Source organism: Xenopus laevis, chromosome 9_10L, assembly GCF_017654675.1.
Source record: "Xenopus laevis strain J_2021 chromosome 9_10L, Xenopus_laevis_v10.1, whole genome shotgun sequence".
Taxonomy (NCBI): domain Eukaryota; kingdom Metazoa; phylum Chordata; class Amphibia; order Anura; family Pipidae; genus Xenopus; species Xenopus laevis.
Window position 1 is genome coordinate 21,498,210 of NC_054387.1, and position 72,089 is coordinate 21,570,298.

The following is a 72,089-nucleotide window of genomic DNA, read 5'->3' on the forward strand; positions in this document are numbered from 1 at the left end:
GACAAGGGGACTCCTCAATTCACCCTCAGCCATCCCACTGAACTCCATTGTTACATACCTTAATGCAGGGCCGCCATCAGGCGGGGACAGGGGGGACAAGCGTACCGGGCCCGGGCATGAAGGGGGGCCCGGCAGCGCTGCATTTTTTTGAAGATCCGGGCCCCCCTTACGAGCGCCCGAGCCGTACGTCATTCCTCTTCAGTGCCGAATGCGGAAGTGCCGAAAAGCCGAAGCCGATGCGCCGAAAAGACCCGAAGTCACGGAAAAAGCCGAAGTCCCGAAGCGCCGAAAAGACCCGAAGTCACGAAAACAGCCGAAGCCGAAGTCCTGAAGCAGCGCAAAGACCCGAAGTCACGAAAACAGCCGAAATTGAAGTCCTGAAGCGGTGAAAAGACCCGAAGTCACGAAAGGAGGCGAAGTTGAAGTACTGAAGCCATGAGTTCAATTCTACTGAACACCAGTTTGTGTTTTTTTTTTTTTAATCCCCTGGCCACCAATGTATTATTTTAATATTCTATAGGCCCCTGCCACCAATCTTTTTTTTAAAACTTTTGTTTTTGGGGCCCCAATTTTTTTTTTAACTCGTAAGGGGCCCCTTGCCACCATTGTTTTTTTTTGTTTTTTTTTTTTAAAAAAAAATTAATTTTCTTTTTGGTGGCCCCAAATTTTTTTAACTTGTAAGGGGGGCCACCAGTTTTTTTTCAAAAAAAAATTATTTTTTTTTTAAATTTTTTTTTGGGGCCCCAATTTGTTTTTAACTTGTAAGGGGGCCCCTGCCACCAGTTTTTTTTTTTTTCAAAAAAATTTTTTTTTTCCAAATTTTTTTTTTTGGGCCCCAATTTGTTTTTAACTTATAAGGGGGCCCCTGCCGCCAATGTTTTTTTTTTTTCAAAAAAAAATTAATTTTTTTTCAAATTTTTTTTTGGGGCCCCAATTTGTTTTTAACTTATAAGGGGGCCCCTGCCACCAATGTTTGTTTATTTTTTAGTTTTTTTTACATTGTATTTGTTGGGGCCCCAAGTTTTTTTTAACTTATAAGGGGGCCCCTGCCACCAATGTTTTTAAAAAAAAAAAAAAAAAAAAAATTACATTTTTTTTTTTTGGGGCCCCAATTTTTTTTATAAGGGGGCCCTGACCATCAATAGCTTTTTACAACTTGTGTGGGGGGGGGGGGTTACTTTTTTAGCGCTGATGTCTGTGTGGTCTTTTAACTGCGATGTGGGCGGGATATGGGGCGGAGCTTGGTCGTCAGTGTGGGCGGGGCCCAGGGGGCCCCAAAAATTTTGTTGTACGGGGCCCCATGATTTCTAATGGCGGCCCTGCTTTAATGAAACACCAGGATCCAGAAATGGGATAAAATGGCCACAGCTAGTGATGGGTGAATTTGGGGCGTTTCCGGTCGCCGAAAAATTAGCGAATTTCCTGTGAAATTCGCCAAACTGCGAAAATACTCCAGCGTAAAAAGAAACGGATGCCGGCAAATTTTTACTGGTGGTTTTGCAAATTTATTCGCCGTCGGCGAATCGCGGGAATTCGCACCTGGCGAATAAGTTCGCCCATCACTAGCCACAGCCTTTTTTTTACATTTTATTAAAAATGGCAGCCCAACCCAAGACAACCCAAGCTATAATTCCATTACAGATAGCTACTATGCTCTGCCATTGCTCACTGAAGACTTGAGATCAGCACTATGTCATATATTCACCACTGAGTATGAGGCTGCCTCTACCTACAGAGAGGATGGCCCCAAACTCTGCTACGAGGCTTATGCCTCAAGTGGGAAAAAAAAACTTCCTGACCCCAATGGCGATTGAATAGTTTCCCTGGATCCAGCATTCGGAATTAACATAAATTAATACAATGCTGACTCGATATACCTCTATCTCTCCACCCCCAGCCCAGCTTTTTGGTAAATTGGACCTGGGGTGGCCATGAGCACTGTACAAAAAATATGATTATTTTGAGGAATACTAACAGAATCTCTAAACTTACTAGGATGCCTTTTCATCCCCTTTAGCCAAAAGGGATGTTTGGCAAACGTCCGAAATATCGTTACTCAGATTCAGTAAGTAGGGTACAAGGATGGGAGACTAATAACTAAAATATACTTACGCAATGAATGGAGAACTAACGCCTAAAAATGTTCTTTATATTTTGGAACTTACTGTACCAGTTCAGAAGTTTAGCACTCCTAATTTGAATCGTTAGGTCAAGATCCTTTATCCGGGAAAACCCAGGTCCCAAGCATTCTAGATGACAGGTCCTATACTATAAGTTCACTATACCGCGGGGTCCAAAACTGTTATTGAATTTGCAGCCCGAAGTCAAATAGTACATGACTTAAGGATAACTGATTATTTTCTTGCTCAGATACTACTGGAGAGATGTAGGTTGACTGCTGACAACATGAACACTTGTGCATAATCGGGCCTCAGCAAATGGATAGGTAAAGGGGAGATTATGAAAATTCCACCTCTCAGCTGCTATTATTTTCTCCTGAGGATTTCATATCTCAGCTGTCAAGGCAAAGCAAGCCCACATTCTCTTATTTTTCAGCACACAATAATAAAACATGGCTACATTTGCTAACATGTTCATAGGGACATACACTGCAAACCTGCACAATAATCACTGGTTGGGAAATGCACAAGTAAAATAAAAGTATGACTTTGGGATAATTCTGGAAAGGGCAATTATGCTGAGAAATCTCTGCCAGATGTGCAAGCGAATGACATTATCCAAGATCTTGTTAGCAACTTTTAATAAATCTGCCATAGCAAAAGAAAACCATGAGTGCTCCAGATTGTGTAGATGATGACAGATATTCGCAGTGCTGCAGGAAAATTATTGTGTAGAATTAATTTTGCTGTAATATCACCAAATTGATTTTGTTTTATGTTGCGGGATTCTGTCATCTTTTTACATGGTTCCCTAATGAAGATTGGGATTTTTACAATATTCTGCCTTTAAAGTGTTCTCTGGGTTATTGTCTGCATTCATATTCACAGATTCACTCATTAATACTATTAATTGTGTAGTGACAGTTTAATGTCAGAGTAAAGCAAAAGGGTTGTTCACCTCTTAATAAACTATATTATGATGAAGAATGATATTCTAAGACAATTTAAAATTGGTTTTCATTTTTTATTATTTGTCGGTTTTGAGTTAGTTAGCTTTTTATTCAGCAGCTCTCCAGATTGCAGATTTAACAATCTGGTTGCTAGGGTTCAAATTACCCTAGCAACCATGCATTGATTTGAATAAAAGACTGGAATAGGAATAGGAGAGGGCCTGAATAGAAAGAAAAGTAATAAAAAGTAGCAATAACAATTAATGTGTTGCCTTAAAGAGCAATTTGTTTTTTAGATGGTGTCAGTGACCCCCATTTAAAAGCTGAAAAGAGTCAGAAGAAGAAGACAAATAAACTATAGAAAGAAAAAAAGACCAATTGAAAAGTTACTTAGAAGGAGTTATTCTATAACATACTAACCTAAATGTCAATTTACACGTTTGAAATGAGCAAAGTTTCACGTATACCGTAACCAGTCAAAACATCTTGTAATTATTTTCCTGGCTTACCAATATTCTTCAGGTTTATTCTGCCTAGATAAATAAAATGTACTAGGATATGAGGAGTATCACTTCAGAGTTAAGGGCTAGGTGTTTTTAACATAACACTGTCTATTACACCCACTGGATCTCACCCTTCATATTGATTTAAGAGCAATACTTCAGCCAGCCAAACTTTCAATACACATTTCCACATTCTTACTTTGATAGCTGGGGTTAAAACCTAGGGTTTTCCGGATAATGGATCTTTCCGTAATTTGGATCTTCAAACCTTAAGTCTATTCGAAAATCATGTACATTAAATAAACCCCAAAAGCTGCTTTTGCTTCCAATAAGGATTAATTATATATTAGTTTGGATCAAGTACAAGGTTCTGTTTTATTATTACAGAGAAAAAAGGAAATTGTTTTTAAAATTTTGGATTATTTCATTATGATGGAGTCTATGGGAGATGGCCATTCTGTAATTCAGAGAATTCTGGATAACGGTTTTCCGGATAACGAATCCCATACCTGTATTTGTTTTCTGCTAAATTGATCACCTTTCTATCCATAAATTTCCAATTGTTGATTCTCTACTACAGATAAGGTGGCTGCCAAGGGGTTGCATCCCTTTTTACCCATATGCAAGGATTGATATTAAAAAAGTTGCCACTGAAATTATAGGCCCATAAATTTGATATCTGTGGTGGGCAAAGTTAATTAAAGGTTTGTAAGGGATCACATACAAAATTATGCGCTGGTAAATGGTTTATAAGCAGTAATCAGCATGGCTTTATGAAGGATAGGTCGTGTCAGAGAAATCAAATTCTCTATTTGAAGTAGGGGTTTTATTGGGGTCCCACAGGGCTTTGTATCACTTTTATTTAACTTGTTCATTAGTAAGTTAGGGAGGAGGGGTTGTAAGTAATGTATCAGTGTTGGCTGAAGACACAAAACTGTATAATCCAATTAATTACAACCAGGATGTCACTTTTTCAAGGGTTCAAGGGGGCAGGCCAGATGATGTCCAGGAGAACCCAGTGACGTCGGGGCAGGGTCTGATGAAGTGGTAATTGCCAATTTGTTGATCACTGCTCCATTCACTTTAAAGCGCTGTCTGGATTTGCTAATTTGGAAATCTGAACAAGCAGTTTTCAACTGGACGGCTCTCCTAAAAACTGGGCTGTCTGTTAAAACCCGACAGGTGGCTACCCTATGCTTGCAGCAGGATCTTGACAAACTGGTAGATGAGATTCAATGTCAGTAAATGTAAAGTTATGCCCCTGGGATCAGGGCAGCATTTGATTAAACGGCACCCAAGGCCCGTATGCTCCCAGCGCCGGCCTTCGTCCCTGCCCCCCCCCTTGCCGCTGGGTTCTGACGCCGGCTGTGGTGCTCTAAGTCACAGAAGCACTGGGGAGCTTTGTGCGCCCAAGGATGCGGCTCAGCGGCATGCCGCCCCTAAAAGTTTCTTGCAACAAATTCAGCCTGCCTGGGATATAAAAATAGGCAAGCCACTTATACCCATAATGAGACTGTGGTGTGCACAACCATTAAGTTTAGAAGAAAATATGTTTTTTACAGTTCTAGCTGTGAATTTGTGGAATTCTGCCCCTGAATCAGTTGTACTGTCAGATACATTAGATAGGTTCAATATATGAGCTAATGAAAATAGTTCAAAGTACAAAGATGACTTATACCAGGGAAAGGTAGCTTGTACCCATGAATACTGGATATCCCTCTTTGCCTCTTAAGAAAGATTCTGACTCTTAGGCAGATGGACAATAAATGGAGTTCTGCTAAAGCATACGCCCTGCAGAGGAAAGACATCTATCCCCTTTTGTTTCTTTTATTTCCATTTTTTTAGACCCTATCTAAGTGAGGTATGGGACCTGTTATCCAGATTGGTCAGGACCTGGGGTTTTCCAAACAAAGGATCTTTCTGTAATTTAGATTTCCATAATCCAAGTCTACTAAAACTGTTATTCAAACTTGAATTAAACACAACAGGAGTGTTATGCCTGCAATAGGGATAAATTATATCTCAGTTTGGATCAAGTACTGTTTTATAATCACAGAGAAAAGGAAAAACATTTTTACAATTTTGGATTATTTGGATTAAATGGAGTCTATGGGAGACAGCCTTTTTCGTAATTTGGAGCTTTCTGGATAACGGGATTCTGGATAACAGATCCCAAACCTGTTATTCCAACTCCTATTTCTGTAGGGATAATGAAAGCGGTTTGTAAACCGTCCAATATATTTCTTGTGTTCCTGTCCCTTGCTCCCCTTCGCTTCGCTTCACCCTCCTTCATTAGTCATTCTAATAAAGGTGGTACATTACACTGTCATTAGTTAGAGTATAATGGCAAAGACTATCAATGGAAATCCGAGACCATATATGCGATCAGTACATTCAGACACCCACAGAATTTTTCAGCTGCTTATTTGTTTTGGACTATTGGAAGAATATGAACCTGTTTTGAGCTACTATTTAGGAGCATTGAATTATTATAACATTAAAGTGGAGTCTATGGGAGATGGCCTTCCTGTAATTCTGGATAACAGATTTCCAGATAACAGATCCCATAATATAATAATGAATAATATATTTTCCTCTACCAGCTCCCTGAAGATTTTGACAAGTAACTGTAAGCAAACTATTAAATAGATGATCACAAAGTGTCAAGAAAGTCTATTCCAAGCCCAAGTGGTGTAACTGGGTTCTAGTCAACCCATGCTCTACTTCCTATAAAAGCCACATTTGTCTTAGGCTATTACGTACCTGGTGCCACCAGGACTTACTGCACAAGAATCTTGAGATTCTCATTGGGGTAGACAAGGTAAACAAGGTAGCCAAACCTAAAAGTCAGACAGAATCTGCCAGAACCAGAAAAACAACCATACACTGAATCAAAACCAGGAGATAAATACATGACACATCACCCAGCCAGGGATCAGGAACCTGAATACAGTGGTAGGGTTCAGCAAACAGGAATCAGAGCAGACTTCATCTACAGTGGGCAGTGAATAAAGCTCAGAGCTGGTTATTATAAATAATGGGAATGTCAGAGCACCTACAGCTGAGTAGGCTACAGCTACCTGAAAACTCAAGGATAACCAATCACTGAACAGAAACCTAAATGTCTGCTCATATAGAACAGAAGTATTGAAAACTTCATAGTAAACTACAGGTCTTTGGTTTACATCCAGGCGGGATGTTGCAATAAAGTTCTACTTCATTAACCAGCATGAGATCCATTATATTTTCTATGAATGTTCCCCCAATGCAAATTAAACCTGTTCAGCATTTCTATTGAACTGCAGGGAGAGTCATTGATAGCCTGTAAGCTGTAAGATGCCATTTAAACCTGTTAAAACACAATTCTTTACCTATTTTGTGATCAGTTACTTGTGCTAGATAATTTGAGAAATCATTTTGTGTCTCTTTTTGAAGCTTTTTCTGGCTGAACAACTTAATGGTGAGGAGGACAATACATGGGAGGAATAGCCGATTCTATCTGCCATGAGTTTATTGGCTTGAACCCAGATAACCTTCTAACTACATCTTCTCCTTTCACTTGATGAAATCCAAGACACCACCGTTTTTGCCCTTAATTGCTTCACAGTCCATAGAGTGCTATATCTCCCAATCCCTAAGTAAATACCACAATATTATTCTCACAGCCTGCACCTGACTGCAAACTAACCTTTACCCAGCTGCTTGAACAGTGCTTAATTCAGATCTTGCTAATCTTTCGTCTTTCAACTATGTCTATATTACTCGATGTACAACCACCATTCCTCTTGTATTGTATAATCCAGAAAATCAGTTTGTTTATTCATCTATAGTGTTATCATGGGGTCAGCAATTGCACTTCCATACTGACCACAAATCTTTCTTTATGTCTAAAATCATTTATTTGACATAGATACAGGGAATAAAACCTGCTAATAGCCACAGGTGAGGATAGTTATAGAAGTTCCTATAAAAGTTCATCAGTAAACGCACACAGAGCCCTCTAGTAATGGTTGTGTTACTACACCCAGAATACTCTTTGGATCAAAAGTTATTGGGATGGACGGAGTTGTAATACAGCAACTCCTGAATGGACACCTGAGTGTTTAAGATTGTTGCAGCACTATTCCAAGTAAGTTTAACCTTCCTTAACCTTTCAGATAACCTTTAGTATGTTATAGAATTTTAAGATACTTTTCAACTGGCCTTCATGTTTTCTTTCTTGTAGTTTTTGAATTATTTGCCTTCTTCTTCTGACTCTTTGTAGTTTTTTAAACCAAATGCTCTGTAATGCTACAAATGTATTGTAATTGCTACTTTTTATTACTTATCTTTCTATTCAGGCCTTTCCTATTTATATTTCACTCCATTCTCTCATTCAAATCAAGGCATGGCTGCTAGGGTCATTTGGACCCTAGCAATCAGATTGATGAAACTGCAAACTGGAGAGCTGCTGAATAAAAAGCTAAATAACTAAAAAAACACAAATAATAATACTGTATATAGGTATGTGATCAATTATTGGGAAACCCTTAATCCAGAATGCTCCGAATTACGGGAAGGCTGTGTCCAATTTTATCCAAATAATCTAAATTGTTCAAAATGATTTCCTTTTTATCTGTATTAATAAAACAGTACTTGGTCCCATCTAAGATATAATTAATCCTTACTGGATGCAAAACCAGCCTATTGGGTTTAATTAAAAAACATTTACATTTATATGATTTTCTAGTAGTGTTAAGGGGAACTAAACCCCCCAATAAGAAAAGCCCCATCTACTACCCTAGATAGTACCCCCTCCCTGTTCCATAGTGCATTATTCCAGAAAGTGGCCCTGGACAGCATGCTCACTTATTTATGCAGAGTTGCGAAGAGGAGCTCATGGGCGTCATCTTCCGGGTCTTCAGTCTTCTTCAGATCCTCTTCCCTTTGGAAATTCACAGAACTTTTCAGTGCATGTGCAGTTGGGACGAATACCATACTGCTCCAACTGCGCATGTGCCAAATGCGGCGTTCCCTTACGGAAGAAGACCGAAGACTTGGAAGATGCCAACCATGAGCTCCGCTGTGCTACTCTGCATAAACAAGTGAGCATGAGGGTAGGAAGAGGGTAGTAAATGGGGCTTTTCTTATTTAGTTCTCCTTTAAGGAATGAAGATCCAAATTACGGAAATATCTGGAAAACAGGTCCCATACATTTATATAGAAAGAATGTGACTTCATGTCACTGCCTGTGTATGCTCACACCTATTCAGCATCCTATGTACTAGGTCCTGTATACCTGCGATAGTCTTATTACCTAAGTTGATTTATGGATGACCTTATGGGTAAATTCACTTGAAAGACAGGGGGCTGATGAAGTGAATCACCTACATTAGGGTTTCTGTACCAATGCCAATTTTTTGTTTAATTCATTGCTTTGAATTTCTAAATACAGAAATGCGCTGACCGAACAAAGTGTCATATGCAGGGAAGTGTGTTTGAGTGGAAGGTTATGGTCTATTTTGTGTACTTACTGAATCAGATGTTAGAATACAATTTTAGGATCAATGTTATTCACAACTTTAAAGAGAAAGGGAACCTTAAATTAACATGCAGCATGTTGCAAAGATAGCATTTATTGCCTCTTATTCCACTATTCCTGTAACATTATCTTAGGTTTAAGAAAAGCATAGGCCAGCTTAAAACCCAAGGACCTTGTCCTCCTGAACTGCACCACTGAGGACTTAAAAACTGTCCCGTTTGTTATACCTGGTTAAAAAAAAAAGAGTAGTGCAACAAGATTTGTTGGGCTTCATTTGGCAGTGATCTTGTAACAGGAGAATCCACAGTTGAAGCTGATCTGGACCTGGCTTTAGCGGAGCATGCTCTGGGTCAGCAACTGCAGAATTGGGCATTTGAAGGAACATGAGGTGGTACCCACCCACTGCTCTCTAATGTTATTTATAACCATCAAACAGGGCAGTTTTAGGGGTCTTCAGAGGTGTTGTTCAGGAGAGAGATAGCAGGCCTCTGGAGGGAAACAGGGTACAGTATTAACCAATTTTGTGTTCTTTTTAATGTTTCTAGCAACCACAAAAAAGAATGAGTGCAACAGGGCTCGTTCTATATCAGATAGGTCATTCACCCTTGGTGCCACCATCAGAGGGACCCTTGGAGGGGCAGATTAAACTAGAGAGGAAATATACCATGTGACAATTATTTCAATACATACATCAAGTATATCCAACCTGGGCCCCTTGCACTCATGTTAAAAGTTTACATTGCATCACACTATTGTGGTGCAAGAGCTTGCATTACTATTGTGTGCCAGTTAATTGCTTTTCCTTCCCATGTTGGTTTTATGGTAACTGATTCCTCTTTCACTGTGCACTGAGGAGTCTCTTTTTTTGGAGTGCTAGTACTGTATGTGCGAAGGTGACTTTTCCCTATTGTTAAAACTTTACCTCCCAGCATTCCAGTACTTTTTTTTATAACATTGTCTTTGAAGCCTTGTGTTTCATGCACACAAGGCATTTAATCACATCTTTGCTTAAATGCATTTTGGGCACAAATCATATAAGGCTTTGTAGATGATATTATGAATAAAGTACTCTTCTTTTTAGTTTAACTTGATAGCCTTTGTGGATTCCTTCAGTGTTCACCCATTTTTTCTTTTCCAAAGGATTTTCCAATTCCCTGAGCTTAGTTTCTGGGGTTGGTACACCTGCTCCATTTCCATTTTCAGCCCTACCTTTTTACATAAAGTTATCCAGCTTTCTAGATCCCAAATATATAATATACGTATTAATCATGTCGTAAATCAAGCACCTTGTAAGAACCTGAATGAAAACAGCATTATATCTAAAAAAGACATTTATGAAAAGTTTATAGTAGTTCCCCCTAGGGGCATCATTGGTCATTATGGTAAATTAATCAATGTCTTTGGGTTGGCAAATGCTTTAGTGAAGCCAACGTTATCTTTATTTATCACCAACTTCTCACCCTGTTTCACTTGGGGCTCCATTTCTTAATTTCAGCCCGCGTGCTATTTTGAATTGTCTGTTGCTAGTGGTCAGTAATCCATGAAACCAGATAAATGTTGAGATTTGAAACAAGAGACAGCTGAAAAATAAGTAATTTTTTGCTCAAATGTGAAATTAAAGTTTTTTTATTCAGCATCAAAAAGATAATGTTAGCAGAAGTGGAGTCACATCAACCAGAAGCAAAGCAGAACTCTCTTCCTCCACCAAAACATCTGCTTTATAAACAGTGTTTCTCTATAATCCCTCCTGTGATTTTGTTTTGAGTAAGTTTACTCACCACTAACATCTTGCTCTTTAAATGCGCACGTGGCATTAGCCTTGCTTTATTGGCATGGCAATAACAACGTTATGGGGTCTTGCAGCTGGGCACCTTGGAAGACTGTACTGCACATTTGCCATTTTCAGTAAATGCCACACTTTACAGCTGCCACATATTCCATATTCTCAGTTTATTACCATGTGGTGATGCTGATTTGACACTACTGTGAACAAGGATGACATGTCTCCATCTGGTACTTGACACACAGGTTTGGTTTGGAGCCAGTAAAGGCTTTAGCTTTAATCAGACACTCCATTCGTGAACCAGCAGTAAAGAGATGGCGCTAATGAAATGTCTGATGGCCTAACTACAGTTATGGAACCTGTTATCCAGAATGCTTGAGACCTTGGGTTTTTCAGACAGACCCCTTGTCTTTCTTATCTTATTATTTAAGCATTAAAACCCTCATATCTTAGTTTTGTCACCAACATGGGTTTATGCATCTTACTACTTACTAGTTACTATCAAGTACAAAGTCAAAAATGACAAAAACATATATAAATACTAAAATTTTTTATTCCAAAATAGATTCCACACCTATAAAGCTAACATTCAGTAATTTCATGTGTTCACTTCAGAGGTGATTCAAGTCATTCTGCTGAGAATAGAAGAGCCCAAACACTGCATGCTGAATAAGAGTATGAAAGCCACATACTGCCCTGGGGACATGCTACCTGCCCTACAGACCATCCAAGGACTGGGCAGGGGAATGCTTACTTTCCTATTGGTTAACAATATTCTTATATCTCATAAGACCTAAACCTTCTGTTGGAAGAGCCCCCACCACTGTGTAACTCTGCACAATGATAGGACTGGGCATCCAGTTTGATTATTTTACTAATCAGAATAGGTTCCCACGTATCAGCTGGGAGACATACCAGAATTTATTCAGCAACCTTGAACATCGTTACTGATATTTTTAGTTGTTCTTAGTAAAAGTTATCTTTTAAGCACCAGTTTCCTCCATTCTGAAAGCAAGATCTCATTATTTTATGTTTTCACTGGGACCAACTGAGTATCCTATAGCAACATAAGATCTAGGTAGATTGACTGGGAAAAATCACTTCTCAATGAGATCACTCAGCTTGCCCATATCCCATGGGTGCTTTCTATCTAGTGACATCATTCAGCCTGCCCGTATCTAATCTGGAAGTATAATAAATGGCCATTTTTAAACGCTGCAGAAATCCACTCTCCTTTTATTGTTTCTAATGGTATTAAATTTAGGTTTGTGTGCTAACTCATATCTGCAGAAATGTTTATTGCATGTAACACTCCCAATCATCTGATATATGAGATGAAGAGCACTTTCCCTTCTCACACTCTTTTCGTAAGCGTGTCTGGAGGTGGAAGTGCTAAGTCAGGGTTTTGTAAGGAGCAACCTCTGGGGTCCAGTATTACATGTGCTTGCTTGATTTGCTGAGAGCAATGAGCAAATAAACAGTCCAATATATAAACAGGTTTCTGGCTTAATCATGTCAGCAGCTGGCCGGCAGCAGCTGAGGGAGCAAAACACATAATCACCAGCATGTCTGTTTGGAATTCCGTTAGCAAGCACCCCGCTGAGAGTGTCTGTGCCTGGCTCATGCACTCAGCATCTCCTGCACTGGGTGGCAACCGTTTCACTATTGAAATAATAATAAAAACCTAAACCTTCTTGTCAGCAACGTCTCTTAACCACCAGCTAGTAAACATGGCTCCATTCTCAGTGCCTGTGTGTAGGACATGTGAAAATATACTGAAGGTGAGCAAAACAAATACAATAAACTAAAGACACAGGATTGTCAAAGAACAGTGTTGTGTGTTAAAGTTTTACAACTACCGACACTGGAAACTTGTTTGTAGACTGAAACCTGGTTTCATTTTGGCCTAAGGATCTTGCTGCCACATGTGGCCACAATGTATCATCCGTCACTTTAAAATAAAAAATTACATCTTTTTAGCGGACAGTCAGTGAATCTAAGTTACTCAATTTAATGACAAAGGAGTCATTTAATTGTTATGTGTATCCAGTGTTCGATTGGGGGGCCTCAGGGGCCCCCAACACTGTCCAATGGGCCCCCCAGCCACAAACTATTCTGTGCCGCCGATACCTCCTGCACCCCCTCCGCTTGTGCATGTGCACACATGGTGCTGGTAAGTTTTTCCTGCAGAAGAGGGAGTACATAGGCGGGTCTGGGCCAGGGGAGCACAAAAGAGCCTGGGCCCACCAGGTTTTTTTCCGGTGTCCCGCCAGCCAAGTCCATCCCTGTATGTATCCCCTACTAATATACAGCAGATTCTATTTTTTTCTACAGGCACCAAGGATTTAACAATACATTTTATAAACAGAATTGTCCAACTGCTGGATGTTTTATAAATACAGAAGCCCTGCAGATGAGTACACACATTGGGCCAGATTCGGTTCTGTGAGAAAGTTATTTCATGGTTTATTATGTGAAAACTCATGGACGAGATTCAATTTGAGGATAAAAAATGTACACAATGTCTTGCTGTAGAGCTCAATAAGAGTTGCACCTCTGTATGTACTTACATCCACTTATGGACAACTGATCCAATCAAATCATTCTTCAATCCATCCATCAGTCCATAAATATACACCTTAAGGGTTATTTATGAAGCAAGTACAAGATACAGAATTCTCACTCAGACCATCATGCCCTTTTGCAAGAAAAGTGTAACTGAAAGTTGATACTGATTTACTGGTAGAAACACCAAAATAGATGGCCACCTGTGATCAGTCAAATAATCCTGAGGTTATTCTGGATATGTCGTGTATGGCAAAACCAAACCCCAAGCTTTGGCGCAAACCCCTCCCCCTGTAGGCCCTCCTCCCCCAGCCTACCTCCCCCTCGGGAAAATGCCCCTAACTTGTTAGTCACCCCTCCGTGCAGGTCCTCTCTTGCCGAGTTCACGGGCGCCATCTTTGTCCGATAGCTCTTCTTCCTCTACTGATCAGCATTTGGCGGCTCATGCGCAGTAGGAGGCATTTGCCGGATGGATCTACTGTGCATGCACCCGAATTTCACAAAGTTTCCAATTGCTTTTTTCAGAAACTTTGTGACTTTTGGCGCATGCACAGTAGATCCAACCGGCAAATGCCTCCTACTGCGCATATGCCGCCAAACGCCGATCAGTAGAGGAAGAAGAGTGCTCGGACGAAGATGGCGCCCATGAACTCAGCAAGAGAGGACCTGCATGGAGGGGTGACTAACAAGTTAGGGCATTTGCCCGGGGGGGGGTAAGCCGGGGGAGGACGGAGGGGGGCCTACAGGGGGGGCGTTTTGCGCCAAAAGCATTTCTTTCCCCTTTAACAACCACCTTTAGCTTTGTTTGGGCCCCTGGCCTCAGCTACTTGTGTGATGCCAGGACTTACCTCACAAGAATCCAGTAACTCCCACAGGGGCAGGCAAAGGTGCCAAGGGGCCTAGCAGGAGCCAGTAAAGAAGGAGTTTGGTGTAATCAGACAGGTCATGTCAGAACCAAAGAACAGGAGCAGAATTGTGAGGCAAACTCAAGGGATGGAACAAGCTGGGGTCAGAATCAGGAAGTTACACAAGAGACAGGAGCAGGTAGCAGAGTCAAAGGCATAACAAAACAATATTCAGAGCACTTAGGACCAAGCACACTTGACAATGAATCAGTGTAGCACAGGGGTTATATAGCCAGACTAATGGCTAATACTGAGCACCTGTATCCAAATTAGCAACAGGTGAAACAGGCATGCTTACTTGGGTATACAGGGATACCATTAGGAGTGAACCAGGACCTTGGCTATCTGCTAATATAAAGTAGAGATAATGCAGACAACTTGAAAACACCAGGTCACTGGTTCAATTCCAGACAGGATGTTAAAGCATATCATTCAGCTCTATTTGGTAGTTCTCATGTAGACTGGCAACCTATAGGAGGCTATGTTTGGCAGTACACCTGGTTTTTATGCAACCAAAACTTTCCTCCAAACCAGGAATTCAAAACTAAGCACCTGCTTTGGGGCCACTGAGAGCAATATCCAAGGGTTTTTGAGCACATGTTACTTAAGAGCCACTGATTGGGGATCACTGTCTTAAAGAGATGTAGGGAAATTTTAAACTGGTCCTCGTTCCTTGCATACAAATGGAGAGAACATTAGGCACTAGTGATGAGCAAAACTGCTTGTTTTGTTTTGCCTTTTCCAAAAACTTGTAAATGGAAAAAAACAGGAAATGGCAAAATGGCATTATAATGTACCACCTTAATTAGAATGACTAATGAAGGAGGGTGAAGGGAAGCGAAGGGGAGCAAGTGACAGGAACACAAGAAATATGTTGGAAGGTTTACGAATGATCTGTTCTGCTTTCATTTTCCCTACAGAAATAGGAGTTGGAATTGCAGTTATGGGATATGTTATCCATGGGCATATTTTTCATCACATTTGCACCAAAATATTTGTGCCAATTTCATTGACTGTAAATGGGTCAGTGTGAAAATGTGAAAATGTTAATGGCCATTTTTTTTTGTGCCCAATGCATTTGAGTCAATGGACATTTTTTCTTAATTTTTTCCCACTCCAAAGGCATTGGAATCAATGTGCTTTTTTCTCAGAGCAAAAGCATTTTTTTTACGATACAGTGGTGAAATTCTAGCACAGATTCATGAAAACCTTCACAAAAAAAGTCACATTTCACAGCTAGTCTGTATCAGGCAAAAAAACTAGCTCATCCCTACTAGGCACTGAAAAAACTTAATTGCTCATGCCTTGGGTTTTTAAGCATTTTACGTGTCTGCTCCTAGAAATTAGCTCAAAGCAAGTTCACATTATTCCAATAGTCCAAAACAAATATGCAGCTGAAAAATTCTGTGGGTGTCGGAATGTACTGACCGAATATATGTTCTCGGATTTCCGTTGATAGTCTTTGCCATTATATGCTAGCTAATGACAGTATAATGTACCACCTTAATTAGAAAGACTAAAGAAGGAGGGTGAAGGGGAGCAAGTGACAGGAACACAAGAAATATGTTGGAAGGTTTACGAATGATCTGTTCTGCTTTCATTTTCTCTACAGACAGGAGTTGGAATTACAGTTATGGGATCCATTATCCAGAAAATCATTATCCAGAAAGCTCAGAATTACAGAGAGGCTGTCTCCCATAGATTCCATTTTATCCAAATAATCAAAATTTTTAAAAACGTTTTTCCTTTTCTCTGTAATGATAAAACAGTATCTTGTATTTGATCCCAACTAAGATATAATTAATCCTTATTAGAAGCAAAAGCAGCCTATTGGGTTTATTTAATGTTTACATGATTTCCTAGTAGAAGAAAGGTATGAAAATCCAAATTATGGAAAGATCCATTATCCAGAATACCCCAGGTCCCAAGCATTCTGAATAACAGGTCCCATACCTGTACTAGAGAGGTGACTAATATATAGTGACAGAGACAAACCAATGGTAGTTTTGAAAAATTAGAAATGTTAGGGGTTGGGAATAGGAGTTGGAATTGCAGTTATGGGATATGTTATCCATGGGCATATTTTTCATCACATTTGCACCAAAATATTTGTGCCAATTTCATTGACTGTAAATGGGTCAGTGTGAAAATGTGAAAATGTTAATGGCCATTTTTTTTTGTGCCCAATGCATTTGAGTCAATGGACATTTTTTCTTAATTTTTTCCCACTCCAAAGGCATTGGAATCAATGTGCTTTTTTCTCAGAGCAAAAGCATTTTTTTTACGATACAGTGGTGAAATTCTAGCACAGATTCATGAAAACCTTCACAAAAAAAGTCACATTTCACAGCTAGTCTGTATCAGGCAAAAAAACTAGCTCATCCCTACTAGGCACTGAAAAAACTTAATTGCTCATGCCTTGGGTTTTTAAGCATTTTACGTGTCTGCTCCTAGAAATTAGCTCAAAGCAAGTTCACATTATTCCAATAGTCCAAAACAAATATGCAGCTGAAAAATTCTGTGGGTGTCGGAATGTACTAACCGAATATATGTTCTCGGATTTCCGTTGATAGTCTTTGCCATTATATGCTAGCTAATGACAGTATAATGTACCACCTTAATTAGAAAGACTAAAGAAGGAGGGTGAAGGGAAGCGAAGGGGAGCAAGTGACAGGAACACAAGAAATATGTTGGAAGGTTTACGAATGATCTGTTCTGCTTTCATTTTCTCTACAGACAGGAGTTGGAATTACAGTTATGGGATCCATTATCCAGAAAATCATTATCCAGAAAGCTCAGAATTACAGAGAGGCTGTCTCCCATAGATTCCATTTTATCCAAATAATCAAAATTTTTAAAAACGTTTTTCCTTTTCTCTGTAATGATAAAACAGTATCTTGTATTTGATCCCAACTAAGATATAATTAATCCTTATTAGAAGCAAAATCAGCCTATTGGGTTTATTTAATGTTTACATGATTTCCTAGTAGAAGAAAGGTATGAAAATCCAAATTATGGAAAGATCCATTATCCAGAATACCCCAGGTCCCAAGCATTCTGAATAACAGGTCCCATACCTGTACTAGAGAGGTGACTAATATATAGTGACAGAGACAAACCAATGGTAGTTTTGAAAAATTAGAAATGTTAGGGGTTGGGAATTGTTCACATAAAGACAAGTTACATTGAATTGTGTGATGAATGACTATGTAATAACGTTGAGCTTTTACCAGTGTATACATATCACTCATCTGGGCATGTAACGTATATATGTAACTTCTGGGCAAGTGTTATATAAGCCTTGATCTTGAGACTGGAACTATTCTTGTTAACATCAAGGGAAATGTTATAACAGGTGCCAATTTTACTGCAGTTTTAGTAACCCCCAGCAACAAATCAGCACCTTGAATTTACTGGTCTGTGGTTTGAAAGTAAACATCTTATTGGTTGCTATAAGTTACCAAAATCTAATGCTCTGACTTTCTCCAAGCTATAGTACTTTGGAATTTTAAGTTCTTGTAGCTTAGAGATGATATGGTGGAAGAATAGGAGAGGGCTAAAGAGAAAATATTTATTGTTATTATTATAATTATTAGTAGTACAGGTATGGGACCTGTTATCCAGAACGCACGGGACCTAGGGTTTTCCAGATAACAAATGTCTCTGTAATTTTGATCTTCATATCTTGTCTGCTAGAAAATCATGTCAACATTAAATAAACTGGACAGGCTGGTTTTGCTTCCAATGCGGATTAATTATATTTTAGTTTGGACCATGTACAAGGTACTGTTTTATTATTACAGAGAAAAAGGAAGTCATTTTTTTTAAGAATTTTGATTATTTGGATAAAATGGGGCCTTTACATAATTCAGAGCTTTCTGGATTACCAGTTTTTGGATAATGGAACCCATACCGTAGTAATAATAATTAAAGGCATTGGGCAACGTTCTCCCCTGTGTATCTGTGCCCATAGTAAGAGTAGCAGCGCATTTATTGTTTTCTTTCAGGCTCTACTTTAAGTGGAGCATGTAGATTCTTCCTGCAGAGGAATTTTTATTTGATCACTATTTATTTGCTCTTCAGTAAAAGCATATGCAAGGGAATGATACATGATCCGACCCGAAATGGTACCTCAGACATTGATGGCTTATTGCCAAACCTCCAAGCAAATTCTACTTTGCTTTTTCTGACACCCACTCACTATCTTATTTGGCCAGCTTTGCTCTCTTCCAAATCAGCCTTATACAATCACCCACAATTACCTGTTATTCACTGTTCAGCATTGCTGGGCATAGTAGGATTTTATCCTAAAAACTGCTGGAGGGCCAGTGTGAAAGATAACTGCCATATACTGTAAGCTTTAAAGGAGAAGGAAAGGTTAAAACAAAGTAAGCTTTATCAGAAAGATATATAAATACACCAGTAAATCCTCAAAGTAGTGCTGCTCTTAGTCCTCTGTCAAAAGAAACACATGTACTCATGGGCTTCTGTATTACACCTTCTTCTTCTAAATCTTGGGCTTGAGCATGCTCCCCTCACAGCAGTGAGACCAGAACTATGAGAGAGCAGGGAGAGACTCAGGCAGGAAGTTACATCACACCAAGCTAATATGGCAGCTGGTATCGTAAACAAACAGAGAGCTTCTAGAGCTGTTTACTCAGGTATGGTAAAGCATTCTTCAAAATAAATATAGTGTTATAACTTGCACTATTGTGGCTGATCTATTGGCAATAAACTACCTTGGTAGGTTTCCTCCTCCTTTGACTATGCAGTGATGTGCTACCTGTGTAAAAGAGTTGTGGAGCAACACCAGCATGAAACAAGTTCCAGGGGTACCAAATAAAGGATATGATTGACTATTTGGTAGCCCTATGTGGATTGACAGCCTACAGGAGGCTCTTTTTGCCATACACCTGGTTTTTATTAAACCAAATCTTACCTCCAAGTCAGGAACTGAAAAATAAGCACATGTTTTGAGGCCGGTGGGAGCAAAATCCAAGGGGTTGGTGAGCAACATGTTGCAAACAAGCCACTGGTTAGGGACCACTTTGCTAGATAATTATCATTATATACTTTGTGCCTTATGTCAGTTCCCAGTATAAAGTGCACCGCCTATGGACCTTGCGTTCAAGGAATGTTTACAAAGGGTATAATACTGAAAGAGATAGAGCGGCCCCATTTGTCTGAAAGGATATGTTAGAAAGGAGGATAAGTGCCCAGAATCTGAGGCTTAACACCTCAGTAATACCTACTGTATGTTAGTGCAGTGGGGTGTAGCTGGGCAGCCAATTGCACCAACAAGGAATGGAAGTTGCAATACAATTTTTCTATTTTCATTTTTTCCCAGAGAAACAAGCTAAAATTTAATTGTACACTCGCTTTACTAGCAATGTAATTTATGTAGGGGTATTTCAATTGGATGAGACCTGTGAGTTGATTATAAGGAGCATGTAAGAGCATGGTGAAAAAGTCTCAAGTTTTTCTTTTTCATGTCACGATTTGGAAGACTCATGCTCCTTCATGAGAGAATTATCTAGGAGAAAGACATCTAAAAATGTATCTCAGCACTGAATTTTAATTTCCTAGATTGCAAGATATCTGTGGAGGAAAGGGTTTCGTTTCACATAAACCCTTGCAGATTGATGACCAATTAACTTTTCAAACTTAACTGAGTTATAGCCAGTGATTGGGTTATATTTTATGTTGCTGGGCAGCCTATACCACCAACAAGAATTGGAAGCAGAGCTAGTATATATATGGGACCTGTTATCCAGAATGCTCAGGACCTGGGGTTTTCCAGATAAGTGATCATACCTTAAGTCTACAAAAATCATTTAAACATTGAATAAAGCTAATAGAATTGTTTTGCCTCTTATAAGGATTAATTATATCTTAAACTGCCCATAGACGCAAAGATCCGATCGTACGAATCATTGTAAGATCGGACTTTCCCATCTCCCGACCTGCCATTAACCATTCCGATCAAATAAAGTAGAAAAGAATCAGCCGATGTTCTGCCCCTGAAGCAATCGTACGAAAGTTATGTCCGACAAAAGCTAGTGACAGTCTCCCTCTGAAAATCGTACCATCGGCAATACATGCAGAGATATTATCGGCAGCTGACAGAAATTTTCTAAACTGTCTGATCGACCAAACGACCCATCTCCACCGGACGAAAAATGTCGGGACTCTCCACACACGGACCGAAAATCGTACGAATCCTCGATTCGTATGATCAGAACTTTGCGTCTATGGCCAGCTTTAGTTGGGATCAAGTACAAGGTACTGTTTTATTTTTACAGAGAAAATGAATGTATTAAAATGGAGTCTATGGGAGAGGGCCTTCCCATATTTGGAGCTTTCTTGATAACGAGCTTCTGGATAACAGATTCCATAACTACACCTACTAAAACCAGTATCTTAGACTGAGGGTAAAGATGGTCTCAGTAGTCTGCATGCACCACAGTTAGCACCCTGTGTAAATCCTACAGCCCAGAGTTTCTGTGAACTATTTCTGATAAACCTCATTGTTATATTTTGTAAGTATTATATAAGTATTATATAATTATTCTGTGACACTATATTTGGCAAATATATTTAATGATTTTTTTTCCAGTAAATGTGTCTCCACTGGTAGAACATGCAATCCTCCCAACATATTTGAGGGTCCATCTTGAAAAGTAAGGTGTGAGGGTCATCTCGGTGGTCACTAAAATCATTGTATTTTTGTTGCAGTTTATATATTAAATACTTTCTGCTTTAAAACAGACATTTTAACTTTGTACAGGTTTAAGACCAAAATGCTCGGGACCTGGGGTTTTCCGGATATATTTTGGTAATTTGAATCTTCATACCTTAAGTCTACTATAAAACCTTATAAACATCAAATAAACCCAATAGGCTGTTTTTGCTTTCAATAAGGAATAATTATTTCTTAGTTTTGATCAAGTACAAGGTACTGTTTTATTATTACAGAGAAAAAGAAAATGGGGCAAATTTACTAAAGGGCGAAGTGGCTAACGCTAGCAAAAATTCGCCAGCGTGACATCATTTTGCCACTTCGCCGATTTACTAACTGGTGCTGACGTAAATTCGCTAGCGAAGTGGACCTACTCTAGCGCTAATTCGCACCCTTACGCCAAGCGAAGTTGCACTCTGTCGAAGGGACCTAACTACGCTAATTCACTAAGTTGCGGATTTTTGTGAACGTCACCTCTTGCGCCAGACTTTATTTCGCCACCTCAGACCAGGTGAAGTGCAATAGAGTAGATAAGAGTTGCTTTAAAAAGTTGACATTTTTTCCAAGTACCAAAAAACTCTGGTGTCTTTTAATTTTTTAAGGGTGATATGCTATAAAAGATTGTAATTTTTTTTGGTGGTACCCTCCTTCTCCCCTACATTTCCTAACATATGGCACCTAAACTATACAGTGGGCACATGTGTAGGGAAAAATAACAATTCTATTTTATTTTATGAAGGTTTCCCAGGCTTGTGTAGTGTAATGTATTTGCTGCTACATATACGTCCATTGTACTTTAACTTGGGGCGTTATGCAAATTAGGCCTTGCTAGCGTAACTTCGAACCGCTGATCTTAACATTGCTAGTGAAACTTTGCAAACGATCGGTAACTTGTGCGCAACTTCGGATCTTCGTGAATTTGCAAAGCCCTGTCGAATCTACGCCTGGTGAAGTGTGGCAAAGCCAACGCTGGCGAACTTCGGAGGTAAGTACATTTGCCCCTATGGGAGAAGGCCTTCTGTAATTTGGAGCTTTCTATATAATGGGTTTTTGGATAACGGATTTCATACCTGTATACATTTTGCAAAGGTACTGTACATGCTACGTCATAAGAGATTAGCATTCCTCTTTTGTTTTGACAGGAGAAAATAATCTTTGGTCACCATAGGATGTGGCCCCAGGATAGGGATTACAGTTCCACACATCTCAGATTAAGTAACACAGACAACTCTGATTTTTTTTCTTTAGTCAAAACATATCTTAGAAATGTTTCCATTTGTAATGTGAGCTAACTTAATTAAGTGTTAACTAGAACATGGAACAGTTTTCTTGCTGGCTTCCCTGGAGGTTCAGGACATCTTGAAATAGACAATAGGCATTATTTTCCAATAAAACATAATTATAATAAAGATAGTGACAGAATTGAATGAAATGTTAAAGGTGCAGAATATTAAAATAACAAAACGTTAGCTAAGTAAATATTTTAACGAAAGGTATTACATTTTGGTGAATGTATTTCTGCTCCCAGGCTGTATCACCTTTTCCATGATTATTTTCATACATATTTCCTTCACTTGTAATACATCAGAGTTTTCATTGCATGACATCTTTTGTTGAAGCTCTTTTCTTTACAAATGATGTGTCACGCTAGTATTTTGCTTACATTTGCAATGTATTTCCACTGCTTTGTATGCCAGAAAGGGGGAGCACAGATCATCAACATTATTGAATTTCCAAATCTGTCCAATCCAGTCATCTTCTTTGCCTCACTAATTTTTGTTTCTTTTTATTTAGCAAATTTATTTTACGTTACAGAAAAAAGAAGTAAACATAATACAGGTATGGAACCTATTATCAAGAATGTCTGAGACCTGGGGGAAATTTACTAAAGGGCGAAGTGGCTAATGCTGGCGGAAATTCACCAGCGTGACGTCATTTCGGCACTTCGCCGATTTACTAATGGTAGCTGGCGGAAATTCGCTGGCGTAATTTCACCAAGGAGATAGACCGTGGCGCAACTTCGCACTCTAACGGCAGGCACATTTTTGGTCTGGCGAAAGAGCGTTACTACGCAAATTCACCAATTTTTTGATTTTACTGACCGTTTCCTCTATCGCCAGACTTGCCTTCGCCACCTCAGACCAGGCGAAGTGCAATAGAGTAGATAGGGGTTCCTACCCAAAAAACGGTACCCGGGTACCCTCCTTCCCCCCTACAATTGCTAACATGGCACCTATACTATACTGTGGACACATGTGTAGGGCAACTACTTTATATAATTTTATTAAGGTTCCCTGGCCTTATGTAGTGTAATGTATTTGCTGCAGCATATACAGCCATTGTACTTTAACTGCATGCCGTATGCTAATTAGCCATCGCTAGCATAACTTCGAACTGCTGAGCTTAATTTCACTGGCGTAATTTCGCCATCGTTCGTTACCCTGTCCGCTACTTCGGATCTTTGTGAATTAGCATTGTCCAGGCGAATTTACGCCTGGCGAAGTGTGGCGATGTGCGCAAAGCGAATTTTCGCTGGTTAGTGAATTTGCCCCCATGGGGTTTTCTGGATAATGGATCTTTATACTTTAAGGGACAGATTTATCAAGGGTCGAATTTAGAGTTTATGGGAGTTTATAAAAACTTCCAGAGATTAAATTTTCGAGTTAAAAACAACTAATCTAAATCAATTTTTTTCAATACGGGTGAATGGGACTGACCCACAAACTCAAATCGAATTCAATTTGAACTTTTTCTCCTAACAAAAACTCGATTTTCAAGATGCTACCAAACAGCTCCAAATTGATTTCAGAATGTCCCCCATAGGTTAAAACAAAAACAGCAATTCGGCAGGATTAAAGTGGCGAATAGTTGAATAGTCGAAAGGGCCAGTACATGATACATTTAAAAATTTGAATTTGAATTTTTTTTAAAAAGTTGAATCGAAGTTGAATCCCTAGTTGAATAACACTAAAATAAACTTGAAAATTCTAATTTTTTAATTCGAAATTCTAATTTTCACTTCGACCCTTGATACTTCTGTCATTTAGTGTACAGGTATAATTAATAGTTAAACATCATATATTACATATTGCTATCATTCATTTAGGTATCTCGACATATTAATATCTGAATTTCCATACAACTATAAAATCATTGAAACATTTAACTGATATATTTATACTCCTTCCTATTCACTGTGATGTTCAATTAAAACACGTCGTATTAATTTGTTAATAAATTATCAATATAAATGTAAATATAGTCATAAGGTCCCGGGGCATTTCATTTAATATCATTTATAGCGCTTTTTCAGTTATCCATAATGTACTGGATCAAATTCCCACTATCCTCATATGTTTTTTTCATATTTCATGTACATATTTTATGTTATAATAAGATTTCTATTTACTTATATATTCCTCTCATAAAGCTTAAACTAAGCATAAAAACATCAAAATATGTACATGTTCAAGCACTGAAGAAACAGTTGTATATTTAATAAATAAATAAATCCCTACATATTTTCAATAGCGTGACTAATCTATAAAATACTTAATATCACACTCCTTGTTCAACCCTTTAGGTGCAACTGTATCCAAAACAGACATCCACTTGATCTCCCTTTTGGATATTAATGTTTGTACGTCTCCTTTCCTGTTTCCCAATACCCTGAAAAGATACAAAGTATTCATTAGCATCATGTGTTTCAATTATATGTTCAGCTATAGCAGAAGACTTATCCAGTCTATTTATACAGGCTATATGTTCCATGATCCGACGGCCATTCCAGAATATTGTGCTTCTCCCTCTGCATAAATGCCTTTGTAGATGAAGTGTGTTTAGGGTCATTGTCTTATTGGAATATCCAACCCCTTTTGTAACTTTGTGACTGATGCTTGAACATTATACTGAAGAATTTGTTGATATACTGGGTTGAATTCATCCAACCTTTGATTTGAACAAGGGACCCTAAACTAGCCACACAGCCCCACAGCATGATGGAACCTCCACCAAATTTACCCGACCCGTACATCACTAACTCTGATGGCTTTTAGCATTTGTACTATCAGTTTGATTAACCTTTGCTGTTTTTGTCAAAGCTAAACATGGCTGATTCAATACAATGTTTACAAACAAGGGAAAGTTGTGCTCACCACTAGTTTTTAAAATCATTAGGCGGGGGTGCAATGAGGGTGTGACCACAAAATACATATAGACAAATACAAGATTCCTCTGCACTCAACCCATTATCAATATATTTAAGACAGACATTTTGTGCATCCTGCTACTGAAAAATGCCTTACCCTTTAAACAAAACAGGGATTGTTTGTCCATATATTGCAATATATTTAAGCTGGCCAACTACGTCAAAGTCATCCCATATCTGGCCAGTCCTATGCTCAATTTTCATTTGATTCATTAAGAATTCTATGGTTTCATTATACATTTTATAAAAGGGACGAATACGTTTTACCTGCAACTTACTAGCTGCTTTCAAAGTAAAACTCCCAAACTTGGCTGCCCTTTTATTAGACACCAGTGGGATCACCTGACTATAGTTGGAGGGGGTGGGAGCTACAACATAGAGCTGGTCATTGCTCTTGTAGAACTATAACAAACAAGGGAAAGTTGTGCTCACCACTAGTTTTTAAAATCATTAGGCGGGGGTGCAATGAGGGTGTGACCACAAAATGCATATAGACAAATACAAGATTCCTCTGCACTCAACCCATTATCAATATATTTAAGACAGACATTTTGTGCATCCTGCTACTGAAAAATGCCTTACCCTTTAAACAAAACAGGGATTGTTTGTCCATATATTGCAATATATTTAAGCTGGCCAACTACGTCAAAGTCATCCCATATCTGGCCAGTCCTATGCTCAATTTTCATTTGATTCATTAAGAATTCTATGGTTTCATTATACATTTTATAAAAGGGACGAATACGTTTTACCTGCAACTTACTAGCTGCTTTCAAAGTAAAACTCCCAAACTTGGCTGCCCTTTTATTAGACACCAGTGGGATCACCTGACTATAGTTGGAGGGGGTGGGAGCTACAACATAGAGCTGGTCACTGCTCTTGTAGAACTATAACAAACAAGGGAAAGTTGTGCTCACCACTAGTTTTTAAAATCATTAGGCGGGGGTGCAATGAGGGTGTGACCACAAAATACATATAGACAAATACAAGATTCCTCTGCACTCAACCCATTATCAATATATTTAAGACAGACATTTTGTGCATCCTGCTACTGAAAAATGCCTTACCCTTTAAACAAAACAGGGATTGTTTGTCCATATATTGCAATATATTTAAGCTGGCCAACTACGTCAAAGTCATCCCATATCTGGCCAGTCCTATGCTCAATTTTCATTTGATTCATTAAGAATTCTATGGTTTCATTATACATTTTATAAAAGGGACGAATACGTTTTACCTGCAACTTACTAGCTGCTTTCAAAGTAAAACTCCCAAACTTGGCTGCCCTTTTATTAGACACCAGTGGGATCACCTGACTATAGTTGGAGGGGGTGGGAGCTACAACATAGAGCTGGTCACTGCTCTTGTAGAACTATAACAAACAAGGGAAAGTTGTGCTCACCACTAGTTTTTAAAATCATTAGGCGGGGGTGCAATGAGGGTGTGACCACAAAATACATATAGACAAATACAAGATTCCTCTGCACTCAACCCATTATCAATATATTTAAGACAGACATTTTGTGCATCCTGCTACTGAAAAATGCCTTACCCTTTAAACAAAACAGGGGATTGTTTGTCCATATATTGCAATATATTTAAGCTGGCCAACTACGTCAAAGTCATCCCATATCTGGCCAGTCCTATGCTCAATTTTCATTTGATTCATTAAGAATTCTATGGTTTCATTATACATTTTATAAAAGGGACGAATACGTTTTACCTGCAACTTACTAGCTGCTTTCAAAGTAAAACTCCCAAATACAATGTTTAGCCAATCCTGGCCTTAAAGTGGTGATTCGCCTTTAAAAGGAACCCGTCACCCAAAAAAATTATTCCATATCCTATTTTATTATGTTTTTTCAAGCAAAATGAACATTAATTACACTGTATACATTATTTGAATCTTGTTTCCTTCAGTCTGGGAATTCATAATTATAGCAAGCAGGCAGGAGCCATTTTGTGGACACTGTTATTAAGACAAGTCTTGCATCATCTCAGAATCTTGTTTGTGCACCAGAATGGGGGACCTGATGTCCATCCCCATGCACTGAATACACAATTAAATGGTTAAGAAAACTGGAGGAATGTGGGGAGTGCAGTGACATCTAGTCAAGTGCTGAATGGAAAGTGAAAGTAATTGCTTGCCCTGCCTCTATGCCTAAGGCATAGAGGAGGGCAGACAATATTTGATTGACAGCTGAGATTTTTAAATGAGTTTACAGCTATAATAAGCTTTAATAAAAACAAGAATTTTAATTTCATGTTTAATTTGAAAAGGACTTTTATTATACAGCTTTTTATGTCTGGGTGACAGGTCCACTCTGTTAACTTTAAGGGGCAGCTTTATTAAAGGTTGAAGTGAAAATTCGAATTCGGATTTTCAAATTTTTTTTTTCTGGTGAAAACTCGCAAATTCGAATTGTGAATTATCCAAACTCGATTCGAGTCTTTATTAAAATTCGAATTTCGAGACATACTCTGGCCCTTTAAGAATTCGAATTCAACTATCAGCCACCTAAAACCTTCCCAATTACTGTATAAGTCAATGGCAGAGGTCCAGGGATCAATTTACAGCCTTTCTGAATCAAGTTTTTTAAATTTGATTCGAGTTTTCATAATTCAAATCAAATTTGATTCGAGTTTTCAGGTTTTTTTCAATTCGTCTGAGTTGAAAAATTTGATTGTAATAATAAATTTCAATTGGTTGAATTTATGGTAGTTTTAAAAAACTCACATGAATTCAAATTCGACCCATGATAAATGTGCCTCTAAGTGTGTTATAGAATAGCTAATTGTTAGAAACTTTTCAATTGGCCTTCATTTTTTCTTCAGTTTTTAAATTATTTGCATTTTTCTTTTGAATCTTTCCAGCTTTAAAATGGGGGTCACTAACCTCATATAAAAACAAATGTTCTGTAAGGCTACAAATGTATTGTTATTTGTACTTTTTATTATTCAGCTTTCTATTCAGGCCCTCTCAATTTATTTTACAGCCTCTTATTCGAGCCAATTGATGTTTGCTAGAGTAATTTGGTCACTAGCAACCATACTGTTGAAATAGCAAACTGGAGAGGTGCTGAAAAAAAAGCTAAATAACTCAAAAAACACAAATAATAAAAAAATTAAACCAACTACAAATTATCTCAGAATATCACTCTCTATGTCATCCTAAAATTTAATTTAAAGATGAACAACCCCTGTAAGGCTTTTATACCTCTTCACAGTAGGGTTTTATTTTTCCACATGTGAACCATACATGGCTATAGGACCCATCTTGGCTATTGCATTTCCAACTGACATTTTGGACTCCATAGATAAATTATGTAAAAATTGTAATGTGTGGCTTCTTGTTATTAATTTAAAGTTTGCTTCTAAATGATCTAAATCTTTATGGGGGTTATTTATCAAAGTCTGAATTTATCTCATTATTTCTATTAAAAAAGTCGGACCAAATCCGAATTGCCTTATTTATCATATTATAAGCTTGCTAAAATCTGTTCGGGCAAAAATAAATTTCAGATTTTTCCACCAAAATCAGACTTTTGGCGCCAAAATGCGAACAAATTAAATTTTGGGCTGAAACTCAGCATGGACCATGATATTGAAATGGGACCTTTGCCATCGAATTCTACAGGACCCCGCCAGCTTGGAGATGGCAGATTTTCAGAATCAGACTTTTTCAGCCTCGGGGTATAATAAATAAACTCCGACTACAGAAACCACGAAAAATACAGATTTTTTTTTTGGTCAAAAAAATTAGAATTTTTGTGAATTCTGTTTTTGGAGTTTGATAAATAACCCCCTATGGGGCAAATTGACTTACCTCCGAAATTGCGCCAGCGACGGCTTTGCTAACATCGCAACACTTCGCCAGACGTAGATTCGGCAGGACATCGCTAATTCACGAAAATCCAAAATTGCATCCAGGGCACCGAACACTTGCGAAGTTGCTCTAGCATTACTGCGGCAAGCAAAGCGAAGTTACTCTAACGTTGGTTAAATGGACGTATATGTTGCAGCAAATACATTACACTACACAAGTCCAGGGAACCTTAATAAAATAAAATAGATTTGTTATATTGCCCTACACATGTGCCCACTGTATAGTTTATGTGCCATATGTTAGGAAATGTAGGGGGGAAGTCGGGTACCCCCCAAAAAAATTACGATCTTTTGCAGCATATCACCCTGTAAAAAGTAAAAGACGCCAGCGTTTTTTGGGACTTAGAAAAAATTTCAACAATTTTTTGACCAAGTCCTATCTACTCTATTGCACTTCACCTGGTCTGAGCTGGCGAGGTGTGAAGTACCGCTAGAGTCTATCTCCTTCACTAGCGAAGTTACACCAGTGCCGTTAGTAAGTCGTCGAAGTTCCGAAATGGCGTAACGCTGGCGAATTTTCACCAGCATTAGTCATTTACTTTAGTAAATTTCCCCCTATGTGTCTGCCTCATTATTTTACTCTCATTGTAACATGAAAGATGTGTTGTTATTCCCATTCATTGAGCTGAGTTTTTTGTAAATTTGGGCAATATGATGAGCTATTTTAGGTTGGTTTAAAAGGTCTTCCCAATCTGTGTAATTTCCAAGAAAAGTAGTTATTAACTGTAGTCAATAAGGTTTTAGCCTTCTCCAACTGGAGTATCCTGGGCTTAATAACAAAAAGAACCTATGCAATGCAAAGTAGTAGTAGTAGAGGAAACTTAAGCAGTAATCTTTGACTGCAAGTGTTTATTGGATGTGTGGAAATTGGGGCTGTGTTAACCACAAGCCCAATAAACACTTGCAAAGATTACTGCCTAAGTTTCCTCTCACTACTACATTGAATTGGATATTTCCTAATCTGTGTAGTACATAGTTACTTTCTCTGCCCTGAAAGGGAAATTCTGTATCTGAACAAGCAAAGAGAAATAAATGTAGGAAGTGTTTGTAGATTCTTTCATTTCCAGATTGCCCATGCAGTTACTGTAGGTTTATCCAAAAGGGATCCCAAGGGGACCACGGTTCAGATACAAAACCAGTACAAAACTTGTCAAACTCAAGGTTATTACTTTTCTGCCTACAGGCATACCATTATTGCATATGATCACGCACCACATATTTGCTTCCCTACATCTGAACTGGCATCCAAACTGGTCTTGTTGATGCTTGCAATCTGGTAGTTTGGTTTGTATTCTTCAAAATGTGCTACCTTCAGTAGTAGTAGTAGTAAACATGATAACTAGCCAAATTATATGTGTTATATAGTAGCCCCATGCAAAAGTATTAAACTATGAGGCCAGCATTACTTATTATTAAAGATATGGGATCCGTTATCTAGACACCAATAATACAGAAAGCTCAAAATTCCATGAAATCCATCTCCCACAGACTCCATTTTAAAAAACAATTCCCCTTTTCCTCTGTAAAAATAAAACAGTACCTTGTGCTTGATCCCAGCTAAGATATAATTTATTCTTATTGGAAACAGAACAATCATATTGGACTTATATAAAGTAGAAGAACTTCCCATTTTCTACTGCTCTTAAATGGTTTTAGGAGCAAGACTGTACACTAGGCTTAGAAGAAAGTGAAAAGCAGTGCAAAATTCACACACAAACCGCCATGTTTTTCACAGTTTAGATATCTGCAAATCAGTGTGCACCACACACATTTGTATGTGCTTAAATGTGCTTCTGAGGATGGTCCAAAAATGTTTATTTCCAAAGAAAAATGCGCATGTAAATATTCTGTTTTTCAAAGAAAGTGAAGTAAAATCGAACAAATTAACGTTGCACCCCTGTAAATACAAATGTAATTTATCTAGAGGTACATTAAATGGGTGAGACCTTGCGGTTGACTGTTATAAGCAAGTAAGTCGTTGCTGAAGAACTTGCTTTAACTCACTGGTCCTTTTTTCATTTACAATTCTGATGTTACTTCCTAATAAGACAGAAGTACATTTTCTAGATCACAGCTTATCCGTAGAGGAAGGGATTGCAGCCACATAAATATGTGCAGAGCAATGGCCAACTAACTTTTTAATCTTAAAGACTGTCTGAACTTACATAAGCAGTGTCAGACTGGGATGCCATTTGTCCAACACAAAACCTTAGGCTTCAGGCCCACTTTCCAAACTACTATTCCTTCTCTCCGAAAAATCATGAATTTTTTGGAGTTTATTAAACCCGATGATGGAAAAGTCAGAATCTGAAAATACGGCATCTCAGACCTGTTGAGGTTGCATATAAGTCAATTGGGGAAATTCACTAAAGGGCGAAGTGGCTAACACTGGCGAAAATTTGCCAGCGTGAAGTCATTTCGGCACTTTGCCGATTTACTAATGGTAGCTGGCATAATTTCACTGGCGCCATTTCGCCAAGGAGATAGACTCTGGCGCAACTTCGCCCTCTAACGCCAGGCAAATTTTCGGTAGTGTTACTACACAAATTCAACGTTTTTGATATTACTGAACATTACCTCTATCGCCAGACTTGCCTTCGCCACCTCAGACCAGGCGAAGTGCAATAGAGTAGATAGGAGTTCCTCAAAAAATAGTTGAAAATTTTTCTAAGTTCCAAAAAACGCTGGTGTTTTTTCCTATTTAAAGGGTGATAGACTGAAAAAGATCGTAAATTTTTTTTGGGGTACCCTCCTCCCCCCCTAAATTTGCTAACATATGGCCCCTAACTATACTGTGGGCACACGTGTAGGGCATTATAACAACTTTATATAATTTTATTACGGTTCCCTGGCCTTGTGTAATGTATTTGCTGCAGCATATACAGCCATTGTACTTTAACTGCATGCCGTAAGATGATTAGCCAGCGCTAGCGTAACTTCGAACTGCTGAGCTTATTTTCGCTGGCTTAATTTTGCCAGCGTTCTTTACCCTGTGCGCAACTTCGGATCTTCGTGAATTAGCGTTGTCCAGGCGAATTTATGCCTGGCGAAGTGTTGCGATGTGCACGCTGGCGAATTTTCGTCGGTTAGTGAATTTGCCCCAATGGGAGAAGTCCCAATGATTTTTTGATGTGCGCTGGGTTTCGGCCAATACCCCAAAGTTTTCAAGGGGTTTTTGGGTGAAAATTACGAAAAAATTGTGAAAATCGGATGAAAAAGTCTGAAAAATTTCATGAATATCGGATTTTTTTCCTGCAAAGCAAATTTTCAGGAAAATGTAATAATAAATAAGCGTAATAACCCAGAATAGATTTGATTGGCGTTTGTAGCAGAAAATATCGAGATAAATTCGGACTTTAACACCCCCCTTAGTGTTTTATCCCTACTTACTATATTCTTTGTATATTTATTTATGATAACATTATTAAGCCTCTTTTTCCCATAAAGAAATAGGGAATGACCATGAAATACGCCAAATGATTAGAAGCAAGAGGGCCCACTTACACCTGGGCCCATCTGGAGTTTTCCTGGTATCCCAGTGGGCCAGTCTGACACTGCACATAGGATCTCCGTATACCCAAGGAGCCCATACATTAAGCAGCAGCAGAGTAAAGTAGCTAAAGATGCACAAGCCTTTTTGCCATAGTGTTACTTGTAGGGTGATAAGTAGAACTGTTACAAGTACAGCCTTGTGCACAAGTTTACATCACCAGTTACAGATACTTTATGTAATATATTTTCACTTTGTACAGAATTGATGATTGCTTTACAGTCCTGGTGGGTTTGTCCATCCTGGTTCTGTCGGGAAGGGGTTAAGAAATTCGTGCTCCAGACTGTTTGTTTTTTCACCAGTAGCCGCAGTGAAATTTGTGTTTGGGGAGCAGTTCCCCTCCCTCTATCCCCCCTGTGCTGTCAAATCATTCCCCCGCATCAACATGGAAATGGACTTTGTGAAATTCAAAGACGGTTACGTCAGAGGCCTGGCCCCTTGTGGCTTTTTCTAGACTTATAAAACCCACAAATTATTTCAAAATATTGTGTTTTGAAGAAAAAAATTAGTAAGCTGTATGAGTTTGTGTTATTTTATCCTAGTTTCATGAGCTGGAAGGAAAAGTGGATTCTTTAACCTACAGTTTATATCCTTTACTGCCTAGATTAAATTAATATTGACTCTAGTTAATCTCTCCGCTGTCTTAATTTTGGGGTTTTGATGCTGGACTCTGCATACTGTTATCGCTGAATAGATAGTAGTAGGTAGTGAAATTTTAGATTAATATATTCAGTCTCATTATAACATTATTATGGCATTTAGAGCAAAATCCGCTCTGTTACAGTATTACTATATTTAAATGACAGAGCCTGATTGCTCTGGATAACAGGTGGTGAGTGGTATATGGCTCTGATGTCTGTCTATTCCAGGAGGAGGTCAGGAGTGTGGGGATCTCGTGCCTGGTTGTTGGGAGGAGTTTAACAGTACACGATATCTGCTGCCTGAAGAGCAAAGATGTGGAAATATTCACAATGAGGTCTGTATTTTAAAAAATCTTTGTTTTATATGGCTTAGATTTTGGATGTGTCCATTTTAATGGTCTCTTTGTGTTTTTTAATGGTAATATCAAAAGGTGAAGACTTATTTTACTTTTGCTCTTCCAATATCTTTTATGAAAGCTTTACTACTTCAACGTTCAGTCTCTGGATCAACTTGTACTATGAGCTATCTTCCATTGCCCTGTATTCCCTCACTTGCTAAAAAGCATCCAACCCCTTCTTAAAGCTGTCTAATGTATCAGCCTGTACATATGATTCAGGGAGAGAATTCCACAACTTCACAGCTCTCACTGTAACAACCTCCTTCTGAATATTTCGATAGAACCTTCTTTCTACTATTCTACATATTTTCCTGGTTACTGTGTGTGGCTGTCTGCAGAGACAATGTTTTGAACAGCTATAAGGATCACTGTGATCCAAAAATATTCTTTGTGAAGTTCTCCATGGCTTAATGTTAATCTTCAAAATGTATCAGAGTAGAGATTTAGTTGAAATAGGATGATATCGTCTCTGCATGTACTCCTTGAAGAACTGTGGCACCACTTTCCACGGTTATGAAGCTTAATCTTGCACAAAACACACATTTTGATATTTATCTGCTAGAGAGACCTCTACATTGTGACTTGTCCGAGTAGGAAAAATATTATTGGCTTTTTAAAAAAAATCACATCTTTTTCATGGTTTATGTATATTGACACCTTATTATTTTGAAGGAGTAAAACACTGTATAGGCAAAGCACCCAGTACAGAACTAAAAACATTTGATGGACAGATTGTCTTTCTTAACAGTTTTAGATGGCTGATGATTAATTGCAGTTGTCTATTTTCCACATGTTGATAATATTTTCATCCGGGGATGTTGTTTGCTCACAGTTAGGAGCTGGGTGAGCCTGTGTGGTGTGGAGCAGAATAGAAGTATGGAAAAATATGAGGCCATTTGTTTAGCCGGGAGGAGGTGGCAGATCTCTCCAAATAATGACTATGTATTTGATATCAATGGTACATGCGTGTGTTGCAACACTATACACAATATGGCACAATATAGCTCACTGGCTATAGGAAAATCCTACCATCCTTATTCAGACCAGAGCTATACCTATATCCCTTTGATTCAGAGAGATCTGAGAATAACTTAAAGCATTCTCAAAGGCACTAATGGTATAGCCCATTGGAGAGCCTACCATCCAAACTGTAATTCTACTCAATTTTCCATGAGCCATTCATAATAGCAATGGCACTTTTATGCTTTGAGCAGCCTATTTAGAAAAGGGTTTTCTAATTACAATGGTTAAGGATCATCTAGATATGTCCAGGTGCCATACCCAATATCAACCATGATTGCTTTTAAACAGGTGTCCAGGAAATTCTACCTGCTGATTGGCTGATGATTAGCCCTGTGAAATCCTTACTTCTTTGCTACCAAAGTTGTATGATCAAACAAAATCTCTTTCACTGGCTTCTGGTGGAGACCGTGATTGGCCCAATCAGAAACTGGCACTTCTTGCCTCTTCACATTCAAAGCTAATGTAGAATGCTGCATTTTAGAGTATCTGCATTTTGATATCTGATACACACTGACACAAAAAATTATTACATATAATATTCTAGCTAAAAAGTTATAATGGACACATCTAAAAGCTAAGCCATATAAAACAAAGATTTTTTCAAATACATTTCCACATCAAATCCATGCCTGGCAAATTTATTCGCCCATCACTGATTGTAACATCTTGTAACTTTTTCTCTAAATGTTGAACTAAATATCACATTTTTCCAGATACAAATAGTTCACTACAATATATGTACCGTATGTAAATTAATCCAATACCTATGTGTGATTTCACTGCAAATCCATGCATGGTGAAAAAATGATCACTATTTATTTTTTATGAATCTACTAGTTCTTACATAATCAGACTTTATTCTGTTATTGTAGTTGCTTTTCTTTAGTCTAAAATCAACTCTCAATTGATGAAGAAGACATACCTAACAACATACCTAACACTCCCGACAGCTATGGTCTTAGGAAGACAGTCCAGTCACAGAACCCCAAAGGATCAGGGCTTATTGGAAAGTGGGTAGGGTTTGGGGTGAACCAGAGTGTTTGTGAACATGGCCAGAGCCATCATAAACATTATCATGATAGTGTTTTTTTTTTTTAAATTTCAATGTTGGGAAGTAGAACACTTTGGAGGTTCAGGCTTTTTGGGGCAAAACTTGAATATTTCGGGGGGTTTGTTTGAACTCAAATTTTTCAAAATTTATTAAAGCCCAATGCAGCAAAAGGCCAGAATCCGAAAATTCATCATTTTAGACCTGCCAAAGTTGTGTAAAACTCAATGGCAGAGATCCCTATACTATTTTGAAGTTTCTGTGGTCTGCACTGGAATTTGCCTAAAAATCCAACCTTTTCATGCTTTTCTGGCAAAAATCTGAAAAATTCAGGCTTTATTTAGGAAAAAGCCTGAAAAAATCAAGCGATTTGGGAAACATTTTTAAAAAAAACGTACAATTCAGATTTTCGAACGGTTTTATTGAGTTTTTAGCTAAACTCATTAAATCAAGCCTTTTTAATAATAAATACTGTAGAACCGATTAAATCAAGCCTTTTTAATAATAAATAAGGTCAAATCAGGTATTAAAGTTCAGTCTTGTTTTTTTATTTAAATAATGAGATACAGGAAATTTGTATTTTAATAAATAACCCTTACCATGTCCAAAAATATATGGACATCCCTTCTAATTATTGGAATTGGCTATTTATGCCACATTTATCGTTGCTGAAACAGGAGCCACTATAGAAAAGCTGTACTTCCAGTCTCTGTAAAGCAATAGGTAAGTGCAGGGGGACCAGAGGGGGGTTGTGGTTGGGATGGGGGGTGTGAGGGGTTGCAGCTGGGGGGCCCAGGGGGTGGTGTGGGGGCCCCTAATGCAACAGGACCGGTGGGCCCCAGGACCCCCAGTCCGATGCTGGAGATAACAGTGGAAGAACTGTGGCCTGCACAGAGCTCTGATTTTAACACTTGTGGGGTGAATAGGAACAGTGACAGTGAGCATGGTTGGTCTCCAACATCAATATCCAATCTTACCAACGCTCTTGTGGCTAAATGGAAGCAAATCCCAACAATGTTTCAACATCTAGTGAAAAGTAGTGATGGGTGAATAAATTCGCCTGGCACGAATTCGGAGCAAATTCCCGTGTTTCGCCGCCAGCGAATAAATTTGCGTATCTCCGGTGAAAATTCATCGGTGAAAATTCGCTGGCGTCAATTTCCGTTTTCAGGTTTTTTTCGTGAAAAGGTTCTAATTGCTCAATTTTATAGTGAAAACGTTCGAATTGCTCGTTTTTTTTCGTGAAAACTTTCGAATTTCACTTTTTTTCATGAACTTTCTGATTTCAAGATTTTTCGGCGAAGCGAAAAGGGAGATATTCCCATCACTAGTTAAAAGCTTTTCCAGAAGGGAAGATGCTGTTACAGCATGAAAAGCATGTCAAATGTCATATTATTACCCTTGGATTGGGAATGTGATGTTGGACAGGCAGATGTCTGAATACTTTTGGCCAGCGTTGGACCCACTCCGCACAGCAAACACTTCCTGTGCTCCTTCGTGACCCCGCCCAGGCCCGGATTTGTGGACAGGCCACCAAGGTCCGGGCCTAGGGCCGCAGGATTTTAGGGGGCAGAATGCTGCCCAACTACACCCACGTTTGTTCAGAAACACTGGAGATGAGCAGGTGATACAATCATTTTTTAAATATCCTGTGTGCTAATCCCCATTGCTCTGGTCCCGATGATAAAAATTTGAGCAAATAAAAAGGAGGGGATGGGGGCAACGAACAACAGCGGGCCTAGGGTGCCCGATATGTAAATCCGGCCCTGACCCCACCCCATCCCAAGACAAATGTACGCTCAGGGGAGGTGTAAGTAAATGGGATGGAGTGGGATCTGCGGATGGGTCAGGGGGCCCCTGGGGGTGGTGGAGGGCCCTGATGCGTCAGCCCTGGTGGGCCCTGACCCTCCCCCAGTCTGACGCTGCTTTTGCCGAAATAGTATAATTATTGTAATTCTTTTTTAGTATTTGAAATTTAAACTCTGCAACAATGGTCTTTCAGAATGAAAGGTTCTGAAATGATCTTTGATCTTTGAGATGCTGAGTGCTTAGAGACTGATGTCCTAGATGTTTACTTTTGAATTAGAGCAACAAAGTGTGTCAGCAAGATTCAGTTTGCATTTTCATCACAAGTATTTCCTGTACTTATAATTATATTCATAGCTAAATTAGCCAAATTAAAATGACTGTATATGTATTATTCTAATAGTGCTGGTCTAGACTGTAGTGTACAGGAGGCACAAGAGTGAATATAGCCTTTAAAATGTTTTTTGTGGATCTGCCTAGAAACTCTGTAGATTTGCTTGTGTACATAATTCTGTATAATCATTGCATTTCATAGAAGCAGAAAGCATTACAACATATTTTAGTCATTTATTTAAGATTTTCAGTTTTTAAAATACTTTATTCTAAATGTCTTTCTCCTGGTCCACTGTGCACCTTATTTTCAAAAAATCTCCTAACGAGTTAAAAATACAAGAAGGGAAAATGTGCAATAATTTTAAATGTTTTCTCTAGCTTTAATTACATGCAGTGTGTGGAAACACACCACTCCCAGCTCAGAGAGAAATATACCTTGTGAGCAAATATTTGCTCTAGCACTCATTTAGAAGCCAGGTCTGGGTTTACAGTTTAACCTTTTCCCTGCATGACTCATCTAGAGCTGGCTTATTCTTCTTCTCAGTAATAGTCAATGGCAAACACTTCAGGTAATCTGGTTGCAGTGGGTTTGATTTTTATGGTGCTAGAATATAATAAAGAACCGGCAGCAGTGCAATTGTTTTTGCTATCTATATGCAGATCATATATGTGAAAAAGGTGGATTGTGATTGCTTGGGTGGTCTTCTAATTCAGCATCTTAGCTATTCTGGACATATTTAAAGCTCATGGTAGTATTTTGGTTGCGAGAATGGTATTGGTTCTTGAATGAATTACTCTGGCAGCCATTACTTATTATATGTCACTTGATTATAAACCCAGAAATTACAATCTGTTATTTGTCTGCTTTCAGTGGAGGAGGGTAATGCTTTTGCTCACCTTTACAAAGAAAAGTTCCCTAAAGGCTAAAGGCTGGGTCTCTGTTTACCTGGTAGTTTCTTATTGGTCAGACATCTCATGGGTCACCATGTGGGTCTGTCCATTTGAACCCCACTTGCTGGAGGGTGTAAATGAAGCTGAAGTAGGAGGCCACAGTAGGAGCAGTTAGCATGTGGTTATAGACCTGAGTATTAGGGAGCTTCTTCGGAGCTTTCTGAATAACGGTTTTCCGGATGAGGGATTATATAAACATTATAGCTTCTTGTGAGAATATTTTTTTCTCTCAATACCCCCTTTTTTATTGCAGGCTTACTCAGGTAAGTGGCCATCATATTGTTTATGCAACATCATTCTCCAGGCCTGCATGTTAAAATAGCTCTTAGGGATGCACCGAATCCTGGATGTGGTTTGGTGTTAATGCCTTTCTCAGTGGGATTTGGATTTGGCTGAATCTTTGTACATGGCCAACTGAATCCTTAAAGGAGAAGGAAAGCTCCCGAAGCAGTTTATTGCCAATAGATTAGCCACAATAGTGCAAGCTATAACCGTATATTTATTCTGCAGAATGCTTAACCATGCCTGAGTAAACAGCTCTAGAAGCTCTCTCTGTTTGTTTAGGATAGCAGCTGCCATATTAACTTGGTGTGACATCACTTCCTGACTGAGTCTCTCCCTGCTCACTCATAGCTTTGGGCTCAGATTTCAGCAGGGAGGGGGAGAGGGAAGGGGAGCAAACCGAGCATGCTCAAGCCCGTGCCCTGGAAGTTTATGCTGAAAATAGGAAGTCTGATACAGAAGTCCATGTATACACAATAGAAGTAAATACATGCTGTGTTTCTGTTGACAGAGCATTACTTTACTGGTGTATTTATATAGACCTTTCTTAGGATTTGGTTTAGTATTCAGCCAAATCTTTCAAAATGGATTCCAGGTTTGGCCGAATACCAAAATAGTGGATTTGATGCACCCCCAATAGCTCTTCCTGATAACCTTATGGTTATGGGTATGTGGAATATCTGTGTGTTTTCTGTGTATGTATAACTTTCAAAAGTATGGGACCCATTATCTAGAATGCTTAGGACCTGTGGGTATTTCTATAATTTGAATCTCCATACTGCAATTTGAATCTCTTCTACTAAAAAATAATGTAAACATTAAATAGACCCAATAGGATTTTTTTGCCTCTAATATAATATTATTATATCTTTATATATATATTTATTATATCTTAGTTACAAGATAGTACAAGGTACTGTTTTATTATTACATAAAAAAAGAAATCATTTTTAAAAATCTAAATTATTCATTTAAAATGGAGTCTATGGGAGATGGCCTTCCCATAATCTGGAGCTTTCTAAATAATTGTTTTCTGGATAAAGGATCCCTTTGCAGAATTTTTTATCTTTAATCTCAAAATGGCAGAAGTAACCACTAGAGTTAAAGGACAGAGCTCTTTTTCAAATCCCTCCAGCAGGCAACCAGTTAACTGACTTTACGCTATTTTGGACCTAGGAAGATCTCTTAGCGTTTCCATGGAACTGTACCCATCAGCAGTCTGTGTTCTGTTCCGTATGTAGTAGCATGGAAAGAAAAGCAGCAGAAAAATGATTGACGCAGTCACGTTTTACAATCCTCTGGGGCTTTATATAAAATACCTGTTTATTTCAAAAAGAGCAGAAGTTACTGAGTGCAGAAGGTGTGTTTTTGAGGTCTGTTAGAGCTGGGTTTCCAGAGAGAGTTTCAAAACAAATATGCTCAGCTTGTATATTACATACCAGCAATGTGTCAGCCAGCCGATCAATATTCATAGGACTACGTGTAATTTCAATAAGACCTTCACTAACCCTTTCTGAACAACATGAGGCAGCAATTTCCTTCCATTCTGTTTGGTCACAAGGAAAACAAACAGCCTATTTCATGTACTCGAATCAGTTACATCTTGTATGTCTCCTATTTATACTTTAATCCTTCCCAATATGTATTCTGATATTTTTTTTCCAGAAAATTCCAAGAGGAAGGAAGGTCCAGTGTTTTCCGGTACTAAAATTGCTTAAAACCCTGATTTTCATTTAGTTTCCTAGATGCTTTCCAGGCAGCACATTTTCATAAAAAAAAAGACAATATTTATACAGCGTGAAAGAAGTAATGTTTCCCGCATTCCCCCCCCCTATATTTTGCATCAAAATAGAAATTGCCTATTTGTAAAGCTTTAAAAAAAATTCCATCATAGTTGAAGACATTTACAGTCCAACACTGAGAACTCCTCCTGAGAGTCCCTATCAGCAACTTTAATGATTGTGTTGCTAAAATAAACCAGTAACTAATAATAGAGCTGTAAGTATCACAACAAATTAGTTGTTGAAGTCAGTTGCCAACTGAAATACAAATATTGAGAATTTATGTATAAAACAAACTTAAGGGCCCCCATATAAGGGCAGATATAAGCTGCCGAGTGTATGGGACCATCCGATCGATATCTGTCCGAAAGTTGGCCAGATGCCGAACAGGCGGGTTTAAAAATCCCGTCAGATCAAGGACAGCATTGGTTCGTTGGTGTGGCCCTCAACCTATTCTTCTTGTTGTGATCCTATTGTTGGGCCCTAGGGTCCACAATCACATCCATCTGATATCGCCCACCTTACGGTGGCCACAATGTTGAGAGATCTGCTCATTTGGCAACTTCACCAAATGAGCGAATCTCTCTATGTATAGCCAGCTTCAGATATTCATGCTTTTTTATGTATGGCAGCACCTTTATTAAAAATGTACAAATAAATAAAAACAACTCGGCAAAACAACCCATGATCTGTCCGCTATAATTATAGACGGTGTTACAAGGAGGTTTAGGGTCACTCTGGTGCTATGTATATAAATATGTTTAATAAAACAGTTGTCATTTTTGTAATTCCTGGGGTGCAAGTGCTAGAGCGCACCCCTTAGTACCCACTTTTGCTGCAGAGCATGGTAGCGTAAGGCAGACCTGACAGGGCTAGGAGGAGGCGGCATAGCACTGGCGTAATTGGAAGGGGGGAGTTTGCAGAGCACGCAGCCAGCCAGGAGTGGTATAGAGCCGCAAGCAGTGTAAGGGGTCACTTCAGGCAAAGTCCCACCAACCTTGCCTAAATGCAAGTAATGCAATGTAATTTTATTTACCCATCACAGCTGGTGGGAAAAGCTTAGCATTTGGGGGTTTATGCCCAGATTTATTATATCTATGTAGCTGGCTGGAATGTGTTATTTGCTCTGCTGGCACAGGTCCTGCTAGGTGGTGAATCAGTTGCCTGTAGTGATGACCAAATCTAACCTATTTTGATTTGCCTAAAATTTGTGAACGGCAACAAAATTGCCAAACGCATTGAAGTCAATGGGGGGTTTTCATGCAACAATTTCCCACGTACCATTTTTTATACCGTGCAACATTTTAATTACTATCCAGTGGAGTCTATGGTAGTTTTTTTTATCTCTGCGAGATATTTCGCTCATCCCTAGTTGCCTATTTGTCCACTGGAGTCCTCAGGGTTGGATTGCAGGCATGCTAGGTAACCCCCTATAAAAGGAGTTGGTGGTGCTTATGGCAATCCTGTCAGGTGTTTTTTTTAATTGTTTCCTAAACTTATTTGGTTATAGAAACTATTATGGGTTTTGTTAATCATGTTGATACTGTAAAATCTATTACATAATGTAAATTAAAGATGGAACCTTCATAGTTCTCAAAACGAGTCTCTCTCATTCATTTTGTTATGTAGTGGCTTAGATGTAAGTAAATCAAAGTAAGAGGAAGTTCTGAATTATGTAAGTTGATCATATTATGCCTACTTGATGCTGCCTTAGTCATGAATATTTATAGCCCAGGTAATGGTGCTCTCTGGCAGGCGGGCGTAAATTAGGGGACAGTTATAGTATGGGAGGGGGTTGTCTATATGACTACCCCCACTCATGCCTCTTGGGTAGAGTGCTGCCTGAGAAAGCCACAATGTGTTTTGGCACATCTAAATGATGTCCATTTTCCCCTGCTGCTGGGTTGGTGCATGTGACAAAGCCAATAGGAACACTACAACAAAAAAAAGTTTTTCTAGTATTCCCACTGAAGCTGCATTTATCAACATCACACAAAGAACTAATATAATTACACGTGTTACATTTGCTCTTGTTTTAGGAACCCATAGCCACCAATCAGATGGTAGCATTTATTGTTCTGTTTGAAGCATCTGACTGGTAAATATAGGTTACGAGACATGCAGCAAATGTTATGCTTTTTTCACATTTCCTCTTACTGCAATAATCCACAAGGTATATGTTATATGTGATGACAGTTAAAGGGGCACTTCAACTTTTGTTCAACATAAACAGTGCCCCCAATCCTACTGAAAGTTCATTTTAAGGTGAACTGCCTCTTTAACATGCAAGTCAAAATCCCTGCAAACTAACAGACTTTGGCTTAAGGCATTGAACTGTTTCTCACCAAGAACATGTTTCTTTTCGAAATCTAGAATGCTGATAGTGGGGACAGATTGCAAAAGCCTTTTGGGAAGGTTCTGTCACTGACTGGCGCCAGAGAACTGCAATCTATGTGCCCAGAGAAATAATCAGAACTGACACAACCACCCAAAGAGCCAGTAACCAGAATGAAGGTTTAGGGACTGAGCCTCAAAAATAAATGTTGATATAAAAAAATGAATATAATTAGCAACTGGATTTTGTCACACTTAAGAAACAGTAATAGTAAATTATGTTAAACTTTTCCCTTTAAAATCTTTTAGAATAATAATGACACTATTAAAATTAAAATTATACTGACGTGTTTTTACATGAAAGTGTCAATATCCATTTAAATACAAGCTAGCTTTTTAAAACTAAAGCCTTGCCTCTCCTATTACCTACCTGTGCCAACTCCTATATTTCTGCAGTCATGGTTGCTTTAGCATGTAGATGAAACTGTAGACAACCTATTGGATTTTTGCAGAACAATCAATTAATACATTGCCATTAAGTAATAATCCATTCCACTACAATCCACTGTTTAGAGTAGTGGTTTTAGAACCTTAGGCTCTGAGATTCAGTCATGCCCCCTTTATTTTAAAACATTAATTTGCAGATGATACTAAATTGTGCAGAACTATAGGTTCCATGCAGGATGCTGCCACTTTGCAGAGTGATTTGTCTAAGTTGGGAAACTGGGCAGGAAACTGGAAAATGAGGTTCAATGTTGATAATGCAAGTTTATGCACTTTGGGAAAAATAATATAAATGCAAGTTATACCCTAAATGGCAGTGTCTTCGGAGTTTCCTTATATGAGAAGGGTGATGTTGTGATGGTTGATTCTGTTAATGCTTTTAAAAGGGGCTTGGATGATTTCTTGGACATACATAATGTGATACTAAACTCTATAGTTAGTATAGATATGGGTATATTTAATTTATATGAAAATATGGAGGGGTGTGTGCATGGATGCTGGGTTATCATTTGAGGGGTTTGAACTTGACGGACTTTGTCTTTTTTTAACCCAATTTAACTATGTAACTATTAATATATCAGGAATTCAACCATAGGTCTAAGAATATAAAGGGCAGCAGGACTCCCCGGAAACATTTCAGTCATAGTTACAATAATAGATAGGACAACAAATAAGAGTTCACATACAGCATCACCTTGATTGACCTGGGAGAGACAACCCCACAGTTCCAGACTGGGATTAAGAGGACTTGGTCAAGACTACAGTTGAAACTTTAGAACATTTGCTTAATATCATCCCATTTACAGAACTTAGACATCCTCTTTGACCAAAACACTACTGAAAAGTAGGCCCTTAAGGATTGTAAAATAATGGAGAGACAGGGCCATGACAGGGCTAGGGAAGTGGACCTGGAAGTTTTAGGGAGCAAGGGGTTGTGAGGAATGTAGTTCAGCTGGGGATTGGCTAGAGGACACTGGAGGGTGAGAAGAGGGTAGAGCTGTAAGGGATGGCATGATTTTAACTTTTCAGGGAGGGAGGGGCTATTTAGTCATAGCTACAGCGGAAGGAGGGTAGTGGTGGAGTCAGTGGACCAGAGTCATGGGGAAGTTGAGTAGGTTACTAGACCTGCTGCAAACGTTGTGACCTGTATTATTATAGGTTCACTAAAAGTGATCCATGATGTTGACATTACTTTATATTACTCTTATTCTTAAATTCAGAACATTGGACCCACTTTGAACTATGACATTTAATAAGGAGCACTTACTCGATATTCAGGATGCATTATATATCAAAAATTCAGGGTAATTGCAAGGATTAAGTCTTATTTATGCATGCACAATCATACAATATAATAATATTTTTTCTAAAAAACCTGAAAAATAAATGTAATCTTACATAGTTCCAGAAAGAAGGGAAAACACATTTACCTGTTGTTGAAAAAGAGTGAATTTGCCATAGGAGAGCAAATAAATTGTACAACACTTGACCTAGTGCTGAGAAAGATACAAAGAGTCTGAAACTGATAAAGATCTGTAAACTTTCTAAGTGCTGGCAGGCTCCTTTCCTCTGCACCTGACATAGCTTATCTACATTCCCTCTCAGATTTGCATCTACCACCAGGTTAATTGCATTCACTTTCATCTGTCTAGGTAGTTATAGTAACATAAATAGTGACCCCAGCCTCTGGCGAATATATGTCTGTTTTTGTCTCAAGGGAGTAGCAGTACACGTAGAAGACACAATGGGGTCCTGATTGATACATATTTTTAATATTATATATTTTTTGAGACTTGGATCATTTTCCTCAATGTTTTGAGGATGCAATGTGATGTGACATCATAATATTTAAGCATTATGGTTGCGTTACTTCTTATAATACTCAAGTTTAATGAAGTCATGTGACACGTTAGCTATGTACTGCATGATTACATATTCATATTTTTTAAATGACAGTTTGATGATAGGATGCATTGGTACATTCACATAGTGAACACCAAGTTTTCTTGAATCCCCTATGACATTTGCAAAATTTGACCGCATGACTTACAGGCACACAAACATTATTTCTGCCATGATTTATTCTTTTATTTGACTACAGAATCCTTAGGATCGGAATCTGTGTAATTCTAGGCTTTTGTTTGGCTGAAAATGGTCTGGCATTCGCAGCAGTCCTATGTATAGTATACTTATTTTTTCTTCTCCAGGATAAACCAAGTATGTAAAAGAGATAAATTAACACTCCCAAGTATTTCAGGAGCTGTCACTTCATTTCCTGACCTGCTTTTTGTTGTGGCATGTTACTGCCCAGTTTATCAGATTTTAAACAAAGAACTTCCGAAACTTGCAAATATGGCTGTACTTTTAGTGCTTTAAAGTTCTGAAGGTGTGTTTACCTTTTATTACTGATAAGCATACATAACATCCAGTAAAGAGTATTTGGCGTTCTAGTGTTGAGCAAAGCTATTATTAATCATCTCTTAGTGCCACAACAGCCATTTCTGCTACTTGAAAATATGTATTTTCAGTGGGAATTTCACAGTTTAACAGTTAGGGGCCGATTCATCAAGGGTCGAATATCTAGGGTTAATTAACCCTCGATATTCGACTAGGAATTGAAATCCTTCGACTTCGAATATCAAAGTCGAAGGATTTAGCGCAAATTCTGCGATCGTACGATCGAAGGATTATTCCTTCGATCGAACGATTACATCCTTCGAATCGAACGATTCGAAGGATTTAAATCCAACGATCGAAGGAATATCCTTCGATCAAAAAAACTTAGGCAAGCCTATGGGGACCTTCCCCATAGGCTAACATTGACTTCGGTAGCTTTTAGCTGCCGAACTAGGGGGTCGAATTTTTTTTTAAAGAGACAGTACTTCGACTCGAAGTCGTAGTCGTAGTCGAAGGTCGAAGTAGCCCATTCGATGGTTGAAGTAGCCCAAAAAAACCTTCGAAATTCGAAGTTTTTTTACTTCGAATCCTTCACTCGAGCTTGATGAATCGGCCCCTTACACTCAGATAAAATAATTGGTCCCCATACAGTCTGCTTTGCACTAGAAACTGGCTCCTCTTAAGATGGTTGGTCATCATATGTGTTTTTGAACTACTGGCTCATTTTAAAAAAGCACTTAAAATCTTATCAGAGGAGATTAGATTATCCCCTTACAGGAACTACAAAAAAGATGGGGGAAACATCCAAGGGATATATGGGGATATAATAAATGATATAATTTCATAAACATGAAAAGAGAGAGAAATTGGGATAGACCCTTAACACAATGAGAAGAGATAATAGAAACGGATTTAGAATTGACTAAACCCCTTTCCAAGGTATATGATATTCTTTTAAATATACAAGAATTCAAACCCCCATCATTTTGTCGTTCCTGGGAGAAAGAACTGGGTGTAAATATACCAGAACAAACGTGGTTGAATATATTTCAGCAAGGGAATAAAATGGCAAGGGCTTCTAAAATAAAAGAAGCAATATATAAAGTAGTTACCAGATGGCATCTAACCCCAGCAAGGCTCAATAAAATATATCCACAAACCCAAAATAGTAGTTGGAGATGCAACGATAAAACGGGTAATCACTTACATATGTGGATAACATGCCCGGCATTGAAGGAGTATTGGGCACAAATCTTAGAAAGTGTAAAAATAATAACATCAGTTAAAATACGGATAGAAGACCATGTACTATTATTGAATGCAAATTTGGAGAACTATAAGATACTAGACGATTTGCTTATCTTTTATTTAATTCAAATAGCCAAATTACTTATTCCAAAGCATTGGAAATCCAAGGAACCTCCATCTTTTAATGAATGGATGAGATCTGTGGAAAAAATAAGACAGAGGAGATAACATACATATACCACAGTATTAGTATGATTTATTGGAAGATATGGACCCCATGGTATAGGTTCAGAGAAGCACTCGACCAAGAAGAAAAAAATATGATGGGAATAAAGTAGCAGTAAGCAAAAAGAAATTATGTATGATGGATAAATATCAATTACATTTTGCTGATGATATGAAATGTTAAATGCATAGAACATGACAGAGTGATATATGATCAATGTATTACCCAACCCCTACCCCCCCCTTATTTTATTTATGTACCCCCCACTTTTTGTGCATTATTTTATTTTTTTTTGGCTGAGAAAAAAAGAATAAATAAAGAAATTTAAAAAAAAAAAAGCACTTAACGGTCCCCATAGTAGCAAGGATTTTTATTTGCCGAATGACCTATTTTTAGCGAAATCGGACCAATCCGTCAAATTATCGTGAAGTTAGTGGGAATTGAACAATCGTACATCTTACGATTTTTCGTCCGACATCTGTCAGAAAATTGATTGGCCAGGTTAAAAAAATTTTATCGGTCCCAGTGCAATCTATCTATGTTTGCAGGGCCAAGCAGGCAGCTACCCTTCAGTTTTGCTGGCAATATCGCCTGAAATGGTCTTTTAAGTTGATGGACACATCGTACATTTAAACGATCATTTCTAGATAATCGTGGTCTCACGATAACAAAAAGATCTTTTAAAGATCTTTACATGTATGGCCAGCTTAAGTCTGGGGCCTGTTAAGATGGTTGGACATCTTTTTTGAAGAGCCAATAAAGGCAGGACTATATTCACAGGGGGGGGCATAAGTCTGTAGTGCTCCATTATTCAGTGGTTGGGGTCACTGACTCCCATCAATCAAAAAGTATATTGACCATGAGAGTCCAATTTTACTCTTATGCTTAATAATTTATCTTTATTGTCCTCTATACAGAGCTCTATAGATCTTTAAGTCTATATAGAGCTCTATAGAGCTTTAAGTCTAACTACCAAATTACAACATTGTTTCTGGTTTAGTAAGCTTTACCAATACCAACCAGATAGCAGCTGAAATTCTAAGCTTCAAGGTTGTAGAACAAAAGGTATATATCAGGGGTGTCCAAACTACGGCCCGCGGGCCAACTGCGGCCCGCGATCCATTTTTAATTGGCCCGCGGCCATAGCGCTGCTGGCTGACTCTGACTGCTGTGCTTATGGAACGCATTGTGCTGCCGGTGCGATACTTTCTGCCTGATGCCTCCCACAAGCCGCCCCTACCCCCTCCCTGCATCCGAGGCTGGATGATGTTTGGATCCCCTGGTTTGGGGGCGGGGTTGCCTTTGAGATGGGGAAAGCACCCCGCCCCCTGGAGTTCATCGCAAGAGCCAAGGAGAGCTAATGCATCAGAGGAGAGTCAGATGGCAGCGCCACGGTCTCCACCAGCAGCCCTAGCGTGGCGGTCAGGGAAAACTGTGCGGAAACACTAGTGATCGGCTTGAATACTTCTGCTCCATGTGTGTCCCTACTTCCTCGGTCAGTAGTGGATCCACCTCTGTGACACATGTCCCTGGCACAGGGTGTATCGTTTTATTGATAGTTGGGGCTGAGGTGAATTGTGGTTGCTATGGGCTCTGACTCTGAGATGGCTCAGGCTGGCTCTGCTCTGCCCTGTCACTGTGTCCATTCAAACACTGCCAGTAGGTCCAGCAGGGATGGGAAGTAAAAGGGGAGCTGCTGTTAGGTTTGGAGCTCCCACAGTGCAAGGAAAGGGGAGAAAAAAATGAGGTATAAAAGAAAACATCAAGAAAGGAAGATAAAATAGACTAACAGAAAAGGAAATTTGTGGGTGGAGGAAGAAGACAGAGAGAACAGAAAGAGAATGAAAAATATGTTCATAGAGAAAATGAAAGTTAGCACGAAAAAGGAACTGTAGACATCTGTGATCTTGGGCAAATTTGTTAATAGCTTCTTGTATGAACTTTGGCTATTGTATTATTTTACATACAGACACACACATACACACACATATATATATTTGTCTGTTGCGGGCGGGATGCTACCCTTTTTGATACTACTGTAGCTTACTTGCCCCCCCTTGGAAAATTTTCTGTGGACGCCCATGTCCGCTGAAAATTCTGAAAATATACCAGAATATGGCCCACACATGATCAGCGCATGCGGAGTAGAGAGGAATCTGCGTTCAATGAGACGTCAGGTGCGAGGGGCTATGCGCACATGCGCCTTTAGAGCAGAAAGAAAGCCAGTGCCAGTAATGCAGGGAAAATGGCCGCTGGGTGAAAGACACAATACAGGCAGGAAAGAAGTGGTGGTGCAGGGTGCTGGAGGTAAGGCGCTCTACGCAGGCATACTAAGACCAAAATAATGCTTTACATGTACTTTAACTCTAGGACCCTAGACCCAGGTGAGGCAATACGTACTTCACCTCGAGTGAGTGGCCCGGTTGTTTGTGTATTTTACCGCATATGGCCCTTGGTGAAAAAAGTTTGGACACCCCTGGTATATATCAATCTAAACACACAAACATATAAGACATTGCAATTTTTCTCAAAGTACTGATTTTAGGTGAATTATGCATCAATTTCCTGTCTTCAAGCACACGGCATTATTACTACCAAATCTGTCTTGATGATGCTAATTTATTGAAACATGTGATAAATTAATCTGAACAGTTAATCAACCATTGGTTGCCATTGGTAGGAGAACTGTTGCAATTTAAAAACCTGCATAAGCCGATATGTTTCTAATGACCCTAATAAAGATTCTAAGATGGTTCTCACTACATTGAGGCAGGGACTGGTGATGTGAATATCTCAAAGTTTCTGTACACAGATATGTAACTTGTTAACAATGGCAACATTTATAGTTTGAAATATTTTATTTGGTTTTCACAATAAACCATAAAAATCAATATGATAACAAATAGTATGCAGAATAAGAAGATTAATACAATGACGTATTATACAGAATGTATAACTTACAATGAATTAATATGTAAATAAAATAGAAACTAACAAGTATGGCAACATTTAATAGAAAGATCAGTTAAACTACTAAGGAAGTTGTGGTTTTCCAAAAAATCAATATGGAACAAATATTTTGAGTACAACATGGTTGCTGGTGATATAAAAACTTATCCAGAATTCTCAGGACTAGGGATGGGTGAATTTTTTCACCTTGTTTCGCCGCGTAAATGACGCCCAAAGACTTGTATGGCATTGCACGTAAAAAAAAATGTAGCCGCGTGACAATATTTTCTTGACGTCCATAGACTTTAATGGGCGACGTCGACATTTCGCCTGGGCGAATTTTTGGCGAACTGAAATGGGTCAAATTCGCCCATCCCTACTCAGATCCTGGGTTTTCTGGACAACAAATCTTTCCGTAATTTGGTAAGTCTACTAGAAAATCATATAAATATTAAATAAACCCAATAGACTGGGTTTGCTTTCAGTAAGGATTAATTATATTTGGATCAAGTACAATAACAATTTTATTATTACAGAGAAAAAGGAAATCATTTTTAAAAAGTTGTATTATTTGGATAAAGTGGAGTTCCATATGGGATCCGGTCTTTCTGTAATTCTAAACTTTCTGGATAATTGTTTTCAGGATAACGGATACCATACCTGTAATAAGTTAAAATAAAAAAAAAACTAAATTAGGATGCATGGGTTTTGCTAACTGCTGGAAGAATAAACTACACAACGATCATGGGTACCATTGTGTTTTATACTGTGCAATTATTTATTTATTTTAAAGTTTTTTAAAGTTTTTATTTTTGCATTTTAGATTAACACAAAACAGCGAATTAAAGAGAAGAAAGCAGGAAAAGAAAGAAGGAAGAAGAAGTGGAGCAGGGAGAGGAGAAGGATGTTCATACAGTTATACATCACATGTCAAAGTTGATTATGTTAAATGACAATAGTCGTATTGTTCTCGTCATGAAATGATACCCAAGTGCCCCAAACTGCATCAAACTTCTGCGGGCAACCTCTGGCAAGATATGTCAGTTTTTGGTTAGACAATGAGTTATTTATAAGACTTCGCCAGAAGTTTAGCGATGGTGGGCCAGTAGCTTTCCAGTTTAGGAGAATGGCCTTCTTTGCGTAATAAAGAAGTTGAAGATAACACAGTCTAATGTGGTTATTGATGTCCATGTCCTCTTCAACTCCGAGAAGGCATATCAGGGGCGATAGTATTCTTGGTAAATCAAGGACATCAGATATATAGTGTACAACAGTTCTCCAAAATGACTGGATTAGTGGGCAATGCCAAAACACATGTAAATATCAAAGACATGCACAGTTTCTCGCTTAAAAACATTTATTGGTGCATATAAACCACAAAAAATAACATATCAATATTCAATTCACACACACCACAAAGCAGTGTCTCCCCCCCAGTCTGCCTACCTGTTGTTAGCCACACCCTCCTGACGCGTTTCGCGCTATTGGGCGCTTCCTCCTCTGATGAAGCGCCCAATAGCGCGAAACGCGTCAGGAGGGTGTGGCTAACAACAGGTAGGCAGACTGGGGGGGAGACACTGCTTTGTGGTGTGTGTGAATTGAATATTGATATGTTATTTTTTGTGGTTTATATGCACCAATAAATGTTTTTAAGCGAGAAACAGTGCATGTCTTTGATATTTACTTTGGTTTAATTGGGCCTGTGCACAGTACTCGCTGTATAGACAGCAGCTACCCCATAATTGATTTTTGTTTTACTACAAATGCCAAAACACATGCATGTAGGAACCAATTTCTTGTTCACACTTAATACAAATATCAGATGTCTGGGGGAATATTTTCGAGAGTCTATATGGGGTAAGGTACACCCGATTGAGGAATTTTATTTGAACATACCTGTCATTCAAGGATATTGTTAAGTCAGGTACTTGTTTCAGAGCCTCCTCCCATAAATCCTCAGTCAGGTTTGGAATATCTCTTTTCCATTTCGCAAAAGTTTTTGCCAGGGGGTCTTGGGAGGTCTGCCCTAGGATAGTATATAGGCGGGATAGAGGTTTGGTGAGGTCTTCCCTCCTGAGGTACTTTTCTAGAGTTGACTCTAGAGTAACTAACGGCCTGGTCGGGAATTGTGCTCGGAAGGCATGAGATAACTGGAGGTATCTGAAGAACATGGATTGGGGTAAATGGTAGGTCTCTTTGAGGGCCTGAAATTGTTTCAACTCCCCTTCCCATACAATATCACCCAACATTTTGATACCTCGCGAGGCCCATACATTAATGTCAGGGAGAGAGGAAAAATGGGGCAGAGACTTGTTACCCCATAAGGGTTCCCATTTGGACCATACCAAAGCCCGCCCTTGTGCTAGTTTAAGAGCCTTTTGAAAGGCTGCGATCACAGTTAACATTGGAGTAGTACAGGCTTGGAGTGGTGGAGGTCCCCGGTATGGGAGGTTGGCCAAGGCTTCTAGGGATCCCATTATATTTGCCTCTAGAATAATGGAGGTATTGTCAAGGTGGGGGGATAACCACCAGTGTGCGTATGTCAATTGACTAGCGAGGAAATACATTTTTAGGTTAGGTAGGGCCAAACCCCCACGTGTAACTGGGGCCTGTAGAGTCCTGAAATTGAGACGGGGGTGTTCCCCAGCCCAAAGGAATCTTCTAATTATTCTATCAAGGTAATTGAACCAGTGGGATCGCGGGGTTATCGGAGAGTTGTGCAGGGCGTATAGAAACTTGGGGAGAAATACCATTTTAAAGAGATTCACTCTACCAGGTAAGGTGAGGGGAAGTTGTTCCCAGATATCAATCTTTGTGGATAAAGCTCTAACTATGGGTTTAAGATTAGTTTCCTCATAATCTTTGCAGTTTCGTGTAACTATAACCCCCAAGTATTTGAAGGAGTGCACCACTTTTAGTTGGCCTACATTAAGTGTCTGATCAACAGGGAGTTGGTCAACAGGGAAAATTACCGACTTAGTTTGATTGATTCTCAATCCAGAGTAAATCCCAAATGCTTCCACCAAGTTAAGTGCAGAGTCTAGTTCCCCCCTGGAGTTGGCCAGGTATAGTAGCATGTCGTCGGCATATAGTGATACTTTTTCCCTCAAGTTACCAACCTGAAATCCTACTATGGTGGGTGAGTTACGGATTAGGATAGCCAACGGTTCAATAGCTAGGGAGAAGAAAAGGGGAGATAAAGGGCAACCTTGCCTTGTGCCCCGATGAAGTGTAAAGGGGTCAGAGAGCACACCATTCACCGATATTCTAGCTGTGGGGTGTCGGTACAAAGCCTTAACCCAAGTGACAAAGCGATACCCAAAGCCAAACAATCGAAGAACTTCCCAGAGATAAGGCCATGAAACAGTATCAAAGGCTTTGGCGGTGTCGAGTGATACTATAATTCTGTTACCCTTATTTTCGTGATTAGTCTCAAGATTATTGAATAGCCGTCTGATATTTATATCAGTGGCATTATTAGGCATGAAGCCCGTCTGATCTGGGTGAACTACCCCCCTCACAGTCCGCTTCAGTCTGTTTGCAAGTATTTTTGCAAATAATTTAATATCACAGTTTAGGAGGGATATGGGGCGGTAAGAGTCGCAACTGTGGGGAGGTTTACCATCTTTGTGAATTAAAGTAATATGCGCCATGAAGCATGATTCGGGTAGTAAGAAGTCCTCTGAAATGTTATTGAACAGAGATTTGAGTTTGGGTGTTAGTGTTGGGGAGTTAGCTTTGTACCACTCGGAGGGGAGACCGTCTGGGCCTGGAGTACGGCCAGAGGGCATCTCTGCTATTGCTCCACCGATCTCTTCCTCAGTGATATCACTGTCTAGGTATTCCAACATGTCTTGTGGAATAGTTGGGAAATCAATATTACCTAGGTAGTCTAAGAGCTCAGCTTGCGGGGGTGAGGGGCGGGCTGCATATGTATCACAAAAATGTTCCTTGAAACATTCAGCGATCCCTATTCTATCTGATATTGTATCCCCATTTACCCCAACAATGTTGGCCACTGCCGTACGAGGGGTGTCTGCTTTTGCAAGTATTGCCAATAGTCTGCCATTTTTATTGCCTTTGTCAAACCAATTCGCTGAGCGATAGAGTTCATCTTTTGTTGTGTCATTGGGGTCGTTAATGAGTGCCTGCTCAGCCACACTGAGGGTTGCTTTAGCATTGGCAAGGGCGGCCTCTGTCTCTTTCCTGGCTGCTGCGATAAGGGAAGTATAAAGACCTCTGGTGTGAGCCTTGCAGGCATCCCAGACTACTTGTTCAGGGGCAGAATTTGCATTCAGTTCCCAGTAATCTCCCAATTGCGTGGCATAGGGATTCGCTACCTTAGGGTTGAAAATCCATTTAGGGGAAAGTCTCCAATTGTTAGGGGGGTTGGGGCCCTCGCCTTCTAGGGTCATCAAAAGGGGGGCATGATCGGAACAGATACGGGAGCCAAAGTATATATTGGAAACTACCTTGAGCAAATCCGAGGTGGTCAGGAATATATCTATTCTGGATAAGGCCGACGTAGCAGTTGTGTAACAGGAAAAATGCCTGAGGTCAGGATGTTTCCACCGCCATACATCCGTGTAGCTAGTGGAGTCTAACCAGTTTTGGAATATTCTGGTGTCATTATCGTTAGGTTTTAACCTATCCTTGGATGGGTCCGGGACCATATTAAAATCTCCGCCCCACACTGTGGGGAGAGGTCCCAGAGAAGCTACTTTTTGAAACACCTCGCTGAGAAAATGGATATCGGCGGGTGGAGGTAGCTAAACATTAACCAAGATGAGGGGAGTGTCATTAATTCTGCATTTAAGGATTATGTATCTACTGTGCAATTATTTTACTTGTGTTTTTTTTGTATAAGTATAGCTGCAACATTTTAAAAGTGTACCCTTTCTCCCATTCAAGGATCCTACCTAGAAACTGAACACAAGAAGGAGAAGAAATCACTGCAGTGAATTATATTTGGCTGTCTGGACATAGAACTGACCACAGAATTGTTTTTAGAAACTGTTTGGTCGCCATAATATTTATTTAACAAACAAATTAAATAGTTTTTAGATAATATTATTTCAAACTGGTTACAGGGTAGGGCCTAGGTACAAGCATAGTGTGCACGCCCAAGTAGTGCATGTGCTTTCGGTTGTTTTCCCTAACCACGACTGCACTAACCAAATGATTCACATAATATTACTACATGATCTTACATAATATACAACTTCTGAAAATTGCAGACTATTGTAAAAGTATAAAATAAGAAAATAAGGGTGATGGCACTGTACAGTTTGTCGCCTGCAATAAATCTTCCCCAGCACAGGTGACACATTTTTAAAGGAAAATGTGTATTGAAATCTATGTTCAGTAAATAAAACATTTGAATTGTGTAATTATGCAAAAATGGAGGAGAAGGCGAAGATTCACATTGACTTCAATGCAAAGGTATGTGGGTAACTTAACACCTTAAGCCTCAAGAAGCTCCTTAAAGGGGACCCGTCACCCAAACAAAATTATTCCAAATCCTATTTTATCATGATAGTCAAGCAAAATGAACTTTAATTACACTGTATACATTATTTAAATATTTTTTCCATCAGTCTGGGAACTCATAATTATAGTAACCAGGAAGGAGCCATTTTGTGGACACTGTTATTAAGGCAAGCCTTGTATCATCTCAGAATCTTGTTTGTGCACCAGGGGACAGGGACCCAATGTCCATCCCCATGTCCTGGTTACACAATTAAATCGTGGAGAGAGCAGTGACATCTAGGAAGTGCTGAATGGAAAGTGAAAGTAATTGTTTGCCTCGCCTCTATGCCTAGGCATAGAGGCGGGGTAGGCAATATTTGATTGACAGCTGATATTTTTAAATGAGTTTACAACAGCTATGAATGCTTTAATAAAAAAAGAAATTGGCTTTCATGTTTAATTTAAAAAGGACTTTTATTATACAGATTTTTATGTCTGGGTGACGGGTCCACTTTAAATATTAATTATGAACTTACAGAGGAATCTAAGAACCAGATAGATGCACATGTTCTAAGTCTAATAACCAACCCAATCTAATGTTATTTATAATGATGGGCGAATTTCTCCCGTTTTGCTGAAAAATTCACGAATTTCCCATGAAATGGCGAAAAATTTGTGAAACGAAAAATGACGCCTGCATCAATTTTGACACCCGCATCAATTTTGACGCTGGCGTTAAAGTCAGTGGACGTCTGAATAGTGTTGAGGCAAATTAATTTTGACTTGAGTGACTTTTCAGACGTGCATTAAAAATTTTTTTAATGAACTACTGCATTGCAAAATGGTTTGCAATTCCACAAGCTACAAGTCGTATAAATCTAGAAGAACTATAACAATTGATGTGAGTTTTAAGAAGGAAATGTAAATGTATTGCTTAAAAAGCCAATATATTTCTATGACTAACCCCCTACAGAGTACACAGCTCTGTGTGTTCATTTTTTAATACATAATTTTCTCTTCAAACATTATTAATAAACTTCCAGAAGACAAGGATGTGTCAACTGATTTTATTGGCAGAGCAGGTGCATGAAGACCTTAATGAAAATCTTTTGCACTCTCAGAAGCAGATGTTTAGCTGAAGTCTGAAAAAGCTGATGTGATATTAGGACAGAGTTCTCCAACCAGTGACTCGTGAGCAACTTGTTGCTTACCAACCCTTGAATGTTGCTCTCAGTGACCTCAAAGCAAGTGCTTTTTTGGAGGTTTCGGTTGCATTAAAACCAGGTATCCCAATGCAGGAAGGGGGCGGTGGAGACTAAATAAGAGCTTGCTGGCTATCCCAGATATTTGAGAAAAATGCATGGGGCTCTTGCAGGAATATTTTCAGCATAATGAAAAGCTCAGTACACCTATGGGATTACTATGGTGTGCGCATAAAGCTGTCATGCGAGGGTATCTTATTCAAATGGCGATACAACATAAAAAGCTGCGAACTATAAAATTAAAAACTATAGAATCGCAATTAGGGCTGTTGGAATCCCATAATAAACAACAACCAAGAAAAACTACAGTAAAACAAATATATGCTCTCAGACAACAGTTAGAGAGTATATATATATATATATATATATATATATATATATATATATATATATATATATATATATATATATATCACAAAAGGAATATCTGCTCCGTAGAAGTAAACATAATTACTATAGTAAAGGTAACAAAGCATCTTCCTCATTATCCAAATTAGTCAAGCAAAAACAAGCCCAGACTAGAATAGATGCAATAATAGATGCACATAATACTCCTATTTCAAATCCAAAAGAAATAGCAAATGTTTGCGGAATTCTATAGCGAACTATATAACTTAAATAAGAGAGAAGACATTCTGTTACCTACTCAGGAAGAAATAGATATCTTTCTTAAAAGAGCACAGCTACCTACATTATCTAATGATCAATAAACCAACCAATAAAGGCAGAGGAGGTGGAAAGGGCAATAAAGGAAATAGCAAAAGGAAAAGCCCCAGGGCCTGATGGCTTTACGGCGGCATATTATAAAACTTTTCATACTTTCCACACCTCTATTTTTAATAATGTAATGATGGGGCATCCATTTCCAGTAGAAATGTTAGTGGCAACGATTACGATTATACACAAAACAGGAAAAGATACCAAGCAGTGTGCTAATTATCGGCCCATTTCGTTACTTAATAATGACTTAAAAATATATGCTAAAATTCTTGAAGGCTAGAACCTGCTTTACCACAACTTATTCACCTGGATCAAACGGGGTTTGTCAGGGGTAGACAGGGGGCTGATAACACAAGAATATTGTTGAACTTAATAGCGATAGCCAAAAGAACGGATTCTTCAACTATTCTTTTGGCTTTTGATGCAGAAAAGGCCTTTGACAGGGTCCATTGGGGATTCCTGTCAAGGGTCCTGCAGGCATTTGGTATAACAGATCAGTTTTTTAGGGCTATCCTGAGTTTATATTCATCACCTACAGCAAGAGTCAATCATGCTGGGTTTCTATCGGATCCCTTTGAACTCTCTAATGGGACACGTCAGGGATGCCCTCTGTCTCCCCCTGATATCAAAACTTGTCTTAGAACCCCTGGCTAGCACGATACGCTTGCATGATGGAATTTATGGTATTAAATGTGGATCACAACATCATAAATTAGCACTCTTTGTGGACGACATTATACTTACAATTAGGGATGTCGCGGACTGTTCGCCCGCGAACTAATTCGCGCGAACATCGACTTTTCGCGTCCACCGAATGTTCGCGAACGTCGCGCGACGTTCGCCAATTTGGGTTCGCCTTAGCTGGCGCTTATTTTTGACCTCTTACCCCAGACCAGCAGATACATGGCAGCCAATCAGGAAGCTCTCCCTCCTGGACCACCCCCACACCCCCTGGACCACTCCCCTTCCATATATAAACTGAAGCCCTGCAGCGTTTTTTCATTCTGCCTGTGTGTGCTTGGAAGAGCTAGTGTAGGGAGAGAGCTGTTTAGTGATTTGAGGGACAGTTGATAGTAATTTTGCTGGCTAGTAATCTACTTGATACTGCTCTGTATTGTAGGGACAGAACTCTGCAGGGATTTGAGGGACATTTTAGGTTAGGTAGCTTTGCTGGCTAGTAATCTACCTTCTACTGCAGTGCTCTGTATGTAGCTGCTGTGGGCACTGCTTCTGATCTCTCATCTGCTGACTGCTGCCTGTAACCCAATAGTCCTTGTAAGGACTGCTTTTATTTTCTTTTTTGTTTTTTTTACTTTGCTACTGTAAGAGCCCAGTGCTATTAGTCTAGCTGTGTTGGGGAGTGGGACTGGTGTGCTGCTCCTAGTAGTTCAGCACCAACCAGAGTAATTTTTTTTTTAATATACATATATATATTTTTTTATTTTACTTATCTTACTGTTCTTTAACGTGTCCAGTGCTGTTTGCTGTTCTTCATAGTAGTGCACCAATAGTAGTGCACTCGCAGGCATTGTTTGCCCAGTGTGTTCTTCAAACAACTGCCACCTAGCTGTGTGAGCTTGTTCACATTCTGTCTAAATATCAATAATAATACCGTCTCCAGAAACACCACCTGAGTGACGTTTTTCAAGCAGCAATAATATATTCCGTATCCACTGCTGTAGTGTATAGATTGACCTTGCAGGCATTGTTTGCCCAGTGTGTTCTTCAAACAACTGCCGCCTAGCTGTGTGCGCTTGTTCACATTCTGTCTAAATATCAATAATAATACCGTCTCCAGAAACACCACCTGAGTGACGTTTTCCAAGCAGCAATAATAAATTCCGTATCCACTGCTGTAGTGTATACGTTGACCTTGCAGGCATTGTTTGCCCAGTGTGTTCTTCAAACAACTGCCGCCTAGCTGTGTGAGCTTGTTCACATTCTGTCTAAATATCAATAATAATACCGTCTCCAGAAACACCACCTGAGTGACGTTTTCCAAGCAGCAATAATATATTCCGTATCCACTGCTGTAGTGTATACGTTGACCTTGCAGGCATTGTTTGCCCAGTGTGTTCTTCAAACAACTGCCGCCTAGCTGTGTGAGATTGTTCACATTCTGTCTAAATATCAATAATAATACCGTCTCCAGAAACACCACCTGAGTGACGTTTTCCAAGCAGCAATAATATATTCCGTATCCACTGCTGTAGTGTATACGTTGACCTTGCAGGCATTGTTTGCCCAGTGTGTTCTTCAAACAACTGCCGCCTAGCTGTGTGAGCTTGTTCACATTCTGTCTAAATATCAATAATAATACCGTCTCCAGAAACACCACCTGAGTGACGTTTTTCAAGCAGCAATAATATATTCCTTATCCACTGCTGTAGTGTATACGTTGACCTTGCAGGCATTGTTTGCCCAGTGTGTTCTTCAAACAACTGCCGCCTAGCTGTGTGAGCTTGTTCACATTCTGTCTAAATATCAATAATAATACCGTCTCCAGAAACACCACCTGAGTGACGTTTTCCAAGCAGCAATAATATATTCCGTATCCACTGCTGTAGTGTATACGTTGACCTTGCAGGCATTGTTTGCCCAGTGTGTTCTTCAAACAACTGCCGCCTAGCTGTGTGAGATTGTTCACATTCTGTCTAAATATCAATAATAATACCGTCTCCAGAAACACCACCTGAGTGACGTTTTCCAAGCAGCAATAATATATTCCGTATCCACTGCTGTAGTGTATACGTTGACCTTGTAGGCATTGTTTGCCCAGTGTGTTCTTCAAACAACTGCCGCCTAGCTGTGTGAGCTTGTTCACATTCTGTCTAAATATCAATAATAATACCGTCTCCAGAAACACCACCTGAGTTGTTGTTGTTGTTTTAAAAAAAATGCCAGGCAAAGGCAGGCCGCCACGCAGAGGCACTAGGGGCCGTGCTGCTATGCTATCCTGTGGCCCTAGGAAATTGCCCAGTTTTACAAAGGCAATTACCCTGAACTCCCAAAATGCTGAAGAGGTAGTTGACTGGCTTACACAGCACACCCCATCCTCTACCGTTTCTAACAACATCCTCATCCTCCTCTGCTATGGGCACCCCACGTAACACTTCCTCCACCACCGGCGCCCCTTCTTCACTGGAGTCAGAGGAGTTATTTACACATGAGTTTCTTGAACTGAGTGATGCGCAACCATTATTGGCAGAAGAAGATGAAGAAGATGAGGACGTTACACCAGATATAATTCTGGCAGACAACACAACAGAGATGGACATAATGAGTGATGAGGAGGTCCCCGCTGCTGCTTCCTTCTGTGAGCTGTTAGAAGAAATTGATGCATCTGAGGAGAATGATGATGAGGAGATTGATGTTTTGTGGGTGCCCAGTAGAAGAGAGCAAGAGGAGGATAGTTCAGATGGAGAGACGGAGAGTCAGAGAGGCAGGAGGAGAATAAGACTTAGAAGAAGCAGGGAGGACAGCTCGCAGGGAACAGTAGGGCAACAACATGTATCGGCACCTGTGGTCAGCCGGCCAACGCACCCGCCATTGCCGCCAACTTCTACTGTTACCGCCAGATTGCCAGCTTCAAAAAGCTCAGCAGTGTGGGATTTTTTTAATGTGTGTGCCTCTGACAAAAGCGTTGTAATTTGCAATGAGTGCAGTCAGAAACTGAGTCTTGGGAAGCCCAACACCCACATAGGTACAACTTCTATGCGAAGGCACATGAACGGCAAGCACAAAGCACTATGGGAGCAACACCTCAAAGGCAGCAGACAAACTAAAAGCCACCCTCCTTCTGGTCCAGCATCTTACTGCTCTACCTCTGCTGTCCTTGACCCGTCTGAACCACCCTCCACTCCGCCTTCCACCTTGACCACCAGTTCCCAGTCATCTGCCCCAGCCAAGTTTCTGTGAGGGCCATGTTTGAGCGTAAGAAGCTAATGTCTGCGAGTCACCCCCTTGCCCGGCGTCTGACAGCTGGCTTGTCTGCACTCTTAGCCCGCCAGCTTTTACCATACCAGCTGGTGGACTCTGAGGCCTTCCGCAAATTTGTAGCAATTGGGACACCGCAGTGGAAGGTACCCAGCCGCAATTTTTTCTCCAAGAAGGGAATACCACACCTGTACCACCATGTGCAGAGCCAAGTCACCGCATCTCTGTCACTTAGTGTTGGGGCAAAGGTCCATATGACTACTGACGCATGGTCCTCCAAGCATGGTCAGGGCAGGTATGTCACCTACACTGCCCACTGGGTGAACTTGCTTATGGCTGGGAAGCAGAGAATGTGTGGCTCAACAACAACAGTGGAGTTGGTGTCACCGCCACGGATTGCACGCGGTTCTGCCACCACCTCTACTCCTCCTTCGCTCTCTACCTCGTCTTCTTCCTCTTCTTCCTCCTCCTCTGCTGCTGGGTCCTCCTCCTCCACACTTGTGCACCCCCAGCTCCCCCTAGGCTATTCGACGTGCCAGGTACGCCGTTGTCATGCTGTCTTGGGGATGACGTGCCTGGAAAGCAGAAACCATACCGGATCTGTACTCCTGTCATCTCTGCAGTCACAGGCCGATCGGTGGCTGACCCCACACCAACTGAAGATCGGAAAAGTGGTGTGTGACAACGGACGCAATCTGTTGGCAGCACTGAGACTGGGCAATTTAACACATGTGCCCTGCATGGCACATGTTCTGAATTTAATAGTCCAACGTTTTGTCTCGAAGTACCCAGGATTCCAGGACATTCTCAGGCAGTCCAGGAAGGTGTCGGCCCATTTCAGACGTTCCTACACAGCCATGGCACGCCTTGCTGACATTCAGCAGCGGTACAACATGCCAGTCAGGCGTTTAATTTGCGACAGCCAGACTCGCTGGAATTCAACGCTCCTCATGGTGGAACGTCTGCTGCAATAACAAAGAGCCGTCAATGAATACCTGTTTGAACTGGGTGGTAGGACTGGATCTGCAGAGCTGGGGATTTTTTTCCCACGTTACTGGGTGCTTATGCGCGATGCCTGCAGGCTCATCCGCCCTTTTGAAGAGGTTACAAACATGGTCAGTCGCACCGAAGGCACCATCAGCGACCTAATACCCTTTGCTTTCTTCCTGGAGCGTGCCGTGCGACGAGTGACAGATGAGGCTGTAGACCAGCGTGACGAGGAGCAGGAAGCGCACGATTTCTGGTCGGAATCACCAGAACGAGCCGAGGCACCTGCTGCAACGCAGGGAGAGGTGTCAGAAGTGGAGTCAGAGGAGGAAGGTGGCTTTGTGGAGGAGGAGGACCAACAGGAGCAGGCTTCCCAGGGGGCTTGTGGTGACCTTTTGGGGACCCCTGGTCTTGTACGTGGCTGGGGGGAGGAGACCGTGGATGATATAGTCCTTGATAACGAGGAAGCGGAGATGGATACCTCTGCATCCAACCTTGTGAGAATGGGGTCTTTCATGCTGTCATGCCTGTTGAAGGACCCCCGTATCAAGAGGCTTAAGGAGAAGGACCTGTACTGGGTCGCAACGCTACTATACCCTCGGTACAAGCATAAAGTGGCAGAAATGTTACCAACGTACCACAAGTCCGAAAGGATGCTGCATTTACAAACCAGCCTGCAAAACATGTTGTACAATGCTTTTAAGGGTGATGTCACTTCAGGAACTCATCAACATTCCATGGGCAGAGGTGCCAGTAATCCTGCCACGAGCGCACCTGCAAGGACAATGCACTTTGGCCACTCTGTAACGTCAGACATGCAAAGGTTTTTCAGTCCAAGGCAGCGCCAGAACCATTCTGGATCCACCCTCAAAGAACGCCTCGACCGGCAGGTAGCGGACTACCTGGCATTAACTGCAGATATCGACACTCTGAGGAGCGTTGAACCCCTGGACTACTGGGTGCGCAGGCTTGATCTGTGGCCAGAGCTGTCACAATTTGCCATGAACCTCTTGTCTTGCCCCGCCTCAAGTGTCCTCTCAGAAAGGACCTTCAGTGCAGCAGGAGGGATTGTAACTGAGAAGAGAACTCGCCTAGGTCACAAAAGTGTGGATTACCTGACCTTTATTAAAATGAACGAGGCATGGATCTCGGAGGGTTACTGCACGCCGTAAGACTTGTTCTGACTCCCCATGTAGCTGTCCTTCTCTGCATGCCGCATGACTCCACACACAGCTGTCCTTTAGCGTCCTCCTCCCTCCGCCACCGTTACAAACTAGGGTGCAAACCCTACTGGTTTCATTTTAATCAAAACTTTTTGGACAGGTAAATCCTGAGTTTTTCTGGCCTCTGTGCTTCAGTGGCTGCAACCAAAAAAATTCATATTTTCAGCATTTATATGGCATATTTTTTCTGGCCTCTGTGCTTCAGTGGCTGCGACAAAAAAAATTCATATTTTCAGCATTTATATGGCATATTTTTTCTGGCCTCTGTGCTTCAGTGGCTGCGACAAAAAAAAATTCATATTTTCAGCATTTATATGGCATATTTTTTCTGGCCTCTGTGCTTCAGTGGCTGCAACCAAAAAAATTCATATTTTCAGCATTTATATGGCATATTTTTTCTGGCCTCTGTGCTTCAGTGGCTGCAACCAAAAAAATTCATATTTTCAGCATTTATATGGCATATTTTTTCTGGCCTCTGTGCTTCAGTGGCTGCGACAAAAAAAAAATCATATTTTCAGCATTTATATGGCATATTTTTTCTGGCCTCTGTGCTTCAGTGGCTGCAACCAAAAAAATTCATATTTTCAGCATTTATATGGCATATTTTTTCTGGCCTCTGTGCTTCAGTGGCTGCAACCAAAAAAATTCATATTTTCAGCATTTATATGGCATATTTTTTCTGGCCTCTGTGCTTCAGTGGCTGCGACAAAAAAAACATAATTTTTCAGGAAAGTACACATGCCTAATTTTTCAGGGTTCTGCAACAGTGGCAAAATCGCATCTTTTATGGTCACCGCAGGTGATCAATAAAGTAGACCAAAACTGGGCCCACACTGCAGAATCAGTGTTTTTTGGTTCACTTCACTGTACATTGAATTACCTCTGCCTGACCGTGCACGTGCGCACAAGCATGGTGACTGCTAAACACACCACTACAGAAATATTGCCACCAACAGGACAAACATCCTGGATGTGACAAGCAACTACTAATTAAAAACTATTATTTGCTCACTTGACGGTATCATTCATGAAAGCTCTTTGCGTTTTTTTGCGTTGCAGTAAGCGCCGCGTTTTGTCTTTGCGTGTGAACAGGCTGTAACCTTTACACGACTTGATTGGCATGTAGACGCCGGACGTTTTAAAGCAGTTTATTACACAAGTTTAGAAATGTAGTGTGATTTCTGCCCTTTACAGAACTCTGCAAGGATTTGATGGACATTTTAGGTTAGGTAGCTTTGCTGGCTAGTAATCTACCTTCTACTGCAGTGCTCTGTATGTAGCTGCTGTGGGCAGCTGTCCTGCTGCTGATCTCTCATCTGCTGACTGCTGCCTGTAACCCAATAGTCCTTGTAAGGACTGCTTTTATTTTCTTTTTTGTTTTTTTTACTTTGCTACTGTAAGAGCCCAGTGCTATTAGTCTAGCTGTGTTGGGGAGTGGGACTGGTGTGCTGCTCCTCCTAGTAGTTCACCACTACCAGCACCAACCAGAGTCAAAATTGTTACAAAGTATCTTATTTGCACCTGTTAGCTGTTCTGAGCTCTCTGCCAAAAGCTAATTAAGTTAGAAACTGTTTTTTTTTTCTGGCTGTTCAGTTCAGAGAAAAGAGGGACTGGTGTGCTGCTCCTCCTAGTAGTTCACCACTACCAGCACCAACCAGAGTCAAAATTGTTACAAAGTATCTTATTTGCACCTGTTAGCTGTTCTGAGCTCTCTGCCAAAAGCTAATTAAGTTAGAAACTGTTTTTTTTTCTGGCTGTTCAGTTCAGAGAAAAGAGGGACTGGTGTGCTGCTCCTCCTAGTAGTTCACCACTACCAGCACCAACCAGAGTCAAAATTGTTACAAAGTATCTTATTTGCACCTGTTAGCTGTTCTGAGCTCTCTGCCAAAAGCTAATTAAGTTAGAAACTGTTTTTTTTCTGGCTGTTCAGTGCAGAGAAAAGAGGGACTGGTGTGCTGCTCCTCCTAGTAGTTCACCACTACCAGCACCAACCAGAGTCAAAATTGTTACAAAGTATCTTATTTGCACCTGTTCTGAGCTCTCTGCCAAAAGCCAATTAAGTTAGCAACTGGTTTTTTTCTGGCTGTTCAGTGCAGAGAAAAGAGGGACTTTCCAGTACAAAAGAGGGACAGGGGGTTGAGTGGTCAAAAGAGGGACAGTTGGGAGGTATGCAAGTGCCACCTAGCTGTGTGAGCTTTTTCACATTCTGTCTAAATAACAATAATAATTCCGTGTCCGTAAACATCACCTGAGTGATGTTTTTACAGCAGCAATAATATATTCCGTATCCACTACTGTATACGTTGCCCTTGCAGGCATTGTTTGCCCAGTCTTTAACCAAGTGCCACCTAGCTGTGTGAGCTTTTTCACATTCCGTGTCCAGAAACATCACCTGAGTGACGTAGTGTGATTTCTGCCCTTTACAGCACAAAACGCAGCGCTGTGTCAACAATGTATTTTTCAGATACATTTTTGCCCTTGATCCCCCTCTGGCATGCCACTGTCCAGGTCGTTGCACCCTTTAAACAACTTTAAAATCATTTTTCTGGCCAGAAATGTCTTTTCTAGCTTTTAAAATTCGCCTTCCCATTGAAGTCTATGGGGTTCGCGACGTTCGCGAACCGTTCGCATTTTTGACGCAAGTTCGCGAATATGTTCGCGAACATTTTTTCCGCCGTTCGCTACATCCCTACTTACAATTACGGATCCAACAGTTACTTTGCCTAATCTCCAAGCTCTATTGTCCCAATATGGGAAAATCTCCCTATATAAAGTTAATTGTAATAAAACACAGGTTCTTCCTATAGCTATTTCATTAGAATAATTAAAAAGGTTAAAGACAAAATATAATTACCAATGGAAAAATACCATACTAACATATTTAGGGGTGGAACTAGCTTTAACTGCAGAGCAAATATATTTAGCAAACCATGTGAAACGAATACAAACATTAAAGGATAATTTAACGTAATTTAATGTATATTTCTTGGCTAAGACATATAGCACTCCTTAAGATGATGATCCTCCCCAAATTTTTATATTTATTTAGGATGCTTCCAATCCATATACCTTTGCGATTCATTAAGGATACACAGAGGTTGATTAACAAATTTGTTTGGCTCAATATTAAGCAGAGGGTACAGGCAAGTGTTTTATATAGAAGAAACCAGGATGGGGGACTGCCAAATATTTCACTCTCCTGCAAAGCTGCTATATGGAGCCAGACGTTAACTTGGAATAATATCACACCTAGTAATCGATGGCAACAACTGGAACAATACTACTCATCACCAGTTAGGAATCTATCACATATTTTATGGTCGCAACCAAGTAGAAATTTAGCTGCAATGGATGGTCTACTTACTAGTACAAGTATAACATTAAAAGTATGTAATAAAATTTAAATTAGCCCCGTTTCCAACTCCATGGGCATCAATCCGAATACTGGAACTCTCGATACCGGGGTTAAACCTAAGCAGCTGGGAGGCGAAAGGTATAACAATAATATCGCAACTTAATGATACCAATCAACTGAAATCATCTGATTTAAGCAGCAGGTATGACCTAAGTTGTAAAGAATTCTATAAGTATCTACAAATTAGGTACCTGCTACAATCAACATCTAAGGAGGCATCAAGGCAGACCACAGAGATGAAAACAATATTGCTTCGACCCACAGTTACAATCAAGGGCATCTCTAGGATCAACATCCTGCTGCGAGCAATGTTGACAGACCACCTCACATGATCAGGTGGGAAAATTTGCAAGGCAAAACCTATTTGACGGAACAGTGGGTTAGAGCCATCAACATGACTACACATCTGACTAGATGTACTAATCACTGGGAAAATTATAAAAATATATTGTATTATTGGTATCTAACCCCAGAGAAACTCCACCAGATGTACCCAACTACAACCCCTCTTTGCTGGAGAAACTGTGGAAATAAAGGAGATTATATACATATTTGGTGGCCCAGACTCTTTTTACATTTGAATGTGGCTGATCTGTAAAAAATGTTGGGGACCTCCGCAATAGGATAAACAGAAAGCTTAACATTGCCATTTGACACATGTTGTTCTGGGGTTGATATCAATAAAAATGCTTTGCAAAAGCATTCATGGTGGTTAGAGCACTCTCTCTCTCTCTCTCTCTGAAAAATCATCTCCTTTTCCACATACCTTACATTTTTAGGAAGAGTGCAAGATCATTGGCTTAAGCTTGATTGGGCATATTTATATTTCTACTCCTTATCCAGCAATAAGTTCTAAGCCTAATCACAACTGAAAGAGAAAATTATGCCCTTGATAAAGTGTGCCAGACTATTATTGGATCTCTACCTAATGAAGCCAGAGAGCTTCAGGTGACATTAGATAGCTGGTGTAGTGGGGATATACAAAAAAAACTTACAATCATTTTATTTGACCATAATTCATAATTATACATATTGAAATAGAGCCATATCTGCATGTTTGAGTTCAGTCATATCAGTTGGTGTAGACTGCATGGATGAGCTAATTTATTCACCAGCCATGGATTTACAGCGAAATTCCAAATTTCGCATGTGCAAATTTTTACACAAAGCTGCAGAGAATATTCACAGCACGAAAATTCGCAGAGAAAACTACCATATACCACATGACTTTAATGCATTTGCACAAAAAGTCTCTATAAGAAAAAATACCCATTTTTTCTTATGACGACTTTTTTGTCCTAATGCATTAGCATTAGGACAAAAAAGTCGTCATAAGAAAAAATGCTTTAGGATGCCAACTACCTGAATGCCTGATGCAGAATGTAAAATTTTGTGGAAAGGTGCAATGATATTCTTGGAATTTCCACAGATCCTACTTTGGGGCAAAAGCAGGCTCTTTCCTGTTTCATCATAAAAAAACACCATGAAAATTTAGATTCATAGATAATATTTTTGCTGAGATGGAAGTAATAGAAATTAACTGGTCTGCATTGAGCCCTGACCTAAAGCCAACTGAACACCGGTGGGCTACATTGGAATGCAGTTTGCAAGTAAGGCCCCATAACCCAATATCAGCAGAGACTATTACAGCAGCAAAAGGAAGATCAATCTAATTAGATGTTGGATAAGCATGCATGCAGGTATATTAAAGAATCCAAATTTATGTACAAAATAAAAAAAAGACTAAAAAGCACATTAATTCAATAACTGCATCTACTTAAATGGTGAGATGAAACGTTTTAATTACATCAATATGAAATTTCTTATTTAATTAAAGTTACTTTTACTGTTGAATACGCAAAAATAACACACAGCTGGTTATTTACTAAGTGTGATTTTTTTTCTGGTTGAGGTATTTTTGGCAAAACTTGAATTTTTAGAGGAAAAAAAAATTCAGATGGATTTTTTTGCCTTTATCTGGATCAACTAGCAATTCGGCAGGTTTTATATAGACATAAAAGTGTTACATTCAACAGGCATGTGTCTTAATTCAACTAAAAAACAAAATGCACCAGGTCCCACAGCAACCAATCAGATGTTTGCATTTAAATAGGGGACCATTAAATGGGTTACTAGACCTGGAGCAAATTTTCATGACATTATCTCAGAGTACCAGAATTGTATATTTACGTGAGCTGTTTTTCTTTCTTGATGCTACATTTGTAGCATGTACTAGAGTATATATCTGATATCTAATGCTGGGTGTCTGTGCATCCACATTTCCTAAATAGTTCACGTAATAGAAACAAGATTTCCCAAAATTTACAATCAGTGAACACACTGCAGTGAATTTTGCCCACAGAATAAGCAAACTCAAAGCTTTCCTTTCCTTCTGATCTTCTACACGTTTACTGTGTGTTGCCAAAACAGACAGACCTTAATCTCCTTTTCTTTCCATGCCAAGAGAGAACATACGCTGGTTGTGTGTGCGGCAGTGACACCTGAAGACAAATCACTTGTAGTCGTGTGTCTGGCCGTTTACATTTGGTGGGCGCCGGCCCAGATATCTGAGTATCCTGCCTCTATACACAGAGAAACCGCTGCGGCAGTTCAGGCTACTTCCAAAGCCCGTCTGATACCTCACAGCTACTTTACTGTGTGAGCAAATTAAGACAAATGCTCCCTGTGCAATTATGAAAATCTTATTACATTTGTGAGAACAGGCTGTGCAGAAACTGTTCCTGGCAAATGTGTACTGGTAACAGAAGGAGCAAATTCTGGGGTTCCTAGTTGCATAGCAGCCTTTTAACCCTCTGACTGAGGGATTCTAATGCTCTCAAGAAGTAGACTCTTTGTTCTGTTAAATAATATTCAGTATAATATTCAGTGGAACACTTATTTTAATATGGAAAATCTCTTTTAATACAGATGTATTTTCACTAAACACTAAAGCTAAAATATGATTAATCAGTACCCCAGGTGACATCAGGTTTTTCACAAATATGAACAAACGTACGATTTTTGGATTGAAGACCCCATTTATTGATTCATTTTCAAACACCTCCCTCCTTTCTTAACATATAACAAGCATAGAGATACACAGCCACCCTATTATGGGATGGGATTCCTTATGTGGAAATAATTCGGCACAAAAGTACACACGGTCGAGCAAATCAAACTTTTGCATGCATGGTGTCACTAGAAATCTGGTAAAAAGATGGGGATTGCACTCACAATTGCACTTTGCGCATTGCATGTAAAGCAATCTGACCATTTCAGTTTTCAGTTTGAAAGCTGCAAAACAAAATGAATTTCTTTATTTTTATTTGCCTACCACTACCTACTAAGGAGCCTTTTCATTAAAGTGTTATTAGAGTAAAAAAAATTGTGATTTCTTCAAATTCAAGTTTAAAAAGGTTCATCTTTGAGAAGAAAATCTTGAAAATTAGAATGAAAAATTGTGATTGCTAAAACCTGACAAGGTTCTCAATGGAAGATGAATTTCAGCATTCAGACTATTTTACTTTCATGATACTCATGTCCTTTCGGTAAATTTATGTGATCATATTTTTCAGTCATTATGCTAACGATCAAGAGAAACAAATTTCAATCCCCAAAATATTGGCTTGAATTGCAATTTTTTTTTTGCAATTACATTTTAAAAAACTCAAAACTGAAAATAAATAAAAGCGAACTGCAAAGTGACCTACCTGTTTAAAAACAGTTGGTTTGTTCAGATTGACCTAAAATTATTTGAATATTTGAATCTGTTTAGTAGCAGCTGTTGACAAAAGCTTAAGGGTATGGAGGAAGAAGTGGCACACCCCCTGGCTGTTGATATACACATATAACAACAATTTCCCAGTTGGAACACAATAATTGGGGGCTAAAGATTGCAATCTAATACCATCCAGATTTCCCTATGCTGCTCTATTTCCTGGAACAATATCAATTATTTGGCAAATGCCTGTTTTTGTTTTAAGAAGTAAAACAACCAAGTAGAAAATAGTCAGGTCTCAGAATGAGGACACGGTCAGCAGCAATTTAACTGTCAGTGCTTGCATGGGCTTTTTATAATTGCACTATTCACACGTCTGCTGACTGCTAAATTCTTTTGTCAGCTCTAATTTAGTTTATGCATTGGACATATTAACAGCTGCTTAAAATAAAATCACATATACAAGTATTTTGTCCTATTCAGCCCAACACATTGTTACCCGCTATAAAAGTAAAGTCCCTAGGGCACCCATGTATGCACCCATGTATAGTGCAGAAAATCTCTCAATGCTATACAGTATGTTTAAAGTGATAACATGTCGGCATATGTTGTAATCATGCTAAAAAGTGTAAGAATATTAGGCACAACCCTTATGATGAGATTGCTTACTCAACAAACAAAGAACCACATTACAACATTCTGTTGCACCA